The sequence below is a fragment of the Oreochromis aureus genome, linkage group 3 (assembly GCF_013358895.1).
Source record: "Oreochromis aureus strain Israel breed Guangdong linkage group 3, ZZ_aureus, whole genome shotgun sequence".
NCBI lineage: Eukaryota > Metazoa > Chordata > Actinopteri > Cichliformes > Cichlidae > Oreochromis > Oreochromis aureus.
In genome coordinates, this window is record NC_052944.1 from 71,171,399 (window position 1) to 71,243,487 (window position 72,089).

General features: G+C 40.5%; 2 protein-coding genes and 4 long non-coding RNA genes across 10 annotated transcripts; all 6 read left to right on the forward strand.

Moving 5' to 3' along the window:
• The first annotated feature begins 3,797 nt into the window (after positions 1–3,797).
• On the forward strand, positions 3,798–16,335 carry LOC120437485 (CD276 antigen homolog). Of its 5 annotated transcripts, none has more exons than XM_039608078.1 (4): positions 3,798–3,880; positions 11,655–11,745; positions 14,936–15,304; positions 15,543–16,335. In XM_039608078.1, exons 2-4 carry the CDS (start codon positions 11,733–11,735, stop codon positions 15,755–15,757), a joined length of 597 nt encoding a protein of 198 aa, XP_039464012.1. In that variant the 5' UTR covers positions 3,798–3,880; positions 11,655–11,732; the 3' UTR covers positions 15,758–16,335. The 5 variants fall into 5 exon arrangements, with proteins under 5 accessions (XP_039464012.1, XP_039464014.1, XP_039464009.1 ...); XM_039608080.1 differs by lacking the exon at positions 3,798–3,880 and adding an exon at positions 6,388–7,005; XM_039608075.1 differs by lacking the exon at positions 3,798–3,880 and adding an exon at positions 8,802–9,257.
• Positions 16,336–20,151: 3,816 nt separating this feature from the next.
• LOC120437488 lies at positions 20,152–22,860 on the forward strand. The gene is made up of 3 exons (XR_005611164.1): positions 20,152–20,177; positions 22,300–22,722; positions 22,802–22,860. It is a non-coding gene; the product is annotated as an uncharacterized LOC120437488 (long non-coding RNA).
• Positions 22,861–22,989: 129 nt separating this feature from the next.
• LOC120437497 lies at positions 22,990–31,902 on the forward strand. The gene is made up of 4 exons (XR_005611175.1): positions 22,990–23,047; positions 23,134–23,286; positions 25,733–25,825; positions 31,439–31,902. It is a non-coding gene; the product is annotated as an uncharacterized LOC120437497 (long non-coding RNA).
• A 1,779-nt stretch (positions 31,903–33,681) lies between these two features.
• LOC120437515 lies at positions 33,682–38,645 on the forward strand. Its single transcript, XR_005611196.1, has 3 exons — positions 33,682–33,734; positions 34,872–35,266; positions 38,303–38,645. It is a non-coding gene; the product is annotated as an uncharacterized LOC120437515 (long non-coding RNA).
• Positions 38,646–40,918: 2,273 nt separating this feature from the next.
• Positions 40,919–42,065, forward strand: LOC120437506. Its single transcript, XR_005611187.1, has 3 exons — positions 40,919–41,052; positions 41,148–41,333; positions 41,478–42,065. It is a non-coding gene; the product is annotated as an uncharacterized LOC120437506 (long non-coding RNA).
• A 2,315-nt stretch (positions 42,066–44,380) lies between these two features.
• Positions 44,381–57,404, forward strand: LOC120437483. Its single transcript, XM_039608073.1, has 6 exons — positions 44,381–44,400; positions 44,959–44,994; positions 45,112–45,261; positions 45,482–45,592; positions 46,449–46,772; positions 57,080–57,404. Exons 2-6 carry the CDS (start codon positions 44,985–44,987, stop codon positions 57,121–57,123), a joined length of 639 nt encoding a protein of 212 aa, XP_039464007.1. The 5' UTR covers positions 44,381–44,400; positions 44,959–44,984; the 3' UTR covers positions 57,124–57,404.
• Positions 57,405–72,089: the final 14,685 nt, after the last annotated feature.

The following is a 72,089-nucleotide window of genomic DNA, read 5'->3' on the forward strand; positions in this document are numbered from 1 at the left end:
TACCAGTGTGTCTAATATTAGTGCTCATGCTGTGAAAAGTGTTTGCTTTGTACTCTGTGGTGAAGAGTGTCAGTCTTCACTGGCAGCTTTGTGGTCGTCCACCTGCCCCTTACACAGAAACACCCCCCAGTTCTTTGTGGTCACTTTGTGTTTCAGAGCAAAGGTGTGAAAGCGAGAGAGAAAAAAACTGTACAAAAGGTGCTGAGCTTTAGAAAAATATATATTTAATCCCCTCATGTAGCACTTTATTAATTAAAAACATTTTGCTGTAGTGTGATGATATAGTTTCATAGTTGTGCACCTACAGAAATGCAAATGTGTTCTATTATTTATTACACAGACAGAAATTCAGCTGCAGTCGACTCAGCAGTGAGAACTGAAGACGTCAGTTATGAACAAACATACATCAGAACAAGGAGGCCCAGGTACAGCTGCTCTTTATCTTTGACTGAGTCAGGCTAGCTGCTCACCATGTTTCCAACCATCATGCTAAGCCACAGGTGTCGAAGTCCAGGCCTCGAGGGCCTGTGTCCTGCAGGTTTTGGATGTGACCTTGATCCAACACAGCTGATTCAAATGGCTAAATTACCTCCTCAACATGTCTTGTAGTTCTCCAGAGGCCTGGTAATGAACTACTCATTTGATTCAGGTGTGTTCACCCAGGGTGTTATCTAAAACCTGCAGGACACCGGCCCTCGAGGCCTGGACTTCGACACCCCTGTGCTAAGCTAAGCTAACCACGTAACCAAAAGTTTGACTTTTTAATGTCATTTAATGCAATTAAAGAGCAAATTGTTGTTGAGCTCAAGGTTTGACTTCTGTGAACTTTAGAGTGTCGACAGCTCATTGATTTGCATCTGAACTAGTTCCCAGTAAAGTCTGAACTGGGACTGTGTGTGATGCAGAGAGGTGGAGACTGAAGGTCCTGATTGAACTACAAAGCTTGTAATCATGTTTCCTGTTGTTTGAACTGTGTGTGTTTGTGTTCAGACTTTAAACCAATGCCAGACGTCATCTACTCTTCACTGAAGTAGCCCACCAGTCCAACCACTGACGTCCAGCTGCTGGTCTCTAACTGGTCCCCCCAGCACCTCAGACCAGAGGACATCCACATGTCATTTATATTTTTTAATTTCCTCTATAACCTGTAAAAGTGTTCCGTATCAGTTCTTTGCAGGATCAATAAACTCAATCAATAAAAAGGATTCCCTCTTTGTTCAATCTTTTTTTTTATTTACCATGAAACAAGGAATAAAAATTAAGCTTCAACTGGCACACTGTAAACAGCAGGGACATCATTCAGTGGGTGTAAAACACAGTAAAACATCAGTACAGAACAGGACAGTATGTACTGTGCATTTTTTCAGTTGCACTTTATCAGGAAGTTATGAGTATAGAGAAGGTTTAACATGGTGAATGTTGGACTAGTTGTTACGGCCCTAGCAGGGCCTCCTCCTGAAGGTGCCTGTGTGGGCGTGTCCTTCAATCTCTTTTGCCTGAGGTGCCACCTTATCTCCTTTACACCCCTGACTCGTATCAGTAATTAAAGGGATTTAAGCCCAGGGAAAGGTGAGCTCTGGGCCAGACTGCCATTAGTGTGGTTACAGCTTGTGAGCTGAGTGTTAGTTGTGTTTGCAGCTAGTGAGCTGCTCTCTTTTTGACTTACTTTTATTTTATTGACCAATGCTTGAGTTTTGTTTGTTTTCCTTAAATGGTGATAGCGGCTTGTCCGTCTCTTTTAGTTGAGCTACTTTAATAAAACTATTTAATTTAACCCTTTTGACTCCTTGACTCCTTTTTCTGACCCGGACACTTTTTGTTACTTCCCCCTCACCGCCTAGACCCCTCAGGGGAACGTAACACTAGTGTTCATTACCCTTTCAATATTTATAGTCTCACACTCGGTGGTCTGACCTAAAATAAAGAAATGAAGTGTTTTAGTGTGTGATAAAGTATAAATTGATAAACATGAGACTCAGTGTGGACTTCCATCTTGATCACGCTGCCTGAATCAGAGCTCCTCTTCTGAAACCTCTCAGTGAATCTTGAAATAGCCATGAATGACTTTTAAAGTTTTCCACCATCTACTGGTGAAACCAGTACAGTTTAAACATACTGCAGTTGACCATCAAACCAGTTTGCATTTTACTCAGACTCTTAAAAATTTCAGAAACTTTAAAGGTGCTATGTTTCAATTCAGTTCTGTTAAAAAATCTCTGTGTGGCTGAAAATACTATAGAGAGGGATAGATGAGAATCTAAATCTAAAGAGTTCACTGGATTGGACTGGTGGGTGTTAAGAGGCTACTGACACAAACAGGAGGATCTCATCTTTCTTGCCATCTCAGGATCCCCGAGATCAGGACATTTAAATGTTAATCCCACATAGCAAGCAGGTCTGGCAGGATCTGGTATCAAGCTGGCACTACTGGGTGACTTCTGACATGATAAGACGTATGTCATTAAAATATGGGCCAGGTTTGGCAATGATGGCACTGTCTATGTGATGGCATGCCATAGCTGGCTCGATTGTGGTTTGGTTTATGTGGCCCAGGCTCATAGAAAACAGGTCTGGCCCAGAACTGGCATCAAGCTGGCACTTCTGACTGACTGGTGTCATGGCAGAGTGTATGTCGACCAGATGTGGGCCAGGTCTGGCAATGATGGCACTGTTTATGTTCCTATTTTCCTCCACTTAATCCAAAACCTAGTGAGGGTTTACTCATCTTTCCCAGTGGGTGGCTGTAGCTCAGGACGTCACCGAGCTCAGGAGGTCACAGAGCAGGTCACCTACTGATTGGAAGGTTAGTGGTTTGATCCCTGTTTCCTCCAGTCTGCATGTTAAGAGTGTTATTGTAGTTAGGAAGCACTCCCTTTAGAGAAAGTGTATGTATAAGATTCTATGTAAGAATCAGTCCATTCACTGTCTGACCAGAGTCTCGGCATGTTGTGGCACATGTTGTTATTACATGGTTTGATTAAGGTACACACTAGGCTGAAATCTGGGGCCAGAGCTGAAACTTTTCTGGGCCTGCACAGGGCCAGCAGTGTGCCTACAACTGGCCCGTGGCTGCACACAACTTACCCATGGCCCACATACCACAAAGACTGACGGACCTTTGGCGGCCCAGATCAGTTTCGCCAGATGTAGTCCACTCATTAGGTTTAGCAGCACCCTCTGGTGGATTATTGAACCACTTCAGGACAGAGTCAGGAGAAACCAATAGTCTGTGGTCACCATCTCCTAAACTAAATTTGTTTATTGTTTATGTATTTATTTATAAAGCACATTTAATTACAACAGCAACTTTGACCAAAGTACAAAAATACAAAATAACTTATAATATCAGTACCAAAACACTAATACCAAATAACTCTAACACTGTATTAAAAGGGGTTACACCGTTTAGGCACTACGCTCCCGAACACTTGATCGCCTCTGTGAAGCAGCCTAGATCTTGGCATGGCCAAAACCAAAAGATCATCTAAAGTGTGGATAAGACAGGAAAGGGTCAGACAAATACGCGGGAGCCTGTCCATTCAGGCCTTTGTAATCAACAATAACATTTTAAAATCAATTCTGAAGTGAACAGGGAGCCAGTGAAGAGAGGCAAGCTCCTGGGAAATATTTGGGTGTCTTTTAGTTTGTGTCAAAGGACGAACTGCAGCATTTTGAGAGATACTGGATTCATCCAGAGGATCTAAGATTTGGAAGTGATATAACAGTAAAAACCAGGAGATGGCAGTAGTGTAACATCTTTGGATGCAAGCCGTCATTAAAACTGAAAGAAGAAGAAGAAGAAGCGGTTCTGATGTGGCTAGCTAGCCGTGGTAGCTGCTGATAATCATGGAGCTACTGGCTGCCGCTGATAATAACGGAGGTAAGCCAATTTCTGTCTTAGCGCATTTGTGCTGCCATGTGTTTTTGTGGTCTTCTTTTGGGTGAGTGACTCTTCAGAATTGGTGACAGCTCTGGTGGATAAAAAGCCTTTCTTTAGCTGGTTATATGAAGTCTGGAGAATTTCTGGTTCGATTAGTTTGTTTAGCGGACTTTTGTGCATTTACATAACTGCTCTTTTCATCATCGTTTGGTTTCGTTGTGTTTGGTGGTTGTAGAAATGGTTTATATGGGATTTTAGCTGATATTCAGAGGTTTCTGTGGATAACACACATGTCGGAACTTAAATTTCCAACTGCCTTTATAACCAATTAAACGGGATCTCCTCCCCCTTGCCTCCATTTTTGGGAGCAGAACAGCTTCTCTTCAGTTGAATATAGATCTCAGCGTCATCGGCGTATGAATAGAAACAAATGTGTTGTTTTCCAAAAATTAGACCTATAGGTAGGACATAAACAGAGAATAAAATTGGCCTAATATAAATCCCTGGGGAACACCACAAGTAAGGGGAGCTGAGGAAGAGATAAAGTCTCTAAAGCTCACAGAGAAAGTCTTGTCACTGACATATGACCTGATGCACCATAACAGAATGTCCTTGATGCCATAATGCTCCAATCGTGAGATCAAGATGCTGCGATCAGCAGTATCAAAGGCAGCGGTCAGATCCGAAAGCAAAAGCACAGCTGAGTCTCCTGAGTCAGTGGCTAATAAAGATCTTTAAGAACAGTTTCAGTGCTGTGAAGAGCTTTAAAACTAAAACCTCTCAAGAACTGTGTGTGTGTGTGTTGTTTTTTAAACTATAGGCTGTTTAAAACAGGCTGGCACAACACTTGAACTAAGACTGTTATTAAAAATCCGTAAGATGTCAGAACCAGCAGACTTAAAAATCTTTTTTAAATGTTTAAATGTGTTGGAAGAACATTCAGACTAAATGATGTCTGCATACCATTACTTGGTAAGCAGGTGAATATTTTAGAAAGGTCATGTGAAATAAAAAAGGCTGTGCATCTAACTGACACACACTCACACATCTTACAGGCATTTGTAAACATTCTTAAACACAGAGAGCATTTGCATTCAAACATTAAAATAAATGCTATTAATAAACTATTTATATAGCCAGGGCTACATATTAATACGAGAAGCTGGGGCAATATTCAGAGCAGAGTGGCAAATTTAAAAATAATCCATGGATTGTTGGAACTGTTCGCAATAACATTAGACAAAAAAACTCAGACTTTTCTGCATTTACAATGCCCTGATATCTGTATAGACTCTCTCTCTCTGAATGAGAAAAGACACCTGCAGCCCATCTTTTTTCTGCGGAGCCCCGCAAGGGACATGGGAGAAAAAAAAATTAAGACGGACTTTTGCGAGATCTCGCAAAATAAACTCAGGATCTCGCAAAGGTTTTGCGAATATCTTAAAAGTTTATTTTGTGACCCAGAAAGAGTAATATTACAACTAAGTAGCTGCCGCCATTGTTGGAATTCAACTTTTGCGAGATCCTGAATTTGTTTTGCGAAATCTCACAAAATTTTTGCGAGATCCCGAGTTAGATCTCGCAAAGGTTCATGGTAAAAAAAAATTTCTCCCATGTCCCTTGCGGGGCTCCGTATTTTTCAACTTAAGTTCAGCCTTCCTGCACTCTTGTCTTGATGAACGAGTGGTCTCGTTTATCCGTTTGTGATTTCAATCTCATCAAGGACAGTTTTGCATTTATCAGAAAAACTTGATGTCATCTCCTGGGTACTAAAGCTGATGGGAGATCTTAAAACTTTCTTTAAAAGCAACAGAAAATTGTTCAGTTGCAGATGGGTTAAACACACAATAACAGTGTGTTGAAATGAGAGGTGTAAAATGGCGGTGAGATAAAAATATATCAAGAATAACAGAACAGTGGTCAGAAAAAACAGCATCACATATTTCCATGTTTAGGACCAGTAACCCTAACGACAGCACAAGGTCCAACGTATGACCCTGTTTCTGGGTTGTCCCCACACAAGTTGAACAAGACTAAAGGAGTCTATCAAACTTAAAAAGTCTCTGGCCAGCGGATTAGAGGGACAACACAAAAGATTATTAAAATCAACAATTAAAACTTGGTTATAGTTTAGCACAATACCAGATAAAAAATTTGGAAAGTCTTGAATAAAGTCCTTGTGATATTTTCGTCCATCGTGTATATACACGTGGATACACAATGGACAGATGGAAGACTGGGAGGCTCATTAACCTGGCAGGACTGTCGATCGAGGACATTGAAGACATCTACCTTTTCGGAACCATGATAACAGGGTTCTTGCTAATCAGGGCTGGCTTGGCCCGGGCTTATCGAAGAATAAAGAAAGCGGAAACGGCTGTTCAATTTCCCACAAGGCTGCCCGCTATGTTGATTGGAAGGATGGAGCGAGCCGTGGCTTCTTAGAATGGGCTCATTAGACGCAGCACGGATGACATCTTGGAGAAGCTTGTGGCTGCTGTGAGTGCTTAGACTCTGACAACATCTGACAACATCTTGAAGAGAATCACGGCTGTCATGAACACTCATGCTCTATGGACAAACTGGATAACATCTTGGTGTAGCTGCCTAATATCGTGGAGAGGCTCACGGGAATGATGAGGAACCAGTGATGGACATTAGATCGACTGTAAAATTGACATGCAGTGGTTCACACTAAAGCAAGAACACCACCATTTTTTCATGTGGCTACCATATCAGTGCCAGCTGCGGTCTCAAGTCTGGAGCTGAACATAAGAAACAATTTCTGATAACAAACTGTGTTTAGACTCTTTGTTCCAAACGCCCTCGTACACTTCTCTCCAAGGCCGAGTCGGACGGCGGGTCTGGGCCCAGCGCTGGATGAATAACTGCAGGGCAGGATAGCTGTGTCTGCGTTGGCTTACTTCTCACCCCTTACCCACACATGTTGCTTGTCACATGCTTCATGCTGTTGTGATGTGGACATTTATGTGCTCTTTATGCAGAGGAGTTTTTTTGTTTTCTGTTCTCATGCTGTCCCCCCATAGGAGCCCGTTTCACTGCAGTGCGACTTGCATGTGACACATAAAGGCTTTCTTGACTAGTGTTATGTCCAAGGAAACCTTGTAAGTTGGAACAGTATTTATTTAATTTCTCTATCATTTGTGTTACGGTCATAACTTTGGTGTATTCTGTGAGCTAAAGTAGTTATAACTCCAGTGACATATTAGTGGTTTAACAGGAGAATACCACATATTTTTCAGAATGTAGAATAATTTCAGTGTGTAGTTGTTCATAATTGCTGAATTTATAATATAAATGTTTTAATGTGTCCCTGAGCAGTGAGAAGCTGTTGGAACAGATGAGGTGTTGTGGACGTTACACTCTCAATGCAACATTAAAAAATGTTTTAATTATTTTTCCTCTTGAATCTACACTTTTTATGAATGTGTTCATGTTTGATTGAGCTCCATTAAAATAAGTAATATTTGTCTGTGAAGCAGAATGATGTAAGAAATAATAATTAAATATTAGATACACACAAATTTAGCGTTGGTCACAACCCACAAAAAAGTTTGATTTACATAGCAAATAAAAGTTGGTCTAATGACAACAAAATGTGAATTAATAATTCAGTAGCTCTGCTCTGCTGATAGCTGAGACAGATGTGTTTTAAAAACTTTTTTATTTATTTTTGCAACTGAGTCATGTCAGTTTGTTGGTTGTGGTTTTCTATCATCCATCAGGGGGCGCTGCAGCTCCCTCAGCATCCTCAGTCTTTACTATGAAATCAACAGTGTTTGGCCTTTATGTGCAGAGACTGATTCAAAGTGTTTACCGACTGTAAACAGTTTATTTTCTGTTGTTGTTTTACTGCAAGCACAGAGGAACAAAGTGACCTTGTGACGTTGCTTCTATTGGTCACACTTTGCTCCTCGTCTCTTCTCTCCTGCTGAGTTTCATCACATTTGTCCTGATGTCGTTTAACTAATCATGCTGACGTGTTTCAGTAGAGGAATAATAAACAGGAAAAGAAGCAAAAATTTTCATTATCAGTATCTGGTTAATATCCAATTAATCATTTAGTCCTTGATGAATTTACTTTTACAGAAAGCCATATGATGATGTGCACTGACACACCCAGAGTCCAGCTGTACCAACAAACAAACACTGTCAGCTGAACCAGTCTGACCAGGATATACAAAACTGTGGCTTTTCTGAAATGTGACACTCTTTATGTGACTCACTTCACCACAACCACAAAACTGTTTTTACAGATTCCTTCAGATCTTTATGGAGGAAATGTCAACATTCAGAATACTTGGAAACAGAGTTTAACAAAGATTTTTAGCCCTGAAAATGTCATGTATGTATATCCTGAACTATAATTATGAGGGCACAAAATGATAGACATATTTTAACCAACACTGCTGTTTAGTGCAAGCGTACGTAATTCCCAATATATCTGCAGTATTTAAAAACCTTTAATAAATGATTGTACAAATATCCTCAGCTGATTGTGAAGTGGTCAGGTGGGAGGTGCTGTCACAGATTTTCTGTCTGTGAGAGCTTATTTACACAAACGTTGTACAGATGAAAGTAACAACACTGTTAGATTCAACACTGTTGAGTAAAAGAGAAAGTAGTTACATTTGACTGCTCCTGGTCACATGATGACCCCACAGCAGTTAGTGCCCCTTATTCTGATTTACAGAGTTTTACACCCGGTGCCCTTCCTGACAGTCCTAAAGTGATTTGTGTCTCCAGATGGAATCAAACCAGCAACCTTTATGATAATCAGTACAGTCTGGAGGTACAACAGTATATTTTAGAATAATTCATTTGATCTTTTCTATAATGTGTGTGTTTAATATTAACTGTTCTTCTTTTATTTATGTTCTTTTATTAGTGTCTATATTTGGTGGATACAAAGACACCTTTGACTTTTGTTATTATCATTTTGTCATGAGACCCTTCATTCATCATTTATCTGAACTCTACACACACAGACAGTCTACAAAGTCTACACATCCACCTGTGCCAGAGAATTAACTTCCTGTTGCTGTCACCTCTCTGCTACTTTAGGTGTGTTTGTGGTATTTGTTTGTCAAATACACGCTCAGATCCAGTCAGCTGAGTCAGTCCGGGAATGTGGTTGCCACGGTGATGCTATGAAGTCAAACTGGTCTAAGGTGTTTTGTGTGAAACGGCTGACAAGGAAATACAGGTTAGATTGTTCACTGGGGCTGTTTAGTGCAGCCAGAGACCAAATCACTATCGTCAAAGTTTCTTTTTTCTATTTGCTCTCAGTGGATAATTTTTCCATCCTGATGATCAGAAGAATGTTTGAGGGTTTCAGAGATCCTTCAGAACAACAGTAAGTCTTTAAAATGACGTCTTTCAGTCTTTTAGATAATCTGACAGTTTGACTGAAGTCTATGAGCTTCAGTGGATTAACAGATTGTTAATGTTAATCCATCTGAACCAGGATTAAAGCTTCACTTTACTGGTTACAGATAAATGTCATGTGGAGTTAGTGTGAAGCATCTGATTTACTGTTGGCTGGATTCATCTGTGAAATCACATCATATGAAATTAATTTGTGTTGGAGATTCTGACATGATCCCTGATTTAGCTCCTGGGATTTTGAGTTGCCTTGGAGATTTCTCTTTCAGTCTTTTCTGTTTGGTTTCTGTTTTTGATTTTTATTTGGCTCAATTTTAATAGCTTTATTGTTCTAATAGTGGGATGCATTTCTGACAATACTGAGTGTTTGTTTCTTTGTAGTTTTCAGAGGACTGAGTTTCAGGTTTTCTGCTCCATGTTTGGGTTCCAGTTTAACTTTATTGTTGCTGTTTTTATGGTGACTTTCTGCTTTCTGTTTTGTTTGTCTTTTGTATCTTTTAGGATTTTATTTGGGCTTTTGGAATTTATACGATTTGTTTGGGGGGAATAATTTACTTTGTTTTCTTGTGTGTTTTAGTGTTAATATAACTACTTTTTGGATTATTCCTTTTTTTTAAAATTTGAGATGTACCAAATCATACAAAAGACTCAACATTACGTCTGAGATTTGTTTTTAAATGTTTACTGGAAGATAAATTTTGATTTTTAACTTATTTTTTAATTTTGTATTTGTTGTTTGGTCGAGGTGTAAAACAGACTATATGGAAAGCTACTGCTCACCATTTAAAGGGATGCTCATTTCAGAATCAGAAAGGGTTTTATTGCCAAATGTTGAGCAGGTTTACAACATTAGGAAACTGCTGCGGTACTTAGTGCAAACATACTGTCATATAACGCTTAAATAGACATAAAAATAAGAATTAAAGAATTAAAAGTGCTAAGTAGATAGATATATACATGGGTGCAGGTGATCATCAGGTCCAAACATGGAATGATGCAGTGAACACAGTGTAGGGTCATGTGTTAGTGGTGCGAACAGTCATATGGTTATTGTTCATGAGTCCAACAGCAGAGGGGAAGAAACTGTTCTTATGGCGAGAGGTTCTGGTGCGAATGGACCGGAGCCTCCTGCCTGAGGGGAGCAGGTCAAACAGACTGTGTCCAGGGTGAGAAGGGTCAGCTGTGATCCGAGCTGCACGCCCCAGTGTCCTGGAGGTGTACAGGTCCTGCAGAGATGGGAGTCTGCAGCCAATCACCTTCTCAGCAGAGCGCACAACACGATAGTGGCTCCAGCATACCACACGGTGATGGAGGAGGTGAGGATGGACTTGATGATTGCGGTGTAGAATTGCATCATCGTCCGTGTTGACAGGTTGAATTTCTTCAGCTGCCTCAGGAAGTACATCCTCTGCTGGGCTTTATTTGCTGCTGTTATGGAAATTTTAACAATAACCTGCAACACACCCAGTGAGCTTGAGTTGAAGTGGGTTTAATAAACACATTGCAATGTGGAGAAAACGTTCAGGTCAAACACCAAACAGTTTTCTGAGGAAAGACACCGCCCATGAACAATTTTATACCTTCCCAAACACTGTCAAACAAAGAGCGTTCCACAGCACATCATTTATCTCTATACCTTCAGTCCAACTCATCCTTGACTCCCCCCCAATCCAAGGAAAGTTATGACCTCCCGTCACCTCCCTACAAGCAGGAAGCCTGTAGACCTTCAACTTTATAACAGGGCCCCCACCTAAACATCCACATCCCTCGATAAGCAAAAGGAGTCTCACTATCTATTTAATGTCTCCCTTACAAAGGTCTCACTGTGTGTGTAGAGCACAAGGCCCCTCTGTAGTCAACATGCATACAACTAAGTGAGAAAGTGAAATTACTATAACTAATGTGATATGATTAAATATGTGATTAATACACGAGAAAAGAAATCTGCCACCACACTGCAGAGCTTACTCCACTCTCCAGGTTTTGGTCATAGGTAAGAACGTTTTCCCAGGATAGTTTTCAAAATTTGAAGTACTTCTTGTCAAGCTGATTTGGGTTCAAAGAGTCACTTTTCTCATATGTGTCTATTTTCTTTCTGCAGCCCCTGTTTGATACACACATGTGACTGATGTTGATTTGTCACATGAGGCTATGATGTGAATTTCTAGCTAATGTTAAGCCAGATCATCTTTGGGCTGCAGTTTGTTGCTTTCCTCCCAGCTGATGCTGCCAAAACATTTATAGACCTGTCTGCATTTCTGTTATTCCTGTCACGTGTTCGTGCTGCAAAAGTCAATCAAGTTAAAGTTGCAGTAATTCAGCATCTATCTAGCTCTACTGTAGAGTGACTTTAGTTTTGTTTTTTCAGTGATGGGTCTGATCCTATGACAACTGGGATAGGCTCCGCCTGCGACCCTGATAAGGACAGGCTGAAGAGAATGGATGGATGGAAGTGACAGGTAATTTCAAAGTAAATGTTTCAAACATCTGAACAAATATCAGAAAACACTGTTTCTCATCCATCAGGGATGGACTGTTTCTCATGGAGAGAAACTCAGTGAGAACAGATGTAAGAAAGAGAACAGGACAGATTAAAGATTATTCTTCTCGAAACTAAGGACTGCTTAGGCATTGCTGTTTAATAAACTAGTGCTATGTTACTTTTCATTACTTTTTCAATATATTCAAATGTGAAAAAATGGACCAAGCTATCAGATAACCAAACTCTCAGTGAAAGCTAGCCTAGTCTTAGCTCAGCTTTCATATCTGAGTGTTTGGATTTTATCGAATTTTATCTGCAGTTCACTGAGATATCAAAGTTTCTCTGTGACTTTCAGAAGTTAATCCCCAGTTCCCCATCATCACATCAGTGAATAAAAACCCAATAATACGAATCTCTGGAACTCAAATCAACCTGACGTGACTGCGTCAAATAGCAATTTTTCTGCAGTTTTCTCCTGAACGGCAGGCGTCACCACGTAGATAAAAACTCTGCATCAGCTCTTTTATTCCAGTAGAAAAAGTCAAGACAGGAAGTAGAACTCAGTTTTTTGGTTTTGCCTTCGTTTCTTTTAATTTATTTCTTGTCTCGAGCTGTTGCAGCCTCTCCATGATTATAATATATTATAAAATATAAATATAATTGAAAACTATCCAAAAAAAAAAGAAATAATCGTACACTCTGTCTCCAAGACACGGATGTGACGTCTGCACGGGTTTAGGTAGAAGAGTTAGCTAGCTAGGCTGCGGAAATGTCTCGCCGAACATCTTTTTTGTTTTTCTCCACTTTGCTGTTTGTTGATCTCTTCGTGTTTGTCTCTGCAGGTGAGATTTAACTATGAGAAACCAAAATCAGTTTCGCTCTGACATAAAAACTAAGTTGGAGCGTGAATTATTTTTATGTGACCCGGTAACGAGTTACAGTACGAAATTCAGCTTTCAAATACCACCTGAGAAAATCCCCAATAATCCTGAATTTACCATCCAAGATGGCAGCAGTGCCTGTAAACATTAGTAAAAGCTTAAAATTTAAAATGTTGTTACGCTTATTTAACCTCAGAGGTCTGATGGAGGTTGTACTGTGACGTCACTCCTGAGCTAACTTCCTTCCAGTACGAGTCATAAAAGAAAAGAAAACACTATTTATGTTGCTTCTAGCTAAGTGGAGTCCATGGATGTGGATGGACACCGAAGACCTGTTACATGCTGGAGAGCTCACTGATTTGTTGTTCTGCTCGTTTTCTATCTGTAACTAGCCGTACAGCACGATGCTAACACAATAGCACAAAAGTGAAAGTACAGATTACACGTTTTGGGTTTGATACTGTTTGTGTGCACTGCCTCATCTTGTATTTCTATTTGAAAGTAATTCTGACTAAGAAGCAGAAATTGCTGACTTCCCATTTCGGATGGAAGAAGCTACTGATCTGCACTGCTACTGTTTGTGAATTGTTAAATACGCTGCACTCTGAGAACTTGGTCTTGTACTGCAGAGTTCAACATATCGAGGGTGTCTTTAAGTTATTTAGATTCATGTACCCGAATACTGTTGATCAGATAGACAAGTAGCATTTTCCTTGTGTGGTCATGAAACAGTCGCCCAAAACTACTCAAGGATGCACTTACATGTTCACATGAAACAGATGTGTTGGCAACATCAAAACAGTCACAGTGATTAACAGCAGCTGATTGTGCAAAGGAAGGATAAACTATACAAGGTTATTAAAAATATGTAGAGGTTATACATAAAATGTGCTGTAGATAATCAGCAGATGTAGAGGAAAGGCTCTGTACTGTAGTTCAGTGTAAAACGTGCTGTATAAATGTGTGCACGTTTTGGTCAGTGAGACTGGAGAAGAGCTGTTAATAAAATGTATCCTATTTAAAGGAATCAAGAAATGCTCACAAACACTTATTGTGTGAGTTTTAATTCCACAGTTTTATCAGTAAGACACATGAATATGATGGATTATAGTTGAGGCTGGTCTGCTACCTGGATGCTTCTCTGTTCAAAGTTATTCAAGGAGTCAGAATAAGATGTTGGACGTCTATTGACCCTAAAGGACACCATCCGCTCAAAAATAGCAACAGTTGTGTGTAAGAATTTATATTGATTATAGGAATATTGATGATAATGCTGGACGATTGCTCAGTCAGTAAGTGGTGATTTCATAGGTGTTTAATTACACATCTGTAGTACAGAAAACCCCAAATTAACCCTGAAGTTACCGGAGCATGAGGACATCTAGATTCTTTGTACTGAACATGCCTCGTTGGTCAGTGTCGTCTGTATCTCTCCAGAGTCTTACAAATGAACCACAACGCAAGTTCTTGTGTGTGGTTGCACACATGTGCATGTGATTAATATCTTTCAGTGTTTAATCACGACAGCTCTGCTCAGCAGGTGGTGGCATCACCTCTGAATAGAGGCAGCTGCTGCAGCAAAGCAGTGGCATCTGAAGCTGCCACTGCTTTGCTGCTAAAATGCTTCAGTGCAGTAATATGAAGGCAGACGGACGGCTCATCTACCTGCACAGTGTTTGATGTTGATGGAGACAGTGTATGTGGTACAACCGGTCTGTGGGCAAATCTTCCTTGTGCTGTTTGTTGATCTTCAGCCAACCACAGAGAAGAGTCAAGTTATAACACACAAAGAGCTGAAGTGAAAACAACGAGTGTCCACTGCAGCCACTCTGTGCTTTTCATGCAGTGTTTCTTTTAACAACGATGATTTTTTTGATCTTCTGTTCCTGGTGAACTCCCAGTAGCTCCAATACTTGTGCTTACCCTTAATCAGCCAATCAGTATTGACCCAACCCAAAGGTCATCCTCGTCCATTGATGTGCAGTTGGGAATTTAAAGCATGTTTGCATTTGCTGTCCAAACAGAAACACGTACCCAGACAGGAACATTGTGTCTGAGCCCAAACACTGAAAGACAGAAATATGATCAGACTGTAGCTTAAAGTTTCTGCTTCACCAGTAACATGAGATCTCAATTAGCTCCTTATTTATTGTAGGTAGGTAACAAAGTGAGACACCTTTCTATTATAACAACTTTTAAAGCAGTGTCAGTGAAAAATGAGGTTGCCTGGTGTAGTGAGTCGTTGTATTTTGACCTTTAACCTCTCTGTGTTGTTTCCTCTTTCAGATCAGAAAAACATCACAGCTACACCTGGACAAAAGAGCGTCACTTTGCCATGTCGAGCTCCAAACAACAACAACAACATTGTTGTTCTAGAGTGGAGCAGAGCTGACCTGGGAGAGAAATATGTGCTTCTGTCACGGGATGAGCAGCTTGATCCAGAAAACCAGCATCCATCTTTTAAGAACCGGGTGGAGCTGCTGGACAGACAGATGAAGGATGGAGACGTGTCTTTGATTCTGAAGGATGTGACGACTACTGATAATGGGACATACGAGTGTCGTGTCGTCCAGAGAGGAACTAAACGTAGAAAGAGAGCTGTTTTAGATGGTGACCCCATCAGCAGCATCACCCTGAGTGTTGTTGATCCTCCAGGTGAGTGAGTAGAGTTGAGTGTGTGTGTGATCAGAGATGAAGCTGCTTCCTGGTTGTTGATGTTTGTTTCTAAAGATGTTGTTGATGAGACTTTGTAGAAAGCAGCTGGTCTGAGTGATGTGATCAGAGTGCAGTAGATAATGTCTGACAGCAGTTTGAAGAGGAAATGGATTCTGTTCTGTTCTTCACTCATCACCTACCTGACAGCTGACACCTCACACCTGTTTCTCACCTGCAGGTCAGACAGGAGGAGACACAGAGGCTGGAGGGAAGGAGGCTGGAGGGAAGGAGGCTGGAGGGAAGGAGGATGGATCTGTTGTACTGATCACTGGTCTGAGTGTTTCTGTTGTGCTTCTTGTTGCTGCTTTTGCTGTTTTTTTGATCTACAGAAAACATAAACAACAGCAGAGTCAGGATTCATACCAGCCTCCTGTTGAACTTGAACCTGTTTGAAATGTCAGCTTAACTGTGATTCTTGTGCTTTGCTTTCAGTCGTGTCACTGAAAATGTGGAAAGACAGAAATCAGTAAAACTAAACATCTAGCAGGTATCTGTCAGACACGTCCAGATTTTACTTTTAATTTACATTTTACATCAGAAAAGAGGAGAAAGTTGTTTGGAATATAAACAGTATTTGTCTGATATGACTCAGGATCCTTTGATCACATGTTGCTGGTGTTTGACTCGTTTTAAATGTAATTACATTAAAATGAAACCAAAGAAAAAAACATTTCTATGTAGCTGCAGAGTCCAACATTTCCTCCCTTTGACCTGAAACGATTCAGCTTTATTGAACTTTACCTTCCATGAAGGAGACTCTTCAGTCTGTTACTGTCCAGTTGTTACTTTCATTTATATATTTTCCCAACAAAGATCCACATGTGTTAGTACTTAATGTGTTTTTTTTATTCCAACATTTCCTGTGGCTGTACTTTGTTTTTGTTTCTAATCAGAAGCTCTGACTTCCTGAAACTGTTGATGCAGATTTTGTCACCTTGAGTCGATCCAAAATAAATATAACCATGTGTGAACTGTTTCTGCTTCTTATAATTACAGACCTGCCTCTCAGAGGTAGTGGATAATATATCAGAATCGTTGGACAATTGGTCAAATACATTATTCTGTATTCTTCCTCCCTATTACATTGATAAAACTGCCTTTTTTGATCAACTACCTGTACAGTGCAGGCTAACCTGGAGGTTAGCAGCTCACAATATGACCTCAAGTTTCAACTAGTTCTACATCAAGGAGTCCGGCTACCATCACCAGACACAACATAGACACTGTAGTCCTGCTGCTCACTCAAGGGGGATTCTGTTCATCTGGACATTTTCAGTGGGAGAAACGTTTTGTCACTCATCCAAGTGACTTCTTCAGTCTGAGCTGAGTCAGAAATCAGGAAGAGGGTTTATTGACGAATGTTGTGCAGATTTACAACATTAGGAAATTGCTATGGCACTTTGTGCAAACATACGATAAAACAGACACTTGAATAAAATGAAAATCTGTGACACAGATCTAGATGAGTATATATATATATATCTATATAAATATATATATACATACATACATATAGGTATGTAATAACGACAGGAGAGGTCTCAGTGTCTCACTACAACTTTATTAAATGACTCTCAGAACTTCATATACAGTAAGCGCGAAAATCTCCACCCCAGCACTTCCCTTCAACTTGGGTGTGAGTGGAGCCACCTGGTGGTCCGCCACAACCAATGTTCCCTCTAATTTTTCATGTGTCTGAGCGAACACACAAACTCCCTGAGCGATCCCTTGGACCACTGTGAGCGACATCAGACGTGTGCACTGTGGTCACGCCAGCATCTAATTCATCCAAGTTACATGGTTTATTAAAATCAAATCAAATTACAGCATTTACATTTATGTTAGACTATTTTTAATTAACTGCTTTAACCCACTTACAATGAAAATGTAAAAATAATCTAGTCATTGACCTGTGTAGTATGTTAACACTATTGGAAGTAAAAATAACTTGAACTCCAATTTCGAAAACACAACTTTCTTTTTTTTTTTTTCATAAAGCTCTGACTTATTATGAGTATGAGTCTGTGGTCTGGGAGAGAGTCCTGTCTGCAAAATATAGTATATAATGACCAATGTTGAGCAATTAATTATATAGTTACTTCTTCAAAAAAGTAACTCAGTTTGGCAAACAACAAAGTTTTTTTGCAGCTATTTTTTTAAATGCAGCCAATACATTTCAAACTATTTACAGCACAATCAGCTGTTCTGCATCAAATCTGATGCCTCACAAATTATTTGTGCCACTCTAAAAAAATAATTTCTGTCCACTATTTTTTTTTATTTCAACATGTGAACAATATACAGGTACATTTAGAAAAGAAAATAAGAGAGAGAGAAAAAAAATACTATACAAAATACATACAAAAACCCCCCAAAACATTCTGATTAATTTACATGTTGAAGGGGAGTGGGAAGAAGTAAACACTTATTTAATCCCACCCCGTTGCCATAAATTATCAGTTAATATTTAGTCAGCTTCCTTACTGATATAATTTGTAATAGAAATAGTGAACAGATTTCTGATATACTTTATACTATAATATTACATCATGAATTTTTTTTTTATTTTTTATTTTTTTAAAATAGAGACATTCACTTAATTTCAATATTTTCCTTTTCCTTATAGTTCGAGAAGATCATATTTTTATAACTCTTTTTGAACAGTTTTATGTTTGGACATTGCTTTAATTCCATATTCAGACTGTTCCATAGTTTCACCCCATGAACAGAAACACAAAAGCCTTTTCTTGTAGTTCGTACCTTCCCTGTATTGAAGTTACAAAAACTCCTTAAATTATAACTTCCTTCTTTCAAAGAAAAAACCATACTCAGAATATTAGCTGGCAGTTCTTTATTTTTTGCTTTGAACATAATTTGAGCTGTTTGGAATTTCACTAGATCATCCATTTTCAATATTTCAGACTGCAAAAATAGTGAGTTAAAGGAGAACAACAGCCTGATACCTGCAGGCCTGACAGCAGATGTATCACTGCTGTAACACCTGTAACATTCAGCAGTCCCCTCATTGTTCTGACACACACAACAAAACTGTTGACTACACTACACACTAACTACACAAGATTTGCACTAAACGTCTCAAATCTCTCACAACTCAAACACCGCCGTCACTCCTAAAACCTCCCCCTGTTTCTTAACAACTAGATGCCACGTTGCCATATCATTTTTTGATTGGTCGACATGGTACATTTTTGGACGAATAGGAAAGGGAGAGGGAGGTTTCGAGCCTTTTTCCTTATAACACGCAGTTTTTACCGTTTCTTCCCGCAGTAAATATAAACAACGATAGTGTTCAGGAAGAAAACAAACATTGCACATTGGTGTTGGCACATAAGGACGCTGTCATAGCCTGTCAACGACGTTGATTGGCTGCATATATACGAATGTGAATCGCATCATTGGCTGGAATATGTGATAAGGTGGCATCGTTCGCAACGGAGATTTTCTGTGCGCAGAGAGCGTGCCAGCAGTGCGCAATTGCGCACGTGCGCAGCTTAGAGGGAACTTTGGCCACAAGTTAAATATATCATATAGGAGACACACACAGTGATATTTCAGAAGTGAAATGAAGTTTATTGGATTTACAGAAAGTGTGCAATAATTCATTTCACTTCTCAAATATCACGTTGTGTGATGAGGTGAGGACTGCGCACCATGACAGAACAGCTACCTGTTCCGTTGTGGTGCGCAGTCAGGATTGAGTCAAAATGAATAAATAACAATTAAATTAAAAAAAAAAAAATAATAATAATGGAAAACCAAAACCAAAACATTAAATGGTTTTGACTCCTTAACATAGTCATCAGAAATGATACAGAAAACAAGTAGTTTACAGAGTTCTCGTTTCTCCATAGTTCGGGCATTTCAGGTGTGGCCACACGTCTTTTAGACTCTTTTATATTTATACCCCAAAAAATTGCCTTTAATTTTAAAGTACCTGGAGGTTAGCAGCTCACAATATGACTTCAAAGTTCAACTGGATCTAAATGGAGTCAGGCTACCGTTACCAGTACACAACATAACATAGACATGGCAGTCTTGGTGCATGCTCAATCATCCAGATGAGTAAATCCCAAAAGGTTGATTCTGTCCAACATATTTATTTTTAATATGATTTTGATGATGAGTTTGACAAAGAAAACCCAACAGAAGAGCACAGATGTTTCAGAAGACATTTATGTACTTGTGCAAACATCAAAGAGCATCAAACTCAGTTGTGTTGAAACCTCAATTTGATGATCTGCTTGTATCCATGTTAGTACATAAAGTCCAACATCTCCCTCTAGTGGTCATATATAAAGCATGTGTGAGGATGGTGTTAATGTAAAATGTGAATCATAGTGTTCCAGTCAGTCATCAGTGTGTCTCTGCACAGCTGTAATTAAAATGTGTTCAGAGGGCCTCAGTGTCTGAATGGTTCCAGTTCAGCTCCATAACAGCAGCGTCCCTGGTTTGATTCCTGTGTTTCAGCTCATATCTGCCTCTCTCACTGAGGGGGACGTCCAGAAAAAAATCAGAAAAATGTCAGAGGACATCTGACTTTTTTCTGATTTTTCCGTCCAGCTGTGTGAATTGCCAAATGTCTGAGCAAGCTCATTGCATTAAAAGATACATGTTTATAGTTTATATCTTGCATTTTTGATAAGAATTTAGTTACCCTCTGTGTTTGAACCAATAGAAAAGCTGGTGCTCAGAGGAAGAGGGCGGGCTTTACTTGGTGTCAGTGACAGAAATGAAAAAAAGCTGAAATGAGTGAGAAGGACGATGAAGGAAACATCTGTGCTGTGTCTGCTCTGTAAGTAGAATCTCTGTGTTTGTTTGAATTCTTGTACTTTGACTGTCTGCTCTCCTGATAACTGATGATGGAGGAGAAGACATGAAAAACAAATCAGGCTGAATTCAAGTTCAAAACACCACGAGGACCAACTGCAGGTCTGAACTGACTCTTTATCTTTGCTCAGGAGTCGAGGAAACACAGCAGGCAGTGAAAAGCTGAAATTGAAATGAAAGCCTTTATTGTCAGCATAATGAGATTTAAACAGCTCCATAAAAGTGTACTTAGCACATTATAAAAAACTATGCATTAATATGGTAAATAGTAAAATGGTAAATGGCCTGTATTTGTATAGCGCTTTACACATCCAGTCATCCACCCATTCACACACTGGTGATGGCAGCTACATTGTAGCCACAGCCACCCTGGGGTGCACTGACAGAGGCGAGGCTGCCGGACACTGGCGCCACCGCGTCCTCTGACCACCACCAGTAGGCCACGGGTGAAGTGTCTTCCCGAAGGACACAACAGAGACTGTCCGATCCGGGCTCAAACCGGCAATCTTCCGATTACAAAGCGAACTCCCAACTCTTGAGCCACGATCAACAATAATATAACTATACAAATAATATAAATACAAATACACAGCCAGCCAGAGAATGATGACACAGACAATTTGAGCACAATTTTTAGTGCAAATTCCTTTTGTGCAAGTTTGAGTTGAGTATGGTGATAGCTTTGTGGAAGAAGCTATAACCGAGTCTGTTTGCTCTGGCCTGTGTGGATCTGAAGCGCCACAGGCCAGTAGGTTAAAATGATGGTTGTGTGCTTGAAGATGTTTCTGGCCCTGCTGAGACAACGGGAGTTATAGATGGCAGACAAGAAGGGAAGGGGCAGCCAATGATTTTTTTTTTTTTGCTGTGTTTACCACCATCTGCAGTCTCTTCCTGTCTGCCTTCATGCAGCTAGCGTGCCACACTGCCACTGCATAGGTCAGCAGGCTCTCGGTGGTGCATCTGTAGACGGTCACCAGCAGTGGGGTGTTTAGTTGCACCTTCCTGAACACCCTTAGGAACTGTAGTCGGTGCTGGGCCTTCTAAACCAGCGCTGTGGTGTTAAATTTCAAGGATTTCACTCACTCTACACATTCACCGTTGATGTGTTTGGCCTGAAGTCAAGGATGATGTTAGGGTCAAATTCATTAATGTTGTCAGTTCTTGCACATGCATAGACATGCATACACATGCACAATGCCTCATCTTTTGTAACCATTGGAGGGTTTTATGGTGGGAGGTGCTTGTGTTGTGTTGTGTATTGTAACAGTTTACAACAGCAGCGAGGAGAGCTGCTCTTTGAAGGACTTCGGCTGGTGACAGGTGAGGAGTATTAAGCTCCACCGCCTGGTTCTGTCCAAGCCGTCCCTCGTTAGCGAGTAAAGACCAGTTGAAGATGTTCTGTTCTGGAATAAGTCTCTAAACTAGAAACTACTACTACTACTACTGGAAACACAGACTCAACAGATGAGTTCCTTGGTCTTGAAGATGTTAAATGAGAGGTGGTTTAATGCACACTATTCTCCAAGTTTCAGGACCTAATCTCTGTAAGCTGCTTCATTTCCCCTGTGATCTGCCCCACCACCGTTACGTCATTGGCAAATTTGTCAATGATGTTGTCTGGGAGAGTGGGACTGCAGCCAGATGTGTAGAGGGAGTAGAGTACTATGCTTAGTACACAACCCTGGGGAGAGCTGATGCTGAGAGTGCGAGGGGAAGAGAGGTCAGGATCCAGATTCACTCGTTCGGGTCGGTTGACCAAGTGGCGGGAGCCACCCACTTGCTCTTGGATAAAGGATGTACAAATTAGTCTTTCAGTCATTTACTCATTATGTGAACACAGCTCTATAGTGAAAACATGGGTTAACTGTGGTACTTAAAAGTAGTAGTACTGACCTGTACTCACCGTATCACAGGTTTGATAAACTCGAGCTCTACTGTGACCCCGAAGTCGATAATTCTGCAAAAGAACAGAACACAACATGTTGCTGTAGAAAATCAGAAAGACAAGTTTGTGTGTTTGTCAGCTGTTTGTGTGGAGTTGTTCTTTATGTTCACCTCAAATCAACCTGAGTGTCATTTCTCTTTAGTTCTGATCTCACTGCTGAGCTGCACAACAAACCAAGGTCAGTAACCTTCTTCTGTCACAGTTTAAACCTGAGAAATGCTCACTGATATGACCTGATTGGGTTCATGTATCACAATGTAAAGTCTAACAGATCATCAGTTTTTCATTTTAACCCTCACAGCTCGTCTGACTGTGAGTCCCAGCAGCTCTCAGTTCTTTAAAGGAGACTTTGTGTCTCTGAGCTGTGAGGAGGACGACAGCTCTGCTGGATGGACTCTGAGGAGAAATGCAAGCAATTTACAGAGGACTCAGTGTAGAGATGGGTGGGGAAAACCAGCTAATTCTTCCTGTAACATGAGCTACATCTTAACACATGACAGTGGAGTTTACTGGTGTGAGTCCAGAGAGGGTCCCATCAGTAACATGGTTAACCTGACAGTCACTGGTAAGCTGAGTGTGTGGAGTTAGTGTTGATGAAGCTGTGTGTAAATGGATGAAATGCTGTAGTTTGTCTCTGTGTTGAGGTGGATCAGTGATCCTGCAGAGTCCTGTCCTCCCTGTGATGGAGGGAGATGACGTCACTCTGCTCTGTAAAACAAAGACCACTCCCTCCAACCTCACAGCTGCTTTCTATAAAGATGGCTCCCTCATCAGGAAGCAGCCTACAGGTCACATGACCATCCAGCATGTTTCCAGGTCTGATGAAGGCCTCTACAAGTGTGACATCAGCGGTCATGGAGAGTCTCCATCCAGCTGGATCACTGTCACAGGTGACACACTCACCTGTCTGTGTTTCTGCAGCTTTCAACATTCACAATGTGACGACAACTTAATGACTGTGTTTGCTTTATTTTAGGGGAACACACCACCACACCTCCACCTACATCCACACCTCCACCTGGTTCCTCTATCATACTTGTGTCGTCATGTGTTGGATCAGTCTGTGTTGTGGTTCTACTGGTGTTACTGGTTCTGCTGGTGAAACGATGTGTTCACAGGAAACTTGAAGGTGAGACTCAGAATTCAGGAATTTTGACATGGGGGTTTGGTTTGCTCAGTAATCTACACTTTAAATTTTGGTCTTTCATGTCTAACAGTTAAAAATGTACAGCAACATCAAACAGGGAAAAACAGCCAGTCAAACAGAGTAAATATTTTTGTAGTTTTAAAAACTGTGTTTTGCACTGATTGCTGGTTGATGCTTGCCTCAGTATCGGTCAAGAAACACGAATAGAGACCCACTTATTTCTTTGTGGTCATTTATTACAAGCTTGTAAGCAGGTAGATGTAGGTGTATACATGGCCCTACTGGGAACTACTCACTGGTAGTAAAACAATGCACAACACCACATGACTGGACTTTTTGCTTGGTTGCCACACTCCAACTACCCCACCCATTCTGCCAGTGAGCAATTTAACTTGCTTTCCAGTCCAGCAGGTGGTGCATCACTGAAAGCACATATAAAGAATCCTATGAAATTCCAAACACAACAAAATAAAAATTTGAAACCTTTCTAACAGCTGCCCTAATCTGTATACAGTACATTTGAATATTTGAAATGCTCTCAGGTTTTAGTTCAGTCTCTGGTTAACAACCTGTGGCAGTAATCCACCTGGCTACCCCATTTGCAAATGGCTGGGGGTCTCTGGATCAAGATAAGAAACACTGGAGGATATATAGCCTGATGGCTTTGAATTTAGGATGCCCTCCAGTTCAATCAACAGATTCCTGAGAACATCTTCAGCCACAGGTTGGGTACCAACAGTTACATAGAGCATTGTCTTAACAGAGTAATTTTCCCTTCCCACAAACCACAAAAGTGTGGGATACTAGGTGTGTTAAATTTAAAGTAAATCTTCTGCTTGGTAAGGATCTGTTGGAAACTGGCAGATCACTCAGTAATTGCTTTTTGTAGCTCCCTTTTACCCCCCCAAAAGTTAGTGCCTCAGTCTGAGATAATCCCTGTGGGTGCTCCTTTGTGAGCAATAAATGTTCTTAGGGCCATGAGGCAAGAATCAATATCAATATGGGTTAGAAGGTCAAGATGTACAGCTCTAGTTGTCAAGCACTTAAAGATGATGCCCCATCTCAGTTCAGTCCTTTGTCAGATCTTAACCCTAAATGGGTCAAAGCTGTCTGCCTGAGTGAGGTAAAGAGGAAGTCTGGTAGCTCAGTCATTTGCGGAAAACCAGGCCTGGCTCTCCATTATTAGCAGTAATTGCAGTTGGATTAATAACAGTGGAGAGCCTTCTTCCTCATAATACCCAGAATGCTCAGTTGATATCTGCAAATAGTCTCTCAGGTCCGGGATGACATAAGCACTGGTCATAATCCTGGATGAGAAGTTTTGTAAAGGAGTTGTTTGGGTCCAGTACATTAGGACCCTAGACATTACAGTGTCTAGAGCTCTGCAGTTTCTGAACTAAACTTTTGTTTATCTGGGAACTTTAACTAAGAAAGCAGATTTCCACAGTTCTGAAGTATTTTTTCCTCAGGGTTAGAAAACGTTTTAACTGGCCAGCTGTCTTGATCATGGAAAAGAAAGGAGGAGCCCTGACTCAACCCTTTTAGCTCAGCCAGTTCTTTAAAGGTTCTTTCTCTGGTGATTTCATCATCGGGGTTTCTGGGTGCATTAACATACCTCCATGCATATGGGTCTGTCAGGTCTTGATCTTCATTTGGCTGTGCCCCTGTCACAGCAGTGCACAGCTCCAGGCGAGGGATGGATGACTATATTTTGGCCATAGACAGTTTTTAGGGATGCAACTGACTCATAGGCCTCTTAGAAGCATCACATTAGGCATGACTGGCTAATGGAAAGGGGAGTTTATCAACAGAGGGTTCCATTGACACTCACTACCGAGTTCGATCACATCCTTGCCAGGAAGACTCCTTTTACGAGAGTCAAGCCTGTATGCAGTCCTTCCTGCTACGGGCTATTCATTATTAGTTCTTCAATCTGGATGTCGTATCTTTTCCTAGAATCTGAAGAAGCTTTTCAATATGCAGGCAATCTTCTCTCAGTCAGAAGCACTCAGCCAAATACACCCACGTGCCTGCTCATTGTGTTCGACTGTGTTTGTGGTCTGTGGTTAACAGAAGCTAACAGCCCTGCAGTCGTCCAACATCCTGTCTCAGATTTTTAAAAAAGTTGCAGGTGTGAAACCACAGTTAAACTCAATTCTATTTATCTCAGTGTCTCTATTTAAATTCCAAATTTAAATTTTATTAACATTACTATTTTGTAGTTTGTGCGTTTCTGATATGTTGATCCAATGCAAGCATCACTGTGATGAGTAGTCATGTTTTCTATGTAAATGCTATTGTCAGTTATCATTGATCCAAATGCTTTTTGTGTAGACATTTCTGTAACAACAGAACTGTCTTTACAATCAGCTCTCCTATCAACTGTATGACCTACAGTAATGTCTTCCTTATGTGTTTTATTCTGTAGAGAGTGCTGTAATCCACTCAGCAGTCACAACAGAAGATGTCACTTATGGACAAATCATCATCAAAAAGAAGCAAAAAAGTTCAAATATAAGAGGTAAAGCTGCTTTTCTTCCAAAATGCCCTTTTTACAGACATGAACTTTTGTTTACATCTGCCATACCATAATTTATTTATATAGCACTTTAAAAACAATACAAGGCAGACAAAACTGTTGTACAGCAGATATATAAAAAGTACAATAGGAGCAATAAACACAATAAAAAAATAACAATAAAGTGACAGTATCAGTTACCCATTGATTCAAAAGCCAGTGAATAAAAATGTTTTTAACCTAGATTTAAAGACCACCACTGAAGTAGATTGCCTGAAGTAAAGAGGAAGATCATTCCAAAGCCTCAGGGCTATAGTTTAAAATGCTCACTATTCATTTAGATTTAGGAACTGACAGCAACAACTGCTCAGCTGACTGGAGTGAGGCCAGAACCGGAGTAATATGCTCAAATTTTATTTTACCAGTTAATTTTACCATGTCCCTAGAACAACACTCTCGCCAGTTGATTAGGAATTGCCTTTTTCAGCTAAGAAACATCTCCAAACTGCGAACTTTGCTGTCTAAATCTGAGTTAGAAATGGTTATTCATGCTTTTATTTCATCACGCTTAGATTATTGTAACAGTCTTTTTCTTTGTTTGAGCAAAAGGAATCTTGACCATCTCCAGAATGCTGCTGCAAGGCTTTTAACCAAGACACGAAAAAGAGAGCCCATTACACCAGTGTTACGTTCATTACACTGGCTTCCAGTACATTTTAGAATTCATTTTAAAATCTTGGTACTGACTTTTAAAGCTTTGAATTGTGATGCCCCTGCCTACGTTTCTGATCTTTTAGAATCCCACACTCCCTCTCGCAGCCTGAGATCATCTAATCAAAGGCTGTTGGTAGTCCCTCGAACATATTTTAAAACCAGAGGTGATACAGCTTTTAGAGCGGTGGCCCCCAGGTTGTGGAATGCTCTCCCTCCATCTTTACGTTGCCTTGATTGTATTTATTCTTTTAAAAAGCAGCTTAAGACTCATTTATTTAGATTGCCTTTAATTAGATTTGTGCTGTATGTTTGATTATTAATGTATTTTATTTATTTCTGTTTTATATTACTGTGAAACACTTTGTGGTTTTTATCCTGTGAAAAGTGCTATATAAATAAATTGATTTGATTTGATTTAAAACCATGCTGCAGCATTTTGCACCAGTTGCAGGCATGACAGAGTGCTGGCCAGCCCCTATTAAAAGAGTTGCATTAATTCAAGCATGAGGTTACAAAAGAATGGATGATAGTTTCCTGACTGGAAAGTTTTAACCTTTGACAGACGTCTGAGGTGACAGAATGAAGATTTCACCACCCCATTTAGGCTACATCTACACTAATCCAGATACATTTGAAAATGGATATTAAAACTGATATTAATCTTAAACAGGGCTGTCAAAATTGAGAGCAAACAACAACTGCTGTATAATTCCCTCCGATATCTCAGTATGATCTGTCACATGACTTCAATTTTTTTGACTGACAACGCTGTCTCAGTGGGGCCGAGCCCCCCCCCCCAAAAACCCCCAAAACAAAACTAAAAACTGTTCTTATCAGTCTTTACTACCATCTTCCACAGAGATGTGCAGCTTGTCATTTTCATCGCCTTTCACAATTCCTACATTCTCTTCAGTGTACTAACATCTGGGTTAGTAGGTCTATTAATTATATCTACTATGTAAGTAGCATGCTGACATTTCCCAATAAGCATGAGGCTGCTGGGAATACTATGATATCTATTAGTAATTAGAGTTCAATGGTTGCTTTAAAAAAGTCATCAGAATTTGAGAAATTATAGAATACAACAGAAGAAGAATATTAGCCCTTGATGGTTATTGTGTACAGTAAAATTATTGGTACGCCACAAAAACTGCAGGAATAAAATATAAGAATTAAGACAGCAGGAATAAATAATAAACAGGACAAATATACACAATTAAGAAAAACATACACCAAAACAAGAGAAAGGTACACAACAGAAAAGGAAGATGGCCCCAACTGACCACATGCTCAGTGAATACCTCAGGCAGCAGTAACCCAAGAAAGAAGAGCACAAACAGTCACCATCATGGAAGGACAGGCTCCTACACGGTATGTATCACCGGCAGATAGAGGAGGTGGCTGCCATCCAGAAGTCCTGTCAGTGGCTGGACAAAGCTGGACTGAAAGACAGCACAGAGGCACTAATCATGGCAGCACAAGAACAAGCTCTGAGTACAAGATCCATAGAGGCTGGGGTCTACCACACCAGGCAAGACCTCAGATGCAGGCTGTGTAAAGCAGGGTGCAAGATGCTATAAGGCAAGGCTACATGGAACGCCATAACCAAGTGGCTGGCATTGTATACAGGGACATCTGTGCCCAAAATGGCCTGGAAGTTCCAAGGTCAAAATGGGAGACGACCCCAAGGGTGGTGGAGAATGACCGAGCTAAGATCCTGTGGGACTTCCAGATACAGACGGACAAAACGGTGGTGGCTAACCAACTGGACATAGTGGTGCTTCACAAACATGAGAAGACGGCCACCGTAGTGATTGATGTAGCGGTTCCGAATGACAACAACATCAGGAAGAAGGAACACGAGAAGCTGGAGAAATACCAAGGGCTCAGAGAAGAGCTCGAGAGGATGTGGAGGGTGAAAGTAACGGTGGTCCCCGTGGTAATCGGAGCACTAGGTGCGGTGACTCCCAAGCTAGGCGAGTGGCTCCAGCAGATCCCGGGAACAACATCGGAGATCTCTGTCCAGAAGAGCGCAGTCCTGGGAACAGCTAAGATACTGCGCAGGACCCGCAAGCTCCCAGGCCTCTGGTAGAGGACCCGAGCTTGAAGGATAAACCGCCCCCAGGGGCAAGCGGGGAATTCTTTAAAAAAGAAAATTATATACGTGTGTGTGGGTGATTTGTTTGATTGATTCTACTTTTTCAAAATTCTGTATTGAGTGCTTATGCCAGAATGATGCCGATTGATTAAACTGATTACAGCATGTCATCATGATCATGAAGGATCTTGTTCATCAGTTCAACCTTCAGTGATGTTCTATGAGGAACAAAATATCTCAGACTGGTTTCAATTTGGCAGATCTACAGGTCTGTGGACCACATTTGGCCATAACTAATTGTGTAGTCTCAGCCTCAGGTCCACCTTACCTCGGCAAAATTTTAGGTGTGTTGTAATTTTTGACATTGCCATAACTGAGTGTTAAATCTCACAGCATTGTTGATTGGGATTTAGCAAACAAGTTGTAAACAGAAATAATTAGTTGGGATTAGGAGATGTCTAAGCAAACAAAATAATCACACTTAACCTACTTTAATACAATGAATTTTTTTGACTTCTTTCTGCACGTGAAACCCCCAAAGCAACTTCCTGTTGTTGATACCAGTTAACTGTAGACTGAGGGTGATGAGACCTCTTACCACAGTGTGTCCTGGTTTGGCTAACAGAAGTGTTCATGTTGTGAGAACAACATTCATTGGGCTCTGTGGTGAAGCGTCTCAGTCTGCATTAGAAGAAGATGGCAACTTTGTGGTCGTCTGCCTCCCATTTTCACAGAAACACCCACCAGCTCTTTCAGGTCAAAGTTTTTCAGCAGAGATGGTAAGAAGTGGAAAAAAACTGAAACCCCACAGCTGTGTATAAAGGTTACTGCTTAATATCTGATTAAACCAAAATAAAAATGCCCTGCCAGAGCTATAGCGTAACAATAAAAAAATACTCCCCCCAATTTTTTTTTTTTTTGGATTTCTTTGCTCATCCAAGTGACTTCTTCAATCTCAGCTTCTGTCTCAGAGGTGTTACAACCCCCTCTGTTTGGGGACAGGAGGAGTAACATACATAAGCCCTCACACAGGAAACTAAGTGAAATAAAGGTTTTATTGCAAATTTCAAACAGAAAACCGACAGGGCCACGTTCTGCCGACCACTGGGCATTTAATCAGCACACAATTAACTAACACACGTGAGTGAAAAACTAAAGCTAACCTCACAAGCAGTAACACCACCAAACTCTACTCCAGTTAAGTTCAACCATAGACAGAGATTAACAAGCAAACTTTAACACTATGAACAGAGTTTAGTGAGCAAAGTTCAAAGAGAGGCAAAAGAAAAAAAAGGCTGTCTCACTTACTCCAACGCTAAGGGCCGTATCAGCAGGTTTCCTCAATCTTATAAACAGCACATTTGCAAAATGACTGAAGCCAAATGAATGAACAGTGAGCTGGGAGGTCAGTTCTTCGGTCATTAAATGGTAAATGGCCTGTATTTGTATAGCGCTTTACTGGTCCCTAAGGACCCCGAAGCGCTTTACACATCTAGTCATTCACCCATTCACAAACACATTCACACACTGGTGATGGCAAGCTACATTGTAGCCACAGCCACCCTGGGGCGCACTGACAGAGGCGAGGCTGCCAGACACTGGCACCACCAGGCCCTCTGACCACCACCAGTAGGCAACGGGTGAAGTGTCTTGCCCAAGGACACAATGAGAAAGCCGGGGCTCAAACTGGCAACCTTCCGATTATAATGCAAACTCGCAACTCTTGAGCCATGACCCGCGTGTATTAATATACAAAATGTCAGAACAGAATCAACCTTTTGGGATTTACTTACGTGGATGGTTGAGCATGCATTAAGACAAATAAAACAGTAGTCTTAACATTGTACATGCAATTATTTCTATGTGTTTAATTGTGCAGGGAGTGATCCAGCTGCAGCAGTGAGAACAGAAACCATCAGTTATGGAGAAATAGCCATCACACCAAAAAAATATTAAATTACTGTAGTCTTCCTCCGTAACATAAGTATGAGGTGTACTGTCACATATTTGTCAGCTAATGCTACTATCTACCTGTATAAACCTGAGCCTACAGTCCCACATGCTACAAATCCCTTTTCAAGAGAACACACAAGTAATCTTTCTGTTTGTGTATACATATCAACACAAGACTGACAACACAAGTTGAGAATCAACAAAGAGACAGATATAAATGGAGGCTATAAACCTACAAGCCTGCCAGCTCATCACTGCCTTGATTACCTGTTAAAGGTCAAGCTCTGGCTACTGGGCTGGGGTCTGTCCAGACTCAACATCACTTTAACATCATTCTCTGGTTCTTCACCAGCTTTGTGGCAACATGCTGTTTGTGCAGATGTTGTCAATGTTCAATTTGAGGTCCTCTGTGATTTTCTGTTTACAAGTGACTTGGTCAAACTTTAAACACCCACGTCTCCTTTCATTGCTACACCACTACTCACCATTACTCTATGAAGCTCTCAGCTCTATCTCACCCAGGGAATACTGCAGAGAGGGAGAGAGAGAGAGAGAGAGAGAGAGAGAGAGAAAGCAGCAATCATATGGCCTTTTAATGCAATTTAAAGCACATGATCAGCTAATTGCTACAGTGGGTTTCAGATTTGAGTTTTCTGATTTTTTTCAGTGTGTTATGAAGCAGTTAAAGTGCGGAAACTATGCAAGCTATATAACTATGAGGTGGTTCTCTCTAAACTCTGGTCTGATTTGGGACTGTGTGTGATGCAGGGGTGGAGACTGAAGGTCTTGATTGAACTACAAAGCTTGTAATCATGTTTCCTGTTGTTTGAACTGTGTGTGTTTGTGTTCAGACTTTAAACCAGAGCCAGACGTCGTCTACTCTTCACTGAAGTAGTTCACCAGTCCAACCACTGACGTCCCCCTAGCACCTCAGACCAGAGGACATCCATATGCCACAGAGAAGGAGCTTGAAGGATAGACTGGCCGCAGAAGGAGTATATATATATATATACAATATTTCTTTCCAATTCCCCCATTGACATGTGTTTAAAAAACATATCCTATTTTAAGAGGAGTTTAAATTTTAACTTGAAATAAACAATGATGAAAGACATTAATGCACTTAATATATTATTATTTGTAGTGTCTGGTTTCTATCAGCTGAATAAATTTTTCTTCTCATTTGTTTTCCTTGTGTGGTTCTGTGGGTTTCACCACGTTGTTAGATGGAAAATGTAACTTCTTTCGGTTTGGTTGTGGCTAACCGATACACGCCTCATTTCACTGCAGAAAACAAAGAATAGGCATTAAACCAGAACTACAGCAGTAAATGTAACCTGCCAAGAAGAGTGTCAGTGTATGTGAAGATGTTTGATACCTTTTTTTGTTTATTCACCCAGAACTAAATGATAGGGGTAAACTCTGAATGCAGATAATAACTTTCTTTTTCTTTTCTTAATTTTAGGCAGAAAAAAAAGAAACACAGCTTCTTAAACATGAATCATTGCATCTTTCCATTTTATTTATATAGTGAAGAGCAGAGCAAAACCATGTAGATACAATACTTCAATAAGATTTACCTAATGTCAGTCATCTTAATTCTGTATTGCCTTTGGTTATTAGACTGACCTATCCAAATAACGCTTTTTGCCGTGGGGCGAGACAAGTGGCAAAGGTTTGCATGAACTTGAGAGAGAGGACATGAGATGTCCAAAGAATATCTCATAAGGCCTTATGTTGTGGATTGCATCTAAGTGTATCATTGAGGTCAACTCTCCGTTGTCCTGATATATGCAAAAGGTAAACAATAGCGTAGGGGGCAGTGGTACAAATGTGGTTTAAGTTGAAGATAACAGTTTTAGCTGTACCCCGCAGTATTTCAAAGGTGAAAGCCATTCCACTTTAAAGGTATGTGGTTTTATGAAAGAAACAACCAGGAAGACCTGGTGTTTTATTATTGATATACTTTGCAATAACTCTTTTTACAGTGGTTTTGTTTATTTTAATTCAATTCATAAAAAAGTAACTTGTTTTCAGTTTGTTTTCTCTTTCCCAAACACCGAATGAGGGACAAGTTTTGTGTAGGACACAGTTGTGATGATATTTTATAGTCCAGGGAGCACTTTTAAAGACCTTTTATGACTCTATGCTGGTATCCATAATTTTTTACAGTGTTGTATGTTGGAGCAGCAGTTTATCAGCAGCTGAGAGGAAGAGGTTGGATAAACTCATCAGGAAGGCCAGCTCTGTTCTGGGATGCACCCTGGACCCAGTGCAGGTGGTGGGAGACAGAAGGACTCTGGCCAAAATAACATCTCTGATGGACAGAGTCTCCCACCCCATGCATGGAAATGTTACTAAACTGCAGAGCTCCTTCAGTGACAGACTGCTGCATCCTAGATGCATGAAGGAGCGTTTCTGCAGGTCCTTCCTCCCTGCAGCTGTCAGACTGTACAATCAGAACTGCTCCCAACAAACACAGATGTTGACATCTGCGCTGTAACTTGCACTATTTCATCAACCGATTCACACTACAAACGTAGGTTTGTCTCTTATCTGTATTTAATTGTATTTAATTTTAATAACTGCACAGTACTCTGTTTTTGGTAACCATGGTCCTTGATGTAAATATGTAAAAAATTGTATGTTTCTGTTCTGTGTCCTGTGTACTGTTTGTTTGTATATGTGTCTTTTTGGCTGCTGTTACAACCAAATTTCCCCTTGTGGGACAATTAAAGGATTTCTATTTGTTCATCAACCAAACTACAGATCACAGAGCAGAGGATATTTGGTTTTTCTTATCATCGTTTTGAATGGAGGAGTGTGTAGTAGACTGTATTCAAATAGTGGTTACTTTTATTTTCCTTATTATTCACAATAGACAAACACAATAGATGCACTCATGTTATAGTCATTTTGTTTTTTGTGGCAGTTTTGTGTAACATCAAAGTGTTTAAAAAAGGGACCTATTATTCTATCATTCATATCTAGAAAGAGAAAAAAACAGCCCCAGCTCTCTTTCAACCAATAGAAAGCTGGTGCTCAGAGGAAGAGGGCGGGCTTTACTTGGTGTCAGTGAGAGAAATGAAAAAAAGCTGAAATGAGTGAGAAGGACGATGAAGGAAACATCTGTGCTGTGTCTGCTCTGTAAGTAGAATCTCTGTGTTTGTTTGAATTCTTGTACTTTGACTGTCTGCTCTCCTGATAACTGATGATGGAGGAGAAGACATGAAAAACAAATCAGGCTGAATTCAAGTTCAAAACACCACGAGGACAAACTGCAGGTCTGAACTGACTCTTTATCTTTGCTCAGGAGTCGAGGAAACACAGCAGGCAGTGAAAAGCTCAAATCATTCACTCATTATATCAACACAGCTGCACAGTGGACACATGACTTCACTGGGTTATTTAAATGCAGTGGATATTTCATATATATTTACAGAAAGTCAATACACATATTAATAATAGCCGGTTTTATATAAAATTTCAAACTGACTAAGAGGACTATGAAGCTTTACTAGTCCCTAAGGACCCCAAAGCGCTTTACACATCCAGTCATTCACACACTGGTGATGGTAGCCACAGCCACCCTGGGGCGCACTGAGAAAGGCGAGGCTGCCGGACACTGGCGCCACCGGGCCCTCTGACCACCACCAGTAGGCAATGGGTGAAGTGTCTTGCCCAAGGACACAACGACCGAGACTGACCAAGCCGAGACTCGAACTGGCAACCTTCCGACTACAAGGCGAACTCCCAACTCTTGAGCCACGATCACCCACATGTGAAAGCTTTCATCTGTTGTTTTTAAGCATCAAATTCCCTTTTGACCCTGCTGTTGTTCAGACGTTTTAAAAACATGCCACAAAATGTTTTAGACTATGAGTCCAGTCTTCAAAACAGATCCACACAATATTTTATTCTGTATTCGTCAAGTACTTACAGTGGCTTGCAAAAGTAATCAGCCCCCTTGAACTTTTCCACATTTTGTCACATTACAGCCACAAACATGAATCAATTTTATTGGAATTCCACATGAAAGACCAATACAAAGTGGTGTACACGTGAGAAGTGGAACGAAAATCATACATGATTCCAAACATTTTTTACAAATAAATAACTGAAAAGTGGGGTGTGTGTAATTAGTCAGCTCTTTGGTCTGAGTGCAGTCAGTTGCCCATAGACATTGCCTGATGAGTGCTAATGACTAAATAGAGTACACCTGTGTGTAATCTAATGTCAGTACAAATACAGCTGCTGTGTATAATAATGTATTTTATTATACAGAGAGGGATTCAGCTGCAGTTGACGCTCGATCCGGCAGGAGGGGTCGCGAGCGGATGATTGGCAGCTCGGCAGAAGGAGACGCGTGGGAAGTTTGAAGGTGGACATTACATACGGATTGAGTGGATTGATTGGTTTTTGGACTTTGAACTACGGACTAGGATCACGGATTGTGGCAGTTGGCATAAACTGGTATGTGACTGGCTGGAATGGCGTCTCTGGTAGATGAGGACGATGATATGGATTTTGGTGACTGGACCCTGGTGGCTGGAGGGGGAAGATCAGGAAGAGGGAGAAGCAGGAGAGAGGGCGCGGGTTTGGTTGGGTCACAGACGAGTAAAAGGAGTCTGGAAGAGAACAGCTCGGATGAAGGGTCCAGGGTCGTGAGGAAGAAGACGGTAAGGGAGGAATTTAGAATAATTTTGAAATTCAGGAGGGAGGATGAGGGAATGCAGTTGAGCCCAATAGCGGTTTCCAGGGAATTGAAAAAGAAGTTTGGAGAGGTTCTTCTAGCTAAGGTTCTAAGGGATGGGAATTTGCTGGTTGTGGTCAAGTCAGAGGAACAGAAACACAAGGTGTTGAGTACTGAAAGTATTTGCAAAAAGATAGTACAAGAGAGACGGGTATTGGGAGACAGTAAAGTGACCAGAGGGGTGATTTCTGGTATCCCAGTAGAAGAGGATTTGGAGAAATTAAAGCGGTGTATTCAGGGGGGGCGAGGTCAGCAGAGTAAAGCGACTGTTAAAAACTGTTAATGGGGAAAAGGTTAGTAGTTTGTCAGTTTTGTTGGAGTTTGAAGGTACTGTGTTGCCGGACAGGGTTAACATAGGGTGCATGAGCTTTCCTGTGAAAGTTTTCGTGCCACCGCCCCTTAGGTGCTATAAATGTCAGAGATATGGACACATTGCTGTAGTCTGTAAGGGGAAGCAGAAGTGTCCCAAGTGTGGGGGTGAGCACAGATTTGAGGAGTGTGGAGATAATGTTCTGGACAACTGCAGTAACTGTGGGGGGCAGCATAGGGTGAGTTTTGGAGGCTGTGAGGTAAGGAAGAAGGCCGTGGAGGTTGAGCAGGTCAAGGTTACTCACAACATAAGTTATGCTGAGGCAGTCAGGAGGGTTCAGAGGGGTGGAGATGGTCCGGGAAAAGATCAGACAGGGTTATCCCCGGAAGTTGTTAGTGTGCATAGAACTTACCCAGGATTGACAATGGAGAAGCTGATTTTGTTCATTGCGTATGTCATAAACTGTTCGGATCAAGTGAAGCATAAGACAGAGAAAATCAAAATAATAGTGAAGGGGGCAGAGAGGTTTTTCGGGATTAAGGACATATCCTGGGAGAACATAAATAAAAGACTTGGAGGGGAAGGGAGAGCAGAAGGATCAGGGGAGAGGGCATTTTGATTATTTTACAATGGAATGCTAGAAGTTTGATCGCTAATGGTCAAGAGTTTAAAGGATTTGTTGAAAAATGCAAAGAGAAACTAGATATAATCTGTGTACAGGAGTCATGGCTGAAGCCTAATTTGGATTTTGTTATCAAAGGGTATGATGGTGTTCGGAGGGATAGGAAGGAGGGTAATGGCAGAGGTTGTGTAACATTTGTGAAACGAGAGGTTCAATATAGAGTGGTAGCAATTGGTAAGCTGTTAGAGTATATAGTATTGGAAATTTGGGGGGGACTTGGGAGCATTAGAGTGGTAAATTTTTATAATCCAGGTGGCAAGCTAATAGAAGTGGCAGAACTGGATGCGTATTTAAGGGGGAACGTGATTTGGTGTGGGGACTTTAATGCTCACAGTTCTTTATGGGGCTATAGTTGTGATCGGAATGGGGAAGTGATTGAGGGGTTGTTGGATTTGAAGAGTTATGTGTGTGTTTGAACGATGGGAGTGGTACTAGGGTTGATGTTAGAACGGGGATTGAATCGGCTATTGATCTAACGTTAGTGTCCGATTCATTAGCAGGATTATGTTCATGGGAGGTAATGAAACTTACGACAATAGGGAGTGATCATTATCCTATAAAGATTGAGGTGAGGCTGACCATTGAGAGACAGGTTACTGGGGGAGTGAAGAGATGGTGTTTTAGTGAGGTTGATGCATTTAAGGTTCTCAGTGAACAGGAATTTCATAAAGGTCGATATGAATGTAGGGGTGGACGATTTGAATGACTCAATTTGTAGAGCCATTTTAGTGGCGGCAAGCAGGGTGATCAAGAGAAAAGGGAGTAGTGGGAAAAGGAAGATTGTGCCATGGTGGACAACGGAGTGTGATAAGGTGATTAAATGTCGTAATAAGGCTTTTAAGAAATTGAAGGGTAATCTTAGCTATCAGAATCTTGTTGGATTTAAGCAGTTGCAAGCCAAGGTAAGAAGAACGATTAAAAGTGCAAAGAGGGACTTCTGGAGGGGTTTTTGTAATTCAGTGGGGAGGGAGACAAAAATTCATAGTGTATGGGCAATGATTAGGAGGATGAATGGTTTAAAAAGGGAGTATGGTTATCCAATCTTGAAGATCGACGAAGTAACAGCAGTGAAGGATGAAGAAAAGGTTAACATGTTGGCAAAAGCGTTCGTTGAAATCCATAGCACAGGGAATGTTAGTGAAGAAGGGCGTAGGGGGAAGGACAGGACAATTATGGAGAATAGAGATTTGTTGGATATGGTGGAGGATACGGATGATCTTTTGAATATACCTTTTACTAAGTCTGAGTTACATCGAGTGCTCCGGAAATATAAGTTAACACAGCCAGGGAAGGATCAGGTGTGCTATATTATGTTGGATCATCTGAGCGAGTCAGCCAAAGAACAGTTAGTGGGGTTGTATAATAGGGTTTGGGAAGGTGGGAAGCTGCCACAAAGTTGGAAAGAGGCTGTGGTGGTGCCTATATGTAAGCCAGGGAGGGATGGTACCAAGCCAGGTAATTATAGACCGATAGCTTTAACATCACATATTTGTAAAGTTATGGAGAGTATGATTAATGAGAGAATGATGTATTATGTAGAAAGCAGAGGGTTTGTATCTAAATATCAAAGTGGATTTAGAAGGGGGCGATGTACTATGGATCCAATATTGTGTTTAGAGCATGAAATTAGGAGGGCTCAAATAAATAAAGAGTGTGTGGTGGCAGTGTTTTTCGATTTAGAGAAGGCTTACGATATGTTGTGGAGGGAAGGTTTGTTGATTAAAATCCGTAAATTGGGTATTACGGGGCGGATGTATAGGTGGATTTTAGATTTTCTAAAGGGTAGGCAGATACAAGTGAGAATTGGAAAGACTTATTCGGAGAGGTTTTCTGTAGAGAATGGGACTCCACAGGGGAGCATAGTGAGTCCTTTGTTATTTTCTATAATGATTAATGATGTGTTTAACGACAGAGGGTGGGGTGGGATGTTCACTTTTTGTTTGTCACTGTTTGATTTCTTTTTGCTTCAGAGGCCTCAGTCCTGGTGATGGACGAGTCATCTCCCTTGTTCCCAGACTCAGCTTTCACTGCAGGAAGTATGTGATTTTGATCGGGAATAACAACAGGTGAAGGGGCCATCACCTCAAAGATGGAGTCCTATCAAGCATCGCAGGCACGTGGACCTCTGGAATGTATTGATTGTTTAAAAGAAATCAATTACCAAAAGAAGCAAAACATTTGTGACTTAACTCAAATTCAAATACACGTACTGTATGAATTTTGAGAGGGCAGTGTGCCTGAAATCAAACATGAGAACTTGTTCACTTACTGAACAGCATATGTCTGCAAGTATAATACTAACCCTAGGAGTACAAGATGTAAGATTTAAATAGAATAATGGTTGTCAAAAAATTATGCGTGTCTCATGTGAAGGAGACACCTTGGACAGGAGATTCTTTTGGTGGTTCTTGTTTTGCAGTCTCAAAGCTCGGCCAGTCTGAGAAATCTTTTGTAAGTTGGAGAAAAGAAGAAATAGAAGCCAGAAGCAACAATTGATTGCCTTTTTAATGTCATTCAATGCAATAAAAAAAAAAAAAATTGTTTCAGCTCTTCAAGTTCCAGGTTTGAATTTTTTTTTTAAGAGAAGTAATTGTATGTTGTCTGATCTTAATATAAAGTGCTTTGAGGCAACTGTCATTGTAATTTGGCGCTATATTATTAAAACCGAATTGCATTGAATTATAATGTGTTGAGCTGGTTCCCAGTAAAGTTTGAACTGGGACTGTGTGTGATGCAGAGAGGTGGAGATTGGAGGTCTTGATTGAACTGCAAAGCTTGTAATCATGTTTCCTGTTGTTTGAACTGTGTGTGTTTGTGTTCAGACTTTAAACCAGAGCCAGACGTCGTCTACTCTTCACTGAAGTAGTCCACCAGTCCAACCACTGACGTCCAGCTGCTGGTCTCTAATTGGTCCTCCCGCCAGCCTAGGCCAGGGTACATCCATATTATAGAACTGTTTTGTTCTTTTTAATTTCATCAGTCACTTCACTGATTTATATTTTGATTTATGGTTAAATGCACATGTATAAAATAAAAGCATTTTAGTTTCTCATTCAGATTAATAAACTTTTTTCCCCCTTCACTCCCAGGTGGTTTTGTGGGTTTCACAAGTGTGTTAAATGGAAAACGAGACTTAATCTATCTTCAGTACACTGCAATCACACTCCATAAACAGCAGGAACATCATTCAGTGTCAGTAAACTAAGAAATGTTTGAGTACAGAACCTCTGCATTTGTGGCTGACTTAGAAACCAACAAGCAGCCACTGACATGGAAAAAAAAAGGTTCTTACAGACTGGTTCCTATTTAGCACTTTTCAACTCTGAAAATAGATTTTCTACTCTGCCTTTATACAGCATGCCTCCTTCAACCATTCCTAAAAATGCTTTTCAGTCAAACATTTATATTCCAATAGTTACATTTGAAAGTAACTTGATGGTAGTATCCTGCCCAGGGATATTTGGCATGCTGTCACGTCTGCTAAGGCAGATGGTGTGGAGTGAAGATAATGTGGACACAAAAGCAGAAAATGATGACATAGTGAGGAGATGAACAAAAAGCGAGACTTCATCTAGGCCTGCACAACACGCTACAAACAAAAGGCGATGGCAGACGGCAATAAACTACCAAAAACTTAAACTGGGGAAAGCTAAATATAAAACATTACCTGAAACACGGGGAGAGAAAAGCAGACAAACTGACAACAAAAGAGGATTAAATACACAAAAAGGTAATGAGGAATTGAGGACCAGGAGGAAAACACAGCTAGGACTAATCTCACACACACACACACACACACACACACACACACACACGAGACAGGGATGCAAAATAGGACACGGGACTGTCAAAGTAAAAGAGACGACTAGCCATAATACAAGAACCACAAGGGAGGCACAGTGACAAAACCGAAAGACTAGAAATCACAAAATACTAAAGAATAACTGAGGGAGCAAGAAACACAAAAGACTAAACCATGAAAAAAAAAAACACAGAATCAAAGAATAATTATAACTACATAACACCCAGGTCCCCAGGACCCTGACACATTCAGACTGGAGCAGCCAGGAATCGAGCCAACAACCTTCTAATTAGTAGGTGACCTCTCTACCTTCTAAACTACCGCTACAAACAAAATATAAACAAATGTGATTTTTTTCCTTTCGCTTCACAAGCCTAAAATTTGCCGTTTAACTGTGTTATGTACATTTTTTTGGCAAGAAAAGTGAGTCGGCCTGATCCATGATCAATGTCTGACTGCTTATTATTTATGTTCCTTCTCCCTGTGAAACATTCAGTATCACACTCAGTAGTTTAGATGAAAACTGAGTTGTTGTGTCTGATGAACTACAAACTGATGATTATGGGGCTTAGACTGAACATCCTTTTGAGACACATCTCTGCCATCTACTGGTAAAACTGTAAATTACAGCAGAGCAACTGCTTTGTAAATATTATTCACAGATACTATAAAGGGTGGATGTAGCTACTGTGGTGTCATCAGTGGTTTAGAAAAGTTGTGGTTTTTGTTTTTTAAATGTAAAATGACCAAAATGTGTTCCTCCATGTGGTGGGCAAGGTGGGCAGGCAGGTGAAAATATCGAGTGGAGCAGTGAGCAGTCCAGTGGCCAATCACAGTGAGGAAAATGCAACCTGATTACAAATCATCCAGAGGGCTGACTGTGAGCAGAAAACACAGAATTAATTGCAGGAAAACAAGGTCAACATTCAACTACTGTGATAGCATTCACTAATGCAGATTCGCTGACAATCTGGCAAGGACTGGTTGCACATGCTGGCCTTATATCTCCGCAGCCTAATTGCTCACAGGTACTGCACGTCAGTGGAAACGAGGGGCCCCGCCCAGGGGAGGAGACACCAGGAACACAGGTGCATCAGACTTACCCAGACCATGACACCTGCCCTCCTGCTCGGATACTGAAGGAACAAATGGCAGCTCTAGTAGGATCCAACCCACACCAGGATCGTGTTTGACTTAAGGTGAACAATGCATGCCAATCTTACTACAGTAGTAAAGGAACTGTAAATCTCCAAAGGACCCAACACAACTCTGTGGATGTGTTTTTGACTCCGCTTTATTTTGGCATGAACAGACAGTGTTTTTCTCTCACACTCTGCACACAGTTTTGGCTCCAGATCAGAGCTGGTGCTCTACTCCATCATCTGCTCTCCTCTCTCTGGTCTGGCCATTACTGAAATAGGGAAGGCACGATTAGAAGATGCTTGCCGTCTGTGACAAACTAGCCTCCCCGACACAACACCCTGAACCTGCTGCTCCACTCCTCCCCTGCAGCTGAGCCACCAACCACACCCCGCCACAGGAATATTTCCCGAAGAAATGGGCCGGTATACCTTACTCACCTCCCACAAGACACCCAGAAGATTGTGACTGATTGAAATTCATATTGTTCCTCTTGAACCTGAGGTTCAACTAATAAACTGACTGTCATCTCCAGTACCTTGGCATAGACCTACCAAATGGAAACTGAACTGAATGTTAGGTTTTTACTTACTTTTAGCACGAATTTCCAAAGCATTCCAAATTAGGCCAATCTGATTTTGGTTTTATTAGTATTGTGAATTCATAGTTAATATCAAGTGTATAAACAGAAAGACTGATCATCAATTCATTTTGTCTTTTTAAAAGTCCTGCATGTAAAACCAAAGCAGCAGCTTCCTGTTGTTTACACTTAACTTAAAGCTGATGAGGCTTCTCACCGCAGTGTGTTCTGGTTTGGCAAATAATAGTGTTCATGCCGTGCCGATAAGTTTGCTTTGTGCTTTGTGGTGAAGTGCAGCAGTTTGCATTAAAAGAAAATACTGTAGCACCTTTGTGGTGTCTGCCTTCTTTTTCATTCAAACACACCAGCTGTTTCTGGTCAACAACTTTCATACAGCACAGGTGTTAAGATGCGGAAAATAAAATGAAAATCTCAAATGTATAGTACTATTAGGGTTGTCAGTGAAGTAATTTATGTGTTTTATTGTGCAGACACTGATGCAGCTGCACAGGGGGAACTGACATTAGTTACGAACTAATAACCATCATGCCAAAAAGGACCAGAGGTACAGCTGCTCTTTGTCTTTAACTCTCAACAGACCTAAGCTAGCTGTAGGAGTTGCTTCTTAAGAAGGTTGCTGAACCACTATTAATCATGTGACTCATCCTATGCGCCTAGGTGTGAAAAATGGATCATTATCACCACAGGTTTTAGGTGAAACCACTGACCTTGCTTCTTCTCCTCACTTCTCATTGGCTCCATTTTGAGAGGCACCACGATCGCTAAGCAGCATATCAAAGACATTAGATCCGTGCAAATTAATCACACAGTGAGTGGTTTATGTTTATGCATGTTGGAGGTATTTCCCCTTCAACATGTGATCAGTGTTGTGGTCATTAATGAAAAACTGTGACTTTAAAAAGTTATTACACATATTACACAGAATACTTTTTAAAAATATTGCAGTAAATAATGCAGTACATTACTTATTACATATTATACACAGAACACTTTTTAAAGTAATGGAGTACGTTACTTAATTACACCCAGGAGAAAGACATTCGTTATACTACTCTTTGTGTTATTTTCATGTTACTCTGAAAAATAATCTGAAAAACACTGTTTCATAATTATCAATTAATAATATAAACAAACAGGTTACAGCCCCCACACACCACCACAAATCTGAACTGTGTGTGTTTGTGTTCAGACTGTAAACCAGAGTCAGACGTCGTCTACTCTTCACTGAAGTAGTCCACCAGTCCAACCACTGATGTGCAGCTGCTGGTCTCTAACTGGTTCCCCCAGCACTTCAGACCAGAGGAGATCCACATGTTCAATGTATATATTGTTCTTTGTTAACATCACAGATATTTATATTTATTTCATGTTTGTCTTATGTGTCTCTGCCAGATGAATAAACTTTTGTTCTCACTCTGTTTTTTCTATGGGTTTCACCAGTGTGGCAAATGGAAAATTTGATTTAATTCATCTTTAGAAAACAAATAAGCAGTAAATTGCAAACAATGACAGGAGCATCATTCAAACGCTTACACAGGATGTCTGTGTATGGCACTGACTTTATTTACTTGGTCACTCAGAAACCAACAAGCACCCGCCTATATGGCAAAAACGTTCTTTTTTTTAATGAAGTTTTGAATTAAAAGTAAAAATACAAGTCTCTGGTACAAGCTCGCTTTTTACGTAAATGGCCTCTTTGACTCTCCGCTCAAACCAGCATCTCAACTGTTCCGATACTCCTGACATATAAGGGATGACTAAACCTGCAGTTAGCTGACACTGAAGAAGTCACTTGGATGAGCCATGAAAAAATTCTCCCACTGAAAATGCTACGTACAGATGAACAGAATGAACTTTTTGGGATTTTCTTACCAGGGTAATTTAGTATGCATTTAGACATGTGTGAGGATGGTGTTAATGTAAAATGTGAATCATAGTGTTCCAGTCAGTCATCAGTGTGTCTCTGCACAGCTGTAATTAAAATGTGTTCAGAGGGCCTCAGTGTCTGAATGGTTCCAGTTCAGCTCCATAACAGCAGCGTCCCTGGTTTGATTCCTGTGTTTCAGCTCATATCTGCCTCTCTCACTGAGGGGGACGTCCACTACATGGACATAGATTTGTTCATCAACCAAACTACAGATCACTGAGAAAAAAAGGACATTTTATTTTCTGATTTTCTATTTATAATAGTGAATATCAACTTAAAGTAGTCTGCGTACCAGCAAATATGGCCTTTATTTGCTGGTCTTGCCTTTTGTGTTTGTGTTGCAATTTTAGGTGAGATTGGACTTTCAAAATATTTAGAAAAACAACTATAGCCTAGTTACATTAATGTTTTTAAATTGTTTTATCACTTGCATCTTTACAGACACAAAGGCAACTTCCTACTAGAGTATTTGAACCAATCGAAAAGCTGGTGCTCAGAGGAAGAGGGCGGGCTTTACTTGGTGTCAGTGACAGAAATGAAAAAAAGCTCAAATGAGTGAGAAGGACGATGAAGGAAACATCTGTGCTGTGTCTGCTCTGTAAGTAGAATCTCTGTGTTTGTTTGAGTTCTTGTACTTTGACTGTCTGCTCTCCTGATAACTGATGATGGACTATACTTCAAGCAAAGCAAGTGCACATAATCATAATGATCACTTTAAAGTGCTGCTTTAAAAAAAAGATCAGACAATTGTAAAAGACCATGATGAGGCTAAACTGTGCAGATACTTTCATGTCGTGAGAAATATTAATAAAAAGAAAATACAAAAATGGGAAGAAACCAGATAAGTGATAGAAAACTGATGGATGGAAATATCTGGAAGGAATACAGAAATACTCCTCCAACATTCCAAATACATGCTAGGTTTAGCCATTATTATGCATTTATTTATTCATTTATGTTTTTATTGTTTTAGTTTGTTGAAGCATTACACAGTTTTTCAGTCCTTTGTTGCCCAAAATGTATTGAAACTTATGACTGGCACCAAAATAAAAAATAATCAGATATAGAAGACACAGGTTTTTAGGTTTGTCAGCTGTTTGTGTGGATTTGTTCTTTGTGTTCACTTCAAATCAGCCTGAGTGTCATTTCTCTTTAGTTCTGATCTCACTGCTGAGCTGCACAATGACCCAAGGTCAGTAAAGAACATGTTGGATCATTGTCACAGGTGACACACTCACCTGTCTGTTTCTGCAGCTTTCAACACTCAGAAAATGATGATAACTTAATGACTGTGTTTGCTTTGTTTTAGGGAACACCACCACCAGCACCATCGCACCTCCACCTACACTTTCCCCTCCTGCAATTGTTGTGTTGTCATTTTTTACATCATCTACTATGACGGTTCTGCTGGTATTACTGGTGTTACTGGTGAGAAGATACATTTATAGGAAACTTGAAGGTGAGACTCAGACTGTCAGTTTTCCATGTGGCTTTATTTTCCTAAATAATCTTTAATCATGAATAGATGTTTTGTATTTACATTATATGCACATGCAAATAAAAATTGTTACAATACAATAAAATATAGAAATACGTCTACAACCAGTTGTTTTCATGCATAAATTTCCATATTGAAATTTTACAGTGAATTATAGTAATTGCGCTTAAAATTTGATCAGATCAAGACAAAGCTGAAGAAGATGACATTAAAGATGACATTAAAGATGACATCATATACAGCGACATCAGAATTTCACAGCGTCAACAACAGCCAATCAACCAAAGCAGAGGTAATATGGCTTCTTCTGTAATTTTTTTCAGGGTCTAGGTCTTGTAGTTGTGAGATTTGAAAGTTAGGAGAATCTTTATTTTATAAAATGGGAACACTTTAGGAAAGTGGTTTTTGGAACCAGAAGTGACTACATTTTGTAAAGTGCTACCTAGCTTGATTTTCAAGCTAAATACATACTGCATCAGGGCATCACACATGCATAGGTAGCCACTAATTATTGCTGACTAACCTCTAAATATGTCCTAGAATTTCAGTCAGCAGAACTGATGTTCAGACTTCTTGGATGGTTTGTTAATACAGTGAACGAAAACTTTAAATACAGTAAGATTTTTAGAATGTATTTCCTCATGACTGTGAAGACATATTCACTGACATTAACCTCTGCAATATGCTGACTTGGTTTTAGTTTGATGTTTATTTTTTCTGACTCTGAGTATGGTTGATTTTATAATAGACAAGAACATTATGGAGCATTCAAAAGAGGGTTCAAAGTGAACAAAAGTATTTTGTTGTAACAGGAAAATTAAAAGGATATTTTTTAATTGCTTCATTATTCAAATTAAATTCATTTCTGTATCTATTTTTCAACTGTTTTAAAGGTTTATAAAGTTTAGTATTTGGTAGTTTGTGGAACATGCTGACATGCTGAGCAGATGCATTGATCCTGACGATGAGCTGCTGTATTTTCAGTATCATTTTAAAAAAAAATAAATGTCATCAGTGTTTTCAAATATTACATTTACATCCAAATTGTTTATTGTGTAAAAACTTCTGAAACGGCACCCCTATACTATACAATAAGTTCTGCAGCTGCTCTGCCTGTGATGATGTCCTGTCTTTGTTTTACTGCGCAGACAGTGATTCAGCTCCAATCGATTCAGAAGTGAGAACTGAAGGCGTCACTTATGGAGAAATCCTTGTCAAAGGGCAGAAAATAACCCTCCCCTGCTGTGATGCAGAGACAAATCCCACGAGTGAAACTGATCACAGCCCAGAATCAGCAATTCAAAACAACAACATTGCAGACGTGGAAGCAAAGCAACTGCAGACAGAAGTTTCAGGCTGTCTCAATGATGAAGAGCGCCCAGCATCCCCCAGCAACATCAGCATGGAGGAGAGGAAGTCACTCACATCACTTAGTAATGACAACAGCATGATCATCCTTCCAGCAGACACAGGTAGGCGGATGCTTTTGCTAATCCAGAAAGACTATCATGAGAAAATGTTGTCACTGCTCAGTGACAAAAATGCATGCGAGCGCCTGAAAACTCACCCAGGATGTGGTTACAGGAAGAAGGTGATAGATTGTCTGAAGCAGTTAGAAAGGGACAAATTTAGCAAACATACATAAACAGGGTGCACCTTTAAGACCAATTATCTGTATGATCAACTATAACACCTATAACATTTCTAAGTTTCTGGCTTCAATCCTCAGGCAGGTAGGCAGCTCTGAACACCAGAACACGTTGAATTTTGTTGAGAAGGTGAGAGATGTCATTATGGAGGCAGATGAAACCATGGTCTTTTATGATGTTACATCTCTCTTCACTTGCGTTCCAGTCACTGATGCGTTGAAGGTAATTTGTACGAGATTACACACTGACCCAAAACTAAGCAACAGGACCACTTTCAGCACCGATCAAATGTGTTTCCTTTTTGAACTGTCTTCATAAGATAAGATAAAATAAGATAGGCCTTTATTAGTCCCACACGTGCAAAATTTGTTGTGTCACAGCAAAAAGTGGACAGTGCATGTTAAAGTAGTAAAAATTAAGCTCAACAATGGGATAGGATAGGATAAGACAAACAACAAAATTGCACTTTGTGTTATTGCACATGTGTGGATATGTGCATCTGGTTAGCTGCAAAATTCTCTGTTATGAAGTCTGACTGCAGTAGGGAGGAAAGACCTGCAAAATCTCTCTGTCCCACATCGTGGGTGCTGCAGCCTGCCACTGACGGATCTGCTCAGTGCTGTCAGAGTATCTTGCCAGCACTGAGCAGCTACATATACCCTTCACATACAAGGGTCAGCACTACAGGCAGAAACATGGGTGTGTCATGGGTTCCCTGCCCACTGTGGCTGACTTTTACATGGAAGAAATAGAAAAGAGGGCTTTGTTATCCTACACTGGAACACCACCGAGTCATTGGTTCAGGTACGTGGATGATTATGCGGATTACGTCCAGATGAACAGAATGAACCTTTTTTGCAGATTTATTTATATTACCTAAAATGTTTTGGCCGCCTTTTTGTTGTTGTTGGCTTTTTTTTACTTCCTTTGCTGTATTTACTTTTTTGCAGCATGAGGGACTGTGAACCAAAATGTGATCACATGTGATCATGGAGTATTGTTTTCAGCAGTCCAGTGATCAACATAAAATGTATTTATTTAATGACGTTTTCTTTGAGCCACATTATGTCTTAAGTACAGTGGTCTCAGGTACAGGTTCAGCTTGTATGGCCCAGATGATATGATATGATATGATATGATATGATATACCTTTATTAGTCCCACAAGGGGAAATTTCATAAGGCTGCCGACCTATTGCACGCAATGGCGGCGCCATCTTACCCTCCGACCATATATGTATGGTCGGAGTGTGAGATGGCGCATGGGGAAGACAGATCAGAGAGGTATAACAATGGAAGCACAACATGAGGAAAGATAAGGAGAAAAAAAATAACTCCTCCCAGACTGAGCTCCAACAGGGAGATCAGTTTGAGAACAGAAAAAAAAACACCTCTGCACAGTACATGAAAAAACTCTTAATACACCAAAGAAACACATGACAAGCAACAGGGATGGGTAAAGGGTGAGAGACAGCCGATTTAGACAGTACATCCGGGCCTGCAGCCTATGCGCTGGTCTCCTTGATCCACCATCAGCATCGGAAGGGAATAAGCATCGAAGGCGTTTGGAAAGGGAGGGGGGATGAGTGTATATCTGCATGTGTATATATGTCTGTGTGTGCGTGTGTGTATGTCCAGAGTTCAGCTGAGACAGTGTCCTTCGCCCTGCCAGGCTAAGTAAACAGTCTTCCAGCCAACCCAGGTGGCCTTGCATAGAATGGGAAGAACAGTCTAAACACAGTCGTTATCAGGGTGTTTTGTTCAGCTCCAGCCTTGAGACCGCAGCTGGCGCCGAAGGGGTATCCGCATGAGTGATGGTGCTTTTTACTTTAGTGCGAACAACTCATATGAATTTCCAAGCAGTTCTACAGTCCAACACTGGTCTCTCAATCTCCCGTTGGAGAGCATGAGCCGCCATACTTGCGCTCTGTGATGTTGTCATTCTTGTGCCCAAAGAGCCAATTCTGAGAACTCACGATAGTGTGCCTCCCCGAGATGTCATCCAATTTACGCTCAGAGATGTTATGCCGAGCGAGCCCTTCCGAGATGTAATCCAGTCTGCACTCAGAGAAAAGTCAGACGTGTTTTGACTTTTAGCAGAGCGGTAACTGGATATTTTCTCAAAAAGCAGCTCAGATGTGTCTGCTCTCTGCCTTTGGCTCACACATCAGTTATAAACAGGATAAATTTGTTATTAATATGAGGCGCAGGACGGAACATATGAACAGACTAAAGGTCTTTAACTGTAGGTTTTCAGCCTGTCAAAGTGTCCCTTTAATACAATGAGTCATTTTGACTTAAACTTCTGCATGTAAAACCACAGTAGCAGCTTCCTGCTGCCTGCTGTTGAGTCTAGTTAACCACAGCTTGAATGTAAAAATTTTCACCATAGTGTGTGTCTGCTTGGCTAAGAATAGTGTTTTGAGAACATGCTTGCTTTCTGCTCTGTGGTGAAGTGTATCAGTCACCATGAAGAAACAAGAATAGCAGCTTTGTGGTCATCCACCTTTGTTTATTGCCACAGAAACAACACCCAGGTCCTTGTGGTCATTTCTCAGCAGAGCAGTTAAGGAGTGGTACAAACTGTGAAATTCAGTTGGTGTTTATAGAAGTTAAGCACTGAATAAATAAAAATAAATGAATATAAAGTTAATCAGTATAAAATGTTTCCCTGTAGTTGTAATAATATACATTCGATATAGCTGCAGAAATTTACATATCTTGCAAAAAGTAACCCAGCTGCAAAATAAGATGTCACGTATGGACAAAAAAAGTCAGAGGTCCAGCTGCTCTTCATCTTTAACTGTGGGCTGATCCTGTTAAATTTGATTGGATCAGTACTTGTCAAAGCCGGACAGGGACATATTTACCACTGTATAAGAGGCTGTAAACATTTGGTAATGAAGGAGAGGAAGGCTGTGCCATTCATATATGAAGTAATAAATAAAAAGTAGGTTTTTAGCTACTCAGTGTCCCTGCTTCATATTTTTCATTTCATGATGGAACAAATATTTCAGGTGGTAAAGTGTCTGGATTCTGCTTTGTAGATGCAGGGTTTTTGTTGTTGTTGTTGTTGTTGTTGTTTTAGCAGATTAGTGTTTCTTATGGATTATCCTAAGAAACTGTCTGTCTAGGTGGAAAGAAGCTTGAACTGCTGACTTTTTAATATTATTTAATGCAATTGATGAGTTAATTGTTTCATCTCTGTGGGTTCAAGCTTTGGGATTATGAATCTCAAAAAGCAGCTTGAGTGTGAGCAGTATGGGAAATTGGTCAAGCTGAGCTGATTCCCTGTAAAGTCGGGCTGCAGCTATTGATTATGTTTGTTACTGTGTATTCTATTTCACCATGGCTATCGTCACTGATTTCTAAATCGATTCGATTCCAATTCACAAGGTCCCGAATCGATTCAATCCTTGATTCGATTCAATTAGAATCGGAAGAATTTGGCCTCAGACAGTCAGAAATATTAGAATTCTGATCACTAATCAGTACATATCCATATTTTTACATCTATAAAAAGAAAGCTGACACTTGTGAGACTTTATCAAAGGTGTAAGCATCACAGCAGATGCCTTTGTGCCAAAGTAACTGAGGATAAAACTCAGAAAAACATGAAGGAGATTTTCCTGGCCTGGGATTTTAAAGCAGGTAATCTTAAAAATGTTCTACAATAGAACAAAAACTGAAGAGAACCGTGAATTGACACATATGAACATTACCTGGACTGGTGAAGTGAAGCAAAGTTACAGAGGTTTTCATTAGATATAGCTATGCATTTTGCATAATGTTAAAAAGTTTCTTGTCGGAAGTCATTTAAGTAAAAAAGAAAAGAAAAAAAAGTGTTGTAAACAGCTGTAAACTGCAAGTGAAGGGGCAAGTGCATGAAGTGTGATTTTTATCGTTGTGGGGACAAAACAGCAAGTAAGACGGGATTCATGACAATGTTTATGTGAAGCGTAGTTTGGATCTTCTTTTGCTGCTGGTTCAGTGAATATTGTTTGAAGAGAGATAAAACCTGCAGCTTCAGAATCAGCACAAAAAAAGATGTGAACACAAAGTGTGGACCCATCAAAATGAGTAAGCTGTCAGCTTTCTAATTAATGTCTTGTTGTATCTCTGTTGTGGTCAGAGCTATCGTCTATGCTGTTGCATTCTGGGGCAGGAGGTTGAGGGTCACAGATGAAAATAGACTAAATAAACTGATCCACTGGCTCAGGGGGTTGGAAGCTCATCTTGTAATGGGAAGGTTGCTGGTTCTCTCCCCCAGCTCTGTCTGTCCAGGTCGTTGTGTCTTTGTGCAAGACACTTCACCCTGCAATATGGCAGCCTTGTTTCTGTCAGTCTGCCCCAGGGCAGCTGTGGCTATAACTGTGGTTTGCCAAGATAAGGACAATGTTGGATAATACTTCCCAATCACTCCATGACATGCTGTCTTGTCACAGGAGCACGTTCAGCGAGAGACTGAGATTACCAAAAAGCACCACTGAACACCACAGGAAATCATTCCTACCCGTGGCCATCTCCCTGTACAACTCCCCCATCTAACACACTGTAAACACTGCAATAGTTACTTTTACACACACTCTTTTCTACTCTGGAATATTCTTGTCAGTGTAGTCAACTTTGCTTCCTTTGTCTCGTTATGTCAGACCAGTGTCAGCTGTTTCCCCATGTGTTTCCACTTCCCCTAATCACCCTTGTGTGTATTTAGTCTGTGTGTTTCTGTTCATTCTTTGTCAGGTCGTCTGTTGTTCACGCCACGTTTTCCATGCCATGTTTCCAAGTTTCATGTCTAGGTTTTTTTTGTTGTTTATTTAGTTCTCTCAGTTTAGGTTGATGTTAATTTACTTCAGTTTGCCCTTTCTTTGTAACTTTTTTACCAGCCTCATTAAACGGCTCGCTTTTTGTTAACATTCAACTTCTGTTCCCTGATCCTTGGAGTCTGCATTTTGGGTCCTTTTTTCAATTCATACAGTCTGCCCTTGCCAGACTGTAACAGTATTCTGATTCATTCTGACTTTAAATCATTTAACTGTAAATTATGCATTTTAAATTTTTATTGATCCCTTTACCCCGAGTCCTAAAGTCTATGTTTATTTTCTTACTCTTCTTATATTTATTGTTCGTTTATTTGCACTGCTGTAACTGGAGCCTCGTCGTCTCGTCTCTATATACTGGACTGTATGTAGCGGAGATGACAATAAAGTTTACTTTGACTTCAGCAGCGAGCAGGCGCACCGAGGGCTCTCGCGCTCACTTTTCACATATAGAATTTTGAAAAAACATCCTTGCAAATTATAAGTCTTATATGTATTGGTGTTTTCGTGTTTGTTGGTTTGTTTTTATTTTGCGAGTTGGTTATTAGGTGCCGCTCCAGCCAGCCAAACATTTTTGAAACCCGGCAAAGAAGGAAATGGCTAAAAAAACAATTCAGTGTTCCCCATATCTGACGAAAAACCACAGACTGAGCAGCTGAGATGCATTTTTATAGTTCTTATAATTTTTTAATTAATATTTTGTACATGTGTACATTTCAAGGACTCCTCAATTTTGGAGTGTATTTTTTATGTATCTGTATTATATTATACATACACATTAAATGTGAATCTCTGTTCAAAAAAATGCACTCAATTTACTTTTTACTCACTATGAGCATCATTCATTATTCTCCCCCAGTAATTAAGGTTAAGATATGTATTTTATTCCAATCCTTTCTTCTTTTGCAGCATTTAAATAACCTTTATCAGATTTGATGGTTTTGTTACAGACTTTTCAAAAAAATGTTTTGCTTTTCTATCACAAATGTGGGGATTAAATTGTGGTAAAATGTACAAAACAGTGACAGTGATGTCATGTTTTGAGACGAGGACCCAGGCACAGAGAGACTTGATGAATGATGACTGATAACAGAGATGAAGACAACAAACGACAAGGACAGGGAGAAACGGGGCTATGTGTGTGTGTTTGTGTGTGTGTGTGTGTGTGACAATAATAAGCAACCGCTTTAATTAACGGAAAGAGGTATAGGCTGTATTTCACATGGGTTACACACGATGCTTCGTTTAAACTCTGTAGCACTATGTCGTTACCATATAGATGAGAGGGTCTCTCTAATGGAGGTCAAGTGTGTGCCAAAGCGCAGCAAGGAAATATCTTGGTGTGAAGTGCTGCAAACCAGCTGATGAAATTAGTTTTTACATGTCAATGTAAAAGCTACTCTTTTAGGACAAACTCTGTCCTCAAAGGTAATAACATCTGAGTGTGGAACTGTAGATAGTATTATACTGCTAGCACGCCGCTGTGTAACTGCAGGAGGAAAATAATTAGTAAGAAGCAGTATTAAAGGAAAGGGTGCAAAAGGCAGCACCAACTGCCGTTTAACACATTTTGGTAATTATAGACAAAAAGCAGAACTAGGTGATGAACTTGTTGCACGTCAAGACTCTGTATATAACCACTCACACCTTATAGGGGGGTAGGACAAGCATAGTGAAAGAAACAAAATCTAAGTGTAGCACCTTAAAAGGAGGTTTAAGAAAATTAAAGGAAGGAGGAGATATTTTGTTCAAAACTGTGTATGAATGGTACAGGAACACAGAGTACTAAATAACAGAAAAAGTAGGCGCTGAATGAGGAACTTAAATAAATGTAACAGATCGAGGGAGTGCCCTTTGAATCTGCATGAGGCTTTTGTGCTATGCTTATTCTCCCTTGTACATGGGACAATAAAGAAGCTGTTGAAATGAAGTCTGTCGGGACAATAGCTGTATTGGTAAATCTTGTTACATGCTTTTGTTTGCTACCTGCTAAGTTTAGATACTAGCTGATTAAGCTCAGAATCCTTTGAAAAACACCAAATGGGAGCTATGAGAATGTAGGATGTTGTTTTTATTAAATTATTGTTCCTTATAGTGTGGTTTATGTTTGTTCTACAAATGTTACTGGTCATGGTCGGTGTGATGCTAGCTGCTCGATGTGGTTAGCCAGCCCCCCAAGCCACATCACAATAGGGGGAGGTATTAAAATATAGGTACTTGCTTGGTTACAATGAAATGATTGAGTGTTAATAGAACCACGATATTTGAGGTTTTAAAAAGCATTTCAAAAGCATTACATTGTGAAGCAGGGCTTTAAACTAACTTTTTGACATGGGCGCAAAAAGTTAGGCGCACTCAAATTTTTCAACTGCATCGCTTAACACCGCAGTTTTACATGTGCACTTTCTTTGGGGGGAAGTCCATACAGACAATATTCATTTCTAAATTATTAACTAACAAACTTGTGCTTAAAGTGCTTTGTCAATATTGTAGAAAATGTTAAACTTAATCATCATCTTGGCTCCTCTGACGACCTGTTTGCTGCTGCATGCTGCTGAAAGGCAGGGGGGAGAGGGGACACTTGGGCAGTGCATTTATTGCAGCATATAATGTGTTTTCTGGATACACTGCTGCTTTTTCAGCATTCAAAGTTTGATGGCACCGTGTCAGAGCTGGCTATAAATTTCAGACGGATCAGTCTTTAACTTAACACAAAAGTTATCAATAGTTCTTTTCATCTTTTCTTATTACCCACAGCTACATCCACTTCTGTCGGGCCTAGGCTGATCACTAGGGCTGGGTATCATCACTGATTTCTATAATCCATTTGATTCCGGTTCTCAAAGTCCTGATTCAATTCAATTTAGCCTCAGACAGTCAGAAATATTATAATTCTGATCATTTATCAGTACTGATACACATGAGACTTCATCAGAATTGTGAACATCACAGCAGATGCCTTTGTGTCAAAGTAACGGAGGATAAAACACAGAAAAACATGAAGGAGATTTTCCTGGTCTGGCGTTTTATAGCAGATAACCTTAAAAATATTCTGCAATATTCTGCAATTTTGCATAATTTTAAGAAGTTTAAATTTCTTCAGTATTGAACAGCAGAAATTAGGCTTTCTTGTCCGAGGTCATTTAAGTGAAAAAAAGAAAAGAAAAAGACAGCGCTGTAAACAACGGTAGACTGGTGGGTAATAAGCGAATGGATAATGCAGAAAACAGAGATTTGAGACGGGAAACTGTTCTTGAAGTACAGAGAGAGAGAGAGGGAGCTGTGCATGAAGTGTGATTTTTATCGTGGTGGAAGCAAAACAGCAAAACTCAGAGGGAATTCATGACGACATTGATCAAATGTGAAGCGTAGTTTGCTGCTTCTTTTGCTGCTGGCTCAGCGAATTTTGGTTGGAGAGACAAAACCTGCAGCTCAGAATCAGCGCAAAAAAGACGTAAACACAGCGCGGACCCGACGCATCAGAATCGCTGAGCTCCGACAGCGTGTCCGTGTTCGGGCCGTGGGGTGAGAAAGCCGAGAAAGACAAAGCTGATTCTGATGCGTCGGGTCCTCTCTGTGTTTACGTCTTTGTGTGGAATCCGTTAATGAATTGATATCGCCTTATTCAAGCTACTCACCTCTCTCTTCCACCTGCACTTTCAACTGGACCACGGCCAATCAGAGAGGTCCCGCCCCAGACTATCTCTGATTGGTTTAGTCCACGATAGGGGCATAATGTGTGTCTGTTGTTGACCACAGGGAGAGTTGCAGAGATTTTTTTTTTTTTTTTTTTTGTTACCCGAACAGTTGGTCGCACAGGTGCGACCAAATATTTGTTTTTAGTCGCATCACTGAAAAATTTGGTTGCATTTGCGACCAAATTGGTCGCACTCTAGAGCCCTGTGAAGCATTGTAAATTAAGTTACATTTGGTTGTCAAGAGGTAAAGAGGATTTTAGGTAAGTCTCCAAAGTTGATTCTGTTCATCTTCAGTCTGTTCATAACGTTTTGTGGGAGAAATCTTTCGTCACTCATCCAAGTGACTTCTTCATTCTCAACTGACTGCAGGATTCCCCAATCTTATAAACAGCACATTTGCATAATGACTGAAACCAGCCCACTGAAGGGACAATGGGCTGGGAGGTCAGTTCCTTAATCATAATTATGCAAATTCTCATGACTCTCATGATTCTCAACCACTGATCAATGGCCATGATGGTGTGGGATGGTGTTCACTCTGTGTTGTAGAGTCATAATGACACCCAGTTTGTGCTCAAGTGGATGATGAGAATCAAACCTTAGATACTGATCCGTATGTGTAGGTTTATGGTACACGACAGCTTTTAGATGTCCCCCATTACTGATGGAAATCTCACAGTCTAAGAAGGCTAAACTGCCACTTTTCATATCCTCCCTGGTGAATTTGATGTGTTGGTCCACCGAGTTAATGTGATCTGTGCAATGTAGCCATTCCCCAACTCTCTGTGAATGGTACTCATGGCCATTGATCAGTGTTCTTTGATCAGTGGGTTTTGGTCAGTGGTTGTTGATCAATGGTCATGGGAATTTGCATAATTATGATTAAGGAACTGACCTCACAGCCCATTGTTCCTTCAGTGGGCTGGTTTCAGTCATTATGCAAATGTACTGTTTGTAAGGTTTGGGGAAACCTGCAGTCAGCTGAGACTGAAGAAGTCACTTGGATGAGTGATGAAACATTTCTCCCACAAAATGCTACGTCCAGATGAACAGATTCAACTTTTGGAGATTTACTTACTGGATGATTGAGAATGCATCAAGATGATTTCAGGTAAGCCATGCACACTAGTCTTACCTAAGTAGTAGACAGTAGGGTCTGCTCCAGTGACTGTAGAACAGTCATTGGTCTGCACAATGACATTTCCCTGACAGTATGCCTGTTTCAATCAAATAATTTTCATTTCAATTTCTTATTTTGTTTTATTTTATTCTATATCTATGTATGGATGGATGAGTTGTACTGAGGCAATGAAGGTCCAAGTTGTTCACTTTCAAAACAACTCATTTTGTGAGTACCAAACTAGATGTCTAAGGTCTCTATTCAAATTGATGTCCTACTGGTCATTTGTAGAGGTGCTACAGAAACAAAAAAGAAAAAAATGTATGGAGGATTTTTTTTAGAATCAAGTAACTCAAATTACTCGGTGAATCGGTGCAGCTTCACTCCATAGTCTGACCTGGGACTGTGTGTGATGCAGAGAGATTGGACATCTTGGAGTTCAAAGCTTGTAATCATGTTTCCTGTTGTTTGAACTGTGTGTGTTTGTGTTCAGACTTTAAACCAGAGCCAGACGTCGTCTACTCTTCACTGAAGTAGTCCACCAGTCCAACCACTGACATCCAGCTGCTGGTCTCTTACTGGTCCATTCAGAACTTCAAACCAGAGGACATCCATGCATACAAATGATTACTGTGTCTGTTTGTTTTCCTTATTTGATTAAAAAAAATCACAATCTTAACCAGAGCTGTTTCAGTACTTAAAATCAACAATGATTTAAAAGCAGCAACAGCAAAACACATTTTAACATGTTTTAGTTTGGCACTTTGTTCTTGTTCCCATGACAGTTTTACTGCATGATCAATAAACTTTTGTTCTCACTTTTTTTCTCATGCTTGTCTGTTTCAGTGGCTGTTCACAGCACACAAGGGCTTCAGTGCGACTACGATCAGCAACGTAACCATAGTTTAGAAATGAGTTAGGATCAGACATTTTCTCTTAACGTGTCATATTAAAGGTGCAGCCCCTGTGATGCAGTCACTACCAGAAAAGGCCACACTTCTGAAGACAAAATAGTTGCAATACAAAACATATATTAATTAAATAATTAATAAAACTCGAAGGACAAAAAATATTACTACATGAATCTGGCCCTACTGCACCACTGATTCACTCCTAGTGTCTAAACTACCAGTTATCACTATCCATGTGACTCAACAATAAATAGAATAAAAATAATAACTAATAACAATTAATAACATTGTACTCTGGAATAAACAGTGAAAGCATCACTGATGACCTGCTTGGAACTGTGTGGTAATTAAACTCAAACAGCTCCATCTAGTGGACATACATGAAAGTTGCTATTCCAGTCAGTAATCAGCCTGTTTCTAAATGTAGTTATGTAGTTTGACCTCATGGTGGAAGTGGCCAAAACTACAGACTAACATGTTTGGGAACATTAATATTAATGTTTTTAAGTACTTTAAGAATATTCTTTCTCTTCTGATGAAGATTTATTCAAAGAGTTTAATAACCATGGCCATCCACACCATACAGAATTAACCTGATAAACGTGGTTTCAAAAGTCATGCAGAGATCAGTCCAGCATTGTTGATTTCTTCAGATTTGCCAAAACAAAAATCCCATTCAATGATTACATTGGAATCTTTTGTAATCTAACCAGTTACTTACTCTGGTTTGTAATTTGAGGTCACAAATTATTAATTATCTGAGGAGGTTGAAGTGATTAAGGGAAAGAGATGAGTACTAAGAGGGAAGACAGGTTGTTGAGAAACTGTAAGGAATACTTTGCAAAGCTCATAAATGAGAAACCGATAAATAGATAAATGCCACTGAAGTTGTCCCCCACTCCAACCACTGGCGTGCAGCTACTGGTCTCCAACTCGTTCTGCCAGCACCTCAGATACGAGGATGTCCACATATTGTGTTTTTTTGGTCTTGTTTTTCTCCCTCAGTCATGTCACATTTGTTGGTGTAGATTTTGTTTTTATGACACAGATAGATATTTTATTTTAATATTGAAATTATTTTAATTACCATATATTTTTTACCACATATTAAATCAACTAGCACTTACACTTATCTTATTTTTTCCACTATATTATTTAATCCCATACTTGAATGATGTTTTCACAGTTCATATCCATATTTCCGGGGTCTGATATCTGTTATGATTATGGTGACTGTCACAGGACTGAACGGTCTCAAGTGCCGAACCAGAGTTCTTAGAATAAAAAGTTTACATTTTTTACAATCAGTAGGTGTAATGTCTGTGAAGGTTCTCAGTCATCCAGGTCATCGTAGTCAAAGGAGCTTGGAAAGAAAAGCGTCTGGACTTCTTTAAGTTCCTTGAATCCGAGAAGCTTCTTCAGGTCAAATGGCCGAGAGTCCCAGATTTAAACCCAGTGGGGGTATCCCCCCAAAGAGGGACAAAAGGACCCCCTGATGATCCTCTAATCACCTGAGCCAAGGTCTGAAAGTGGGTGTGGGTCCCAATCAGCCAGGGTTTCGGGTGAGCTCATTGTGAAACCTGGCCCCACCTTATCATGTGATTTCCTGAGGTCAGATGGCCCAGGATGTGAGTGGGCGTTAAGGCGTCTGGGGAGGGATCTCAAAACTGGATTATAGATGGCAGACAGTTGGTGTCGTAAACCACCGCCTCTGTTCAAAGATGGTCGCTCACAGTGGACATAGATGGCCTCTTTCACTCCTCTTTCAAACCATCTGTCCTCTCTGTCCAAAATGTGAACGTTGGCATCCTCGAAAGAGTGACCTTTGACCTTTAGATGCAGATGGACTGCTGAGTCTTGTCCCGTGGAGGTGGCTCTTCTATGTTGTGCCCCACACTTGTGAAGTGGCTGTTTGGTCTCTCCAATGTAGAGGTCCGGGTATTCCTCGCTGCACTGTACAGCATACACCACGTTGTTAAGTCTGTGTTTTGGAGTTTTGTCTTTCGGGTGAACCAGTTTGTGTCTGAGTGTGTTGCTGGGTCTGAAGTACACTGGGATGTCGTGCTTGGAGAAAACTCTCCTGAGTTTCTCTGATACACCGGCTACATAGGGGATGACAATGTTGTTGCGTCTGTCTTTCTTATCCTCCCTCGCTGGTGTCTGATCTTCTTTTCTGTGCCTCTTTGCTGACTTTATGAACGCCCAGTTAGGATAACCACATGTTTTCAGTGCTTCCTTTACATGTGTGTGTTCCTTCTTTTTCCCTTCAGGCTTAGAGGGAACAAGTTCTGCCCGGTGGTGTAGGTTCCCAATTACTCCAAGTTTGTGTTCCAGAGGGTGATGGGAGTCAAAGAGGAGGTACTGGTCCGTGTGTGTGGGCTTCCGGTAAACTTCAATGTTGAGGTTGCCATTCTCTTCAATGTGCACAGCGCAGTCCAGGAAAGGCAAACAGTTATCCTTTGCGTCTTCCCTGGTGAACTTGATGTTTTTATCCACAGCGTTAATGTGCGCAGTGAAGGATTCCACTTCTTGTGTCTTGATTTTGACCCAGGTGTCGTCTACATATCTGTACCAGTGGCTGGGTACTCTCCCTTTAAAAGAGCCAAGAGCCTTTCTTTCCACTTCCTCCATGTAAAGGTTGGATACAATAGGTGACACGGGGGAGCCCATGGCACAGCCATGTTTTTGTCTGTAGAAACCCTCGTTGTATTTGAAGTATGTAGTGGTAAGGCAGAGGTCTAACAGTGTGCAGGTCTGATCAGGTGTGAAGTTGGTCCTGTCTTCCAAGGAGCTGTCTTCTTGTAGTCGTTTTCTGACAGTCTTCACTGCCTCCGTGGTGGGTATGCAAGTGAAGAGAGAGACTACATCAAAGGACACCATGGTTTCATCTGGATCCAGGGTAAGTTTCTGGACCTTGTCGGTGAAGTCGGTGGAGTTCTTGATGTGGTGTGGGGTGTTCCCCACAAGAGGTGCAAGGATGGTAGCAGGGTGTTTCACAATGTTGTAAGTGGCTGAGTTTATGCTGCTGACTATGGGTCTGAGTGGGACCCCTTCCTTGTGGATTTTAGGAAGTCCATAAATGCAGGCTATGGCATCCCCGGGATAAAGGCGGTGATATGTGAGGCGGTCAATGATTTTGTCCCTTTCAAGGTCTTGAACGCAAGCTACCCTCTCCAGTGCCAAAGTCCCTCCGTCTAATCTCACATTACAAGAAAAGAAGGCCGTCGCTTCCCTGACCAAAGACCACAACATCACTATAATACCAGCTGATATGGGAAGGTGCACCGTGGTCCTAAACACAACAGATTACCACACAAAGATCACTACTCTCCTCAGTGACAACAATACCTACGAAGCCTTAAAGCGAGACCCCACAAGCAGCTACAAAAAGAAAGTTATAGCTTGCCTTCAGGACCTTGAAAAGGGGTGATCATGGGAAGTGGAAACACATGAAGAAAAAGCTGACACAAATGTACATAATGGCACAACAGGGGAAGTGAGGCTAAACATGTAGTACCCAGAAACACGGGACCTTTCAAAGTAAAACAGAAACATGGAGACTAGATATGACAACACAAGCTTAACATACATACATAAAACAAGTAGAGGGCAAGTTAGGGCAGGCGACCACAATTGATGAAATTATTATTTTTTGTCAAAACGATCATTTTTGTACCAACAGAAGAATATCCAAAACTGCTTGACAGACCTAACAGTGCGACTGTCGAGCTTTTAGCTTCTGTTTGTGTGGGCGTGTGGTCTGGTGGGAGTGCTCTGTGTGTGTGTGTGTTTCTTTTAGAATGTTTAAGTATGTAATGAGAATAAAATTATAAAATGTATGTTCCTTGCTTGATTGATATTCTATATGTAAGTTTTAGACATCAAATAAAGAGTTTTTTTCAGCTGTTACATGTGTTTTCTTAGAAATATATGAAGGGTTAAATATATATATTTTTGAATGATTTTAAATAATTTTGAAATATATTTCAAAATATAAGAAAATGGCCAAAAAATCTATGCATTAAAATACATTTCAAAATATATTATAAATATATTTTGAATATGCAAAAGAAATACATGTATAAAGAAAGCTCACGTTTTCAAAGAAGCAATCGTATCCTTCTGGTGAAGCCTTCCTCAGAGCCTCCTCCAGGGAACCCACAGTTTTGTAGTTGAAGGCCTCATCAAATCCCAGCTCTTTGAGGTAAGCCACTTTGGCATCAGAGTCTCCTGAGCCCACCACCTTCCAGCCCTTGATCTTGGCGATCAGTCCCACCACGGAGCCCACTGCTCCAGTTGCAGCGTTCACCAGCAGGGTCTCACCCTTCTGGAGTCCCAACACTTCTTCTATCCCATAAACAGCCGTCAGTCTGCAGAGAGACAGAAACAGTAAATCCTGCTGTTGCCTCTTTGATTGCCATATTACTTACGTCCACAAAAATCACTGCTTAGAAACTCTGCTTCAGCTCATCAGCAGGACAAAACATCTGGGGTTTGTCCACTTACTGTCTACTTATTTTTTGATTTTTAATGCTTTTATTCGGTTGCAGTTTGCAACCTAATAACTGAAGGAAGAGTCAGAACATCCTGCCATGATTTAACATCCAATAGAAGGTGACTATGATCCATGCAATGTCATGGACACGCTGTGTGGAGGCAGATGAGGACCCAAATGCAAAACTCACAGAGACTGAAGTGGAACTCAAAAATGCTGCTTTATTGCAGGACTGACAAAGTAACAAAACTAAACTGGGAGAACTAAGCTGAGGACCGAGGGAACACAGGGAGGCACACAGGTTCGGGAGGAGACATTGACGAAGCGATACTGAACTGAGAGAGACATGCACATAAATACACAGAGGGTTAACGAGGGAAGTGGGAACACACGGGGAACACAGCTGACACAGATAATTGTAACAAGACATGGCAGGAGAGACGCGACACTGACGGGAGACTGACAAAGTAAAACAGGAAATACAGAGGTTCAGACAGGAGGAGAGAGAGAGGACAGACATAACGGGCTGGGGAAGACATAGAATGAAACACGAGGGGAAACGAGGTATGTGTATTTCTGCAATGTTAATTCATTTTAACACATATGTTAGCCTTTCCTCTGTGTGACGTCGCTTTGTGTGGAAAACTGACTGCCGAGGAAGATGTTTTCTCAGTGCTACAAACTGTTCCTACAAATTAAAGGAAATGTGTGACATGTGAGTTCGAAACAGATTCCCTTTGAGGCTGAATAGAAAGTAATTTATTGTGCATGTTTGTCAGCAAAAAACATTTCCACTGGAACAGATCGTACGTCTGAACAGTCGGCCAAGTATGTCTCAGCATCTGTTTTTACTCTTGAGTCAGTGACGAATGACACAAAGTCTTTGGTCATTAGCAGCAGATGAAGGCCGCGTTCCGTTTCAGTAAACATCAGGCATGCACGTCACTGAGGATAAAAGCTTTCCCCATGTGCTCGACTGTTTGTGTTTCTTACTTGGCCACTTGAGGTCCAATTATCACATTTCCTTCCTTCATGCTAACTCTGCTGAACGGCCTGATGAAACAAGCAGTGGGTTACAATATATTCTAATACATATTTAAATATAGCCGAAATACATTTCAAAATATATAAATATATTTTGAAATGTATTTTGGCGCATATATTTTTTGGCCATTTTTTGTATACTTTGAAATACATTTCAAAATATTTTTTTTTTTTTTACCGTATGGGAATAATTATTGTGGGTGATTTTAACATCCATGTAGATGCTAACAATGACAGCCTCAACATCGCATTTAATCTGTTATTAGACTCAATTGGCTTCTCTCAAACTGTAAAAGAACCCACCAACCACTTTAATCACACTCTAGATCTTGTTTTAACATATGGCATAGAAACTGAACATTTAACAGTGTTTCCTGAAAACCCTCTGCTGTCTGATCATTTCCTGATAACATTTACATTTACAATAATTGATTACACAGCAGTGGAGAGTAGACTTTATCACAGTAGATGTCTTTCTGAAAGTGCTGTAACTAAGTTTAAGAATATAATCCACCCACTGTTATCATCTTCAATGCCCTGTACCAACACAGAGCAGAGCAGCTATCTGAACGCTACTCCAACAGAGGTCGATTATCTTGTTAATAATTTTACCTCCTCACTACGTACGACTCTGGATACTGTAGGTCCTGTGAAAACTAAGGTCTCAAATCCAAAGTCCCTGACTCCGTGGTATAATTCTTAAACACGTAGCCTAAAGCAGATAACTCGTAAGCTGGAGAGGAAATGGCGTGTCACAAATTTAGAGGATCATCATTTAGCCTGGAGAAATAGTTTGCTGATTTATAAGAAAGCCCTCCGCAAAGCCAGAACATCTTACTATTCGTCACTGATTGAAGAAAATAAGAACAACCCCAGGTTTCTCTTCAGCACTGTAGCCAGGCTGACAAAAAGTCAGAGCTCTACTGAGCCAACCATCCCTTTAACGTTAACTAGTAATGATTTCATGAACTTCTTCACAAATAAAATTTTTATCATTAGAGAAAAAAATTACCAGTAATCATCCCACAGATGTAATATTATCTACAGCTACTTTTAGTACCATTGATGTTAAGTTAGACTCTTTTTCTTCAATAATTAATTCCTCCAAACCATCAACATGTCTTTTAGACCCCATTCCTACAAAACTGCCCAAAAGAGTCCTGCCATCAATGTTCCCTCGAATTTTTCATGTGTCTGAACAAACGCACAAACTCCCTGAGCGAGCCCTTGGACCACTGTGAGCAACAGCAGACGTGTGCACTGTGGTCACGCCAGCATCTAATCCATCCAAGTTACATGGTTTATTAAAATAATAAAATTACAGCAGTGTAGTATGTTAACACTATTGGAAGTAAAAATAACTTGAACTCCAATTTTGAAAAGAGAACTTTTTCATTTTTTTTATTTATTATAAAGCTCTGACTTGTATTATGACTATGAGTCTGTGGTCTGGGAGAGAGTCCTGTAACTCTCTGTCTGCAAAATACAGTATATAATGACCAATGTTGGGCAATTAATTATAAAGTTACTTCTTCAAAAAAGTTACTGAGTTACTGAGTTTTGCAAACAGTTTTTTTTGCAGCTGTTTACCTTAAAATGCAGCCAGGACATTTTGAACATTTCAAAATATTATCAAAACAATCAGCTGTTCTGCATCAAATCTGATGCCACACAAATTATTTGTGCCACTCCAAAAAATAATTTCTGTCCACTATGAGATAAAGGAGAACAACAGCCTGATACCTGCAGGCCTGACAACAGGAGATGTATCACTGCTGTAACACCTGTAACATTCAGCAGTCGCCTCATTGTTCTGACACACACAACAAAACTATTGACTACACTACACACTAACTACACAAGATTTGAGCAAAACGTCTCAAATCTCTCACATCTCAAAACACCGCCATCACTCCTAAAACGTCCTTCCATTTCTTAACAACTAAATGCCACGTTGCTATATAATTTTTGATTGGTCGACATGGTACATTTTTCGACCAATAGGAAAGGGTGGAGGGTTTTTTTTGTTTTTGTTTTTGCTTAAAGGCGGAGAGTGTTTAGAGCGTTTTGGTCATATTTGGCGATGCTTCATCTCTTGTTTTGCGTTTGTTTGGGAGTACCGTACTAGTCAGTCTGCCCCAGGGCAGCTGTGGCTACAACTGTAGCTTGTGTCCACCAGTGTGTGAATGTGAGAGTGAATGAATAGTGGAATTGAACACCGCTTTGAGACTATAATGCAATCCATTATAGTAATTACACATCATAATAACGCAGAAGAAAAGAGCAATTCATTCTCAATTGCTGTTGATTTCAGGGGATTTTCCAACCTGTTTTGGTTCAAAAGAGCCAAAGGAAAATCATCATCAATGTTGGAGTAAAAACTAGATGCTTTTATAATGCAGACTCAACAGAAATCTGCTGCGTTACCCACATGAACTCTCCAAGCCCCAGGAACCACCCCTCCTCTTTTCACACCGGATGCAATTAGTCACAAATATGGAATCCATTAGACACTTCCGGAGTATCCCCCTCCCCTCACCGGATGCGATTTGTCGTGCTTATGGATCATATTACACACATCTGGATTCGATTAGACACTTCCAGAGTACTTCCAGTAGGGTCAAAAGGTCAAGGCTGGGGCCATCAATCAAATTTTGACACAAGCCCTATGGGATATCTCTCTCTCCTGTTTTGGCTTCCCTTCATTGGCTTCCTGTTAAATCCAGAATTGAATTCAAAATCCTGCTCCTCACATACAAGGTCTTAAATAATCAGGCCCCATCTTATCTTAATGACCTTGTAGTACCATATCACCCTATTAGAGCACTTCTCTCTCGCTCTGCAGGCCTACTTGTTGTTCCTAGAGTATTTAAAAGTAGAATGGGAGGCAGAGCCTTCAGTTTTCAGGCCCCTCTTCTGTGGAACCAGCTTCCAGTTTGGATTCGGGAGACAGACACTATCTCTACTTTCAAGATTAGGCTTAAAACTTTCCTTTTTGCTAAAGCATATAGTTAGGGCTGGACCAGGTGACCCTGAATCCTCCCTTAGTTATGCTGCAATAGACGTAGGCTGCCGGGGATTCCCATGATGCATTGAGTTTTTCCTTTCCAGTCACCTTTCTCACTCACTATGTGTTAATAGACCTCTCTGCATTGAACCATATCTGTTATTAGTCTCTGTCTCTCTTCCACAGCATGTCTTTATCCTGTTTTCCTTCTCTCATCCCAACCGGTCGCAGCAGATGGCCCCGCCCCTCCCTGAGCCTGGTTCTGCCGGAGGTTTCTTCCTGTTAAAAGGGAGTTTTTCCTTCCCACTGCCGCCAAAGTGCTTGCTCATAGGGGGTCATATGGTTGTTGGGCTTTTCTCTGTATCTACTGTACAATATAAAGTGCCTTGAGGTGACTTTTGTTGTGATTTGGTGCTATATAAATAACATTTAATTGAATTAGAAGGGGGAAGAAGGGGATACCTTGGTCAAAAGTTTCGAGTGAAAGAAGGGGAAAAAAGAGGCTTGTGATTGGTGAAAAATGTGCAATAAAGGAGACTTCTCCTTTTCATGCAGTCTGTATATGTTTCCTGCTCCTTTATCCCACCTGATGCCTGGACTGCTGTCTGTGGTCTTCAGCATGATCACAATGTGTTATTTATGTGTTTTGAGTTGTTTACAATGACAAGACAGTAAGCATTATCAGTGCACATACAATAAAAGCATCTAGTTTTTACTCCAACATTGATGATGATTTTCCTTTGGCTCTTTTGAACCAAAACAGGTTGGAAAATCCCCTGAAATCAACAGCAATTGAGAATGAATTGCTCTTTTCTTCTGCGTTATTATGATGTGTAATTACTATAATGGATTGCATTATAGTCTCAAAGCGGTGTTCAATTCCACTATTCATTCACTCTCACATTCACACACTGGTGGAGACAAGCTACAGTTGTAGCCACAGCTGCCCTGGGGCAGACTAACTAGTCATAAGAGGAGTCTTTTATGTTGCCCCCATGTAATTGTTTTACATTTATACTGGTAAAATGTGAAGGATTATTAATGCCATTGTACTGTCATTTACAGACAGGGAAAAAATTAAAGGCATGCCCTAAACTCTTGACCCCCTACAGAGAGACATTTTTGCACTTTGCTACCATGTTAGGGTCCACGTGTGAAAGGCAAAAGAGCCGCAAAATGATTACAAAGTTGCCATGAGAGATTATGTTTGTCCTGTGACAAAGTATTTGAAGAGGGGTCACTAAATAGTTGATTATGAAAATGGTGTGATCATATACCATGGCTTTCACAGTCACCAGATCTCAACCAAGACTATCTGGGTAAATCTGACTGACATAACAGATAGATAATAGCTCTGTTAGTGTTTCAGAATCAATTCCAGTAAACACTGAAGCTCTTGCGGAGACATGTGTTGTACAAATACGTCATGAACTTGTGTTTGCCACCTGCTTGTACACGTTGCTTTCTTTGCTTCTGTTATGCTTCTACATATTTGTGTCTTCTAAACCTGTTGGCAGAGAGTGCTTTTTTGTGTAACTTGCCCTTCGGACTATAGTGATGCTGATTCAAAGAAGGTCAGTAAGTCTAAGGTATATTAAAGCCCAACTAAAGCATTCATTCATTAAGTCAGAGGTTCCCAAAGTGTGAGGCCCGCCCCCCTGGGGCGGGTGTGCAGAGTCATTGCAGGGGGAGGGCGGTATGAAAAAAGAAAAAAAAAAGAAAGCTTGGACACTGCTACCATAATGGACAGGTTTTTGACGGGGCTCCCAAACAAACGCAAAACAAGAGATGAAGCATCGCCAAATATGTTTCCAAACCAACTTCCTTCCAAGCAAAGACTAGAAAATATGGTGAAGCATATCTTCCCTTTGGCTTCACTTGCACAAGTGCCAAGGTAGGTCTCCCCTGCAGCATTAGCTTTCCCTGTCGGGAGCAGCGCTGGGCTCTCCAAATCACAGACAAACTGTATCCCACATTCTTGATTTTTAGTTCACAAACTCTTCTTGTAATGACTAACTGACTAACTACTCCTGACATTTTGGAGATGTTAGCTCTTTATACAGTAAAGTTACAGTGGGATCTGTGAGTACAAGAAAATAATTATTAGAATATAATGTGTTAAATTTGCTTAGATAAGAGGGTCCAGCAGTAAATCAGAGGAATAAGGAAAGGATTTGTCTGTGTGTTTTAGTTTGGCTTAGCCAAACTAGGCCTGAGAGTGTGTAATTGTGTACAGGGAAAGGAATTTATGGACACTGGACTTCTGCCTGTCATAAAAGGAGACAGGAAGCTACAGTTGGGGGATGCTGATGCTGATGCTTGTACCTTTAATAAAAACTTATAATTGTTATAACTTAGAAGTAGGTTTGCAGGAGACTCTCCACCTTAAATGTAAATGTAAATATAAGACAACAAGTGGCCAATGGCCCAGTGGATGCAGAGTGGGGGTCTCAGTGTTTGTAATATGTTAACTATGTTTTGTATGTTGCCTAAAGGAAGTTGTTGTAGCTTGGGTGAGGAGATTACTTTTATGACTGTGAGGAAGTCACATACACAGAGCCGAGACACGCACAGTGCTTTGACTGTTACGATGCACCCACACCTACGTGCACTCACACATACACACAGGTACGCACATACAGTCACTCACATGCACTCACATAGACATATGGGTACGCGCACACACAGGCACTCATGTGCTCGTGCATACACACACAGACACACAGAGTTTGCAACACACCATGGGGGTTTTATGATGGGGTCACTTCTATAAAGCTGACTGTAACAAACAAAGGAATGGAAGATCTGCAGAGGGACACCGGCCTTGCACGTCTTCCCTTCTAGAAGATGCATACTTAAATGAAGATGAATAAAGATGAATAAATGTTTAGTATGTTGCTTTGTTGTTTTTTCCTGGTTTTCTATTCTTTCTCTCTCAACAGGTGATCCAGGAGATTTTTTTCCCTTTCTCACTGTCCCTCTTCCCTTCTGTTTTTCTTTTCCTTCCTCTCTTTCTTTCTCCCTTTCCTATCCCCCACTCATGTCTGTCCCATCTGTAACAACTGAAAATAAAATAAAATAAATAATAACAACAAAGGTCGATGAAATGGTCCATTTGGCAAAATAAATCCATTGGGTATCCTTGTTGGTCTACAGACAACAATTCGGACAGCTAAAGAACCAAATGGGACAGGAAAAAAAAAAAAAGATGAATAAAGGTTTTTGTGAAAATGACTACTGAGTCCGGTGCCGTCTCTGGATGCCCAAGGAATAAAAAGAACCGGGGTGAAACTGATTTCGCAACAGATCCAAATAACATCAGGCTGATCCTGCCACGATTTGTTTCTCCGGTTCAAATCACGGACAAACAGTATCCTACAGTTGTTTATGCTTTTGAACCCATTTTGCACAGAGAGGCATTTTTTGAAAAATGTATTGACAGCAATGTTGAATATTATTACACAGGAAGAAACAACTACACGTAAATACATCGTGACGCCTCTGCCTTTCTAAATGTAGGGACAGTAATGTGTGTGTATATGTATGCGCGTAAAAACTGAAGATAGTCAGATCAACAATATTTTGTCTCTCTCTGCCATTCGGCAATTCAGCTCATGTAAACAATAACGTGGCGCACAGCGTGACGTGAAAAAAGGCACATACCTTTGACGTTGCGTGACGAGACGACCTCTGTATTCCTCGTCCACACACAAAAAGAAGTTTAAAAAAAATCTCAGTTTTCGGTGATTCGAAAGGCCGTTTACGTGTGGACTAAAGGCCCAAACGCATAGAAACAGCTGCATTTGTAGGTGTGGTCGTAGCATAAACGAGTTAGTAGTATATTTTATTCCTACCTATAATGTATTACAGTTTAATTGTATTTGTTTGATTGTTTACCAAATATCAGTGGAGTTTTGAAAACAAAATATAGGTATGGGTGTGTGCGTATGTGTGTGTGTGGAGGGGGGGGCATTTTTCTTGTAAAACAAAGGGGGGCCCAACCTCACTGTTACTGTAATACAAAACACTTTATTAAAATGGATGAAACAGTAAAAGACAAAGACAGCAGTATAATCAGTGGTATTTTAAAAGAGTACAAAAAGATAAAAGCTGAATGTCTTGATCATTCTAAAAGTTGATTGTCCTGCAAACCCATATGGGGTACCACACCAGGTCCTGCTCTGCAATGGAAAACCCCTTTAAACCTCCCCAAGCTGGTCAACCATCGAGGTAAAGTGCTTGTAGCTGCTAAAAACTATTTTTGAGACCTGTTGATGGGGACATCATTTTTACAGAGCAGAAAGCTTTTTTTTTTTTTTTTTTTTTTTTAGATTTTTTATGTCCTTGGGTTGTCTGGTGGCAGATTCTGCAAATGGGAAGGTTTTGCACCCTTGACACTTTGGCTCCTACTTCTGATGAGGTGATCCTTAAGCTTACCCTTATACTGTGTTGCCCTTGCCCAGACTGAAGGGCTGCCTGCAGTGTCTAGTATGGTAATGGTGAGTGTTATGGCCAATGTGGAAGAGAGTGATGTAGCAGGACCACTATTGCCAGGGATAGTCTCGCTGCAGGTTTTTTTTTGCAGAATGGGGGGCCCAACAGTCTCAGAGGTTGATGTAGAAGCAGCCACTGAAGACACAGATCTGGTGATGGTAGAGGTTGTGGGGGTCTTTCCAAGTGCTGGTGGTAGTGGCACAGGTGGAAGAGGTGGCTGGGGCTGGGAGACTGGCATCAGCAAGTCTCTCCTTCCCTTCAAAACCTTGCTCCCTGCAGTGCTGGGCGTGGGCTCATATTTCACCTTGTGTGATCTTCAGTTTGTCCCAATTTGTATTAATATTATAACAACCTTTTGAAATGAGGACTTTTCTACCAGGTGTTTTGAAGAGACTCACTTCAGTGCTGACTTAAATGCAGAGTACTTTGCATGAGTGAAAGATGTCCAGATGCACAAGCATCCCACTGTCCACCCAAGGCTGAAACAAGGCCTCTACTACTGATGGTCCATGTGCACGGCAACACCCACGGTCCACGTACAAAATTTTGGAACAGGCTGATTGGCCAAGTGAAACCTCTCCATGACTCCACAGTATATTGGCTGCAGCTTGTCAAAGGACTCCTCGCAGGTCAGCACAAATGTTACTATTTGTGAGTGTTCATTTCCGATACTGCTGAACCATTCTGCTGAGCCTTGACCTTCCCCAGACATCTTTTTCACCACCTAAAAAAAAAAAAAGGAAATCTTTGCATTATGTAATAGTATTTTAAATAATAAAAACCCCATAACAATACCATGAACATCTTTTGTATTCCCTCTGTCACAACAATAGAGATATACCTTTCTGTCCATAAGAATTGTTCAAAGGCTAATCACACACAAAACAAATACGTGGCCAATATCTGTTGAAGACAACAGACCAGTGTCTTTAAAGACTAAGCAAGGTCTGCTTGCTTGTTTCATGACTTTAAAAAAAAGTGTTATACAGTATTATAAAGTACAGACTTTGGTGGAATCCATTTTCAGCACGGTGCCAAAAGTGGACAGAATCTGGCTTCGGTAATCCCTCATATTGCTGGCCTCTGCCAGCAGGAAAGTCTGGCGCAAGAGCCATGCAAAGGGAAGCTCTCTTGGAGGAAGTGGCGCCTGGAATGTGTGCCGTAAGGATGAGACGATACCCCCGGGCTCCGCAAAAGTCATTAGGAGCGTGGTGTACAGGTCCTTCCGCTGAAGGTACTCCTGCATGTGATTCTCCTGTATCTGCCGCCAAACCATAGTGTTTTCTTTGGTTCTGTCTCTCAGAAAGAGCACAACATTCTTATCCACACCACGCCTGCAAGGACAGTCACAGCCAAGTACTTGATGTTGCAACAAAGAAAACCCTACAAAAACAAACTTATAGCCTTTAAAATACAAATGAACGTGGTGGTCATTTTACTCACTTGCTAGTCAGGATTGCCGGGAACATGGCTTGGTGTCCCTGAGTTGTGATAAAATTTCCGAGTCCCGGGCAGGCCGACCCACTTTTCCTCCTCGGCCACTTCTGCCTGC

Excerpts from the sequence above, each read along its gene's own strand:
- LOC120437485 (XM_039608078.1), top strand. Across the intron at positions 15,305-15,542 it reads GAGTGTTGTTGATCCTCCAG|GTCAGACAGGAGGAGACACA; the intron begins GTGAGTGAGTAG and ends TCTCACCTGCAG.
- LOC120437483 (XM_039608073.1), top strand. Across the intron at positions 45,593-46,448 it reads GCCAATCAACCAAAGCAGAG|ACAGTGATTCAGCTCCAATC; the intron begins GTAATATGGCTT and ends TTTACTGCGCAG. Across the intron at positions 46,773-57,079 it reads CATCCTTCCAGCAGACACAG|ACTTTAAACCAGAGCCAGAC; the intron begins GTAGGCGGATGC and ends GTTTGTGTTCAG.